The sequence below is a fragment of the Rhinatrema bivittatum genome, chromosome 15, assembly GCF_901001135.1.
Source record: "Rhinatrema bivittatum chromosome 15, aRhiBiv1.1, whole genome shotgun sequence".
NCBI classification, from domain to species: Eukaryota; Metazoa; Chordata; class Amphibia; order Gymnophiona; family Rhinatrematidae; genus Rhinatrema; species Rhinatrema bivittatum.
In genome coordinates, this window is record NC_042629.1 from 10,927,175 (window position 1) to 10,992,298 (window position 65,124).

A 65,124-nucleotide genomic window follows, 5' to 3' on the forward strand; every position below is an offset into this window, starting at 1 on the left:
ATGAAGATTTCACCATAAAAAAATGCACACAAAGGCAGCAGTTTTGTATAATAAAATATATTTACACAAAAATACATGTTACACAGAGCTGTGGGTTTATAGCAGCTGCTGGATTTTGCACTTAGAAAAGGCGAGGCTTTTGGTGCTGTGGAGTGTGGGTTTTGCCCTGGCCCAACAGCAGGTAACAAGCCTTAGCAACTGCCAGCAGGATTGCAAAGCCAGGTAGGTTTCCCTCTGTATATCTAGACAGTTCCCAGGCACAGCAAGTCATTTCCAATTAAATATTGCTTTATATACTGTAAAGTGCATGGAGGTAGGTATAGAGTTAAATGTCACTGCTATGGGTGCCAGGACAGGCAGGAGCTCTTCTGACACTGAGCCCAATAGGCTGTTAGTTTCCTCAGTCACCAGTGCAGCATCCTTACATACAAAAATATATTCGCTCCTCTGGGATGATTGCTCCCAGCACTCACTACGCTGCCCAGCCATCTTATCCACGTGATATCCTGTAGAAAGGACATCTACCCTTTCTTTGTGAGCATAATCTGGAGGGAGCAGTTAGGGATCAGGTTTTAAAAGCTGATCTATCCAATAATCATCCCTTTCTGAAATCCGGCATTTCTTGCTGTTCCGGGCCCCTGCTCTCGCACCCATACAGACAATAAAACTTTTTTTTTTTTTTTTTTTTTTTTACTGAATTTGCAGTAGCTACAGAGAAGTGATAAATACTACCTGAGAAGAGCAGTGCATGAGAGTGTAAGACTGTGGCTCAGCTAAAGGCCTGTGGGAGATAATAAACACCACTTCAGGCTCCCGGTCCTCTCTTGTCAGTGCCTTGGAAGGAGCGGAGCTGCTTGGATCCGTTCTGATGTTCCCCCAGTGGTTGGTGGGAGGGGCCCAAGCACCTGCGCTGTGGGAAGACCTGAAAAGACCACTTCTCATTACTTAGGTCATGGTCCTCGCCTCAGGTGGCAGGTAAAAGGCAGTTGCTTTAGCCATCAGGTAGAATCAGACTGTAATGATTAGGAAGGGCCTCGTCCCTCTTGTGCCAGAGCACCTCAATCCCTACCCGCCTCCCCCAAAACCTGGGCAGATGGGCGGCAGTAGTGGGAAACTTTCACTATTAGTGAATGAAGCTATTGTACCTGCAGTGAGATACGTAAAGTGCTCCATCAGGAATCTAACCAGACCACACATTTTACAGGGCCAGTTCCGACCTCCATATTGGGTCGAGGCAGGACCAGTCCATACCCCTGTTTTACACCGCAGAATATAGACCTGAGATCACATTCTTGGCATCTGTTCTTCAGCAGATTCTGGATTACAAGACAATAGTGGAGGAGTGGGAGCAGAACAGGAGACGGGTCTGACAATCCTGAACCCCTGAAAATGCAAAGCACTTAAACCTAGAGCACGTGCATTGCCCATCTCCCATCAAGAGCCCAGGTGCCTGTGTCCTGACTCCAATCCTCAGACTGCAGGCTGTGTTCCTCTTGCCTCTGTCCAAAGGTCAACAGTCTGGGAGAGAAGAATGACCTCTCTTATTTCCTTCCCTGAGGCCACTCTTCAGCCAAAAAGTGGTGCCATGGCTGGTGATAAACAGTACTGCAGCACCATGGTGGACAGAGAGCCAGACAGCAGCAAATGGAGGTGGAGTTCTTGTAAAACTTCCACTATGCAGATCTCCTTGGTGGCAACAAAAAAAATGAAGATAGAGATATTGCAAGCTTTTATGTTTTCTAGTTGCCAATAACTTAAACTTCTGATTTTCCGTGAATCCAATCAGTTGAAGTTCTTACCAAAGAAAATGTGAGTTCTACTGCTTTGGGAGCCAAAGTGCTTAACTGGGTAATGAGTACTAATTAATGCAAGGGGTTAATTGGTTGCAGTGGGTTTTGGCAGCTGTGGAAGAGCTCTGAATAGTAACAGACACAGTAGCAGGTGCATCATGGGGGGGTGCTCTGCTGTTGGGCTTCAGTCTGTACGGCGCCCCTGTTGTGACAGTAATGGTACGATTCCCCAGGCTCTGCTCATAGTATTTCCACGGCCCATTTCTGCAGATGTTCACTTCCCAGAGGGTGGTTCACCACGATGTGGTTCCTGTCGTAATACTTTCCTCCTAGAAATCAACATTCAGAAAGATCAGTTAAGTCCTGAAGGACATGGATCAAGGGGCGAACCCTTACCTGTGTCTGGAGGAAACAATGGACCTTTCCAGTGCAGAGACCCGAGTGTGGCAAGTATATATCAGTCTGGTAAAAGGCACAACTCAGTATGATTCACTTCAGTCCTCGCTGCAAATGGGTTTTCAGGATATCCTTAATATGCATGAGATAGGTTTACATACAATGAAGGCTTGTGTGCAAGCAAATCCAAACTGGGTGCATAATCATTAGGGATATCCTGAAAACCCAACCTATTTGCAGCCCTTGAGGATTGGAAATGATTACCACTGGACTACACTATACATCATACACACAATTCAATATCTCTCATGTACTAGTGCTGGAATGGGATTTTATTATTCCCTGACTAATATCAGCAAAGGATTAAAATGTTTCCTGCCTGTATAGTGAGGAACAGATTACCCCAGAGCTCTGAAGAAATGAACAGCCTCTCAGTTAATGAAGTGCACAGACCCTTCCTGCAAGTTGTGCCTTACATCTTCCTGCAACGTAACTTCTAATTGTTAGCCCTTTCACTATGGGAAATGCCCGTTTCCAATGTTAAGGAGTCAATTGCTAAGGAAGGCTTCCAAGGAACGCCATCTGTCCGCACACCTAACTACTCCCTTCTGCCTACTGTACCATTTCTTTTTGGATGTTTAAGGACTGGCTACTTTGGGTACTAGAATGCAGTATACTGAAGGGTGTTCTTCTCTCTTTTAGTTTAGTGACAAAAGGAACGCTATCAGCTCAGTATTTGCAGGCAGCCCTTTGGCTGCAAGAGCAGCTGCTTCTCTCTTCAGGGTAGGTAGCAGGCTTCTGCCAAAATCCCAGAGATTGGTCACTGCAGGCAGTAGCCGTGGCTAACCACAACTCCACCGCCACTTCTAATGGGAGTGCCCAGCATGCCTCAGCTACCGGCTCACATCTACACTCTGTGCTGAGAAACAAATGTTTTCCATTAAACAAAGGCATGCTTCATTTTATCTCATTTGTATTAATTGCTGGTGGTTTTTGGATAGCGAGTAGATCTCTGCTCACTACTGTGCATAGTACACTGTGTATCGGTACTGATGAGGGCACACGGTAACATGACGACAATTTGCAGCAGCTGTTATCCTTAGTACCCCTTTGTATCCTGCCCTACAGCAGTTACCTTTACTGCACCTCTGTATCCTGCCCTGCACCTGTACTGCACCTCTTTAGCCCTATGACGAAAGGCTAAAGAGGTTAGGGCTGTTCAGCCTGGAGAAGAGACTGCTGAGGGGGGATATGATAGAGGTCTACAAAATCATGAAAGGACTTGAACTGGTAAATGTGAAACGGTTAGTTTCTCTTTCAAATAATATAAGGATTAGTCTAACCATGAAGTTAGCAAGTAGACCATTTAAAACAAATCAGAAAATTCTTTTACACTCAACACATAATTAAGCTCTGGAATTTGTTGCCAGAGGATGTGGTCATGGCAGTTAGTGTAGCTGTGTTTAAAAAAGGTTTGGATAAGTTCCTAGAGCAGAAGTCCATAAACTGCTATTAATCAATGAGGATTAGTAACTTGGGGGTTTATTTAATGTTTGGGTACTTGTGACCTGGATTGGCCACTGTTGGAAACAGGATACTGAGCTTGATCTTTCTCTGACCCAGTATGCCATTTCTTACGTTCACCTCTGTATCCTGCCCCCGTTACCCTTACTGCCTTGCTCAGCCCTGCACTGAACAGATTTCACATTTCCCTTCCTTTCTTCCTCCCTTGCTCCACTTCTTTCCTTCTGCCTCTTTAGACTCCTTAAAATCCCCAAATGGATAAAGCAATAACTGGTTTGAAACCTGCTGTTTGCTTCCTTCTCACTGCTGGTCATTTTTATTTTACAGACCACAGTTGCACTGTTTGGGGCTTACAAAGCACCGGTAGAGGGGGGGGAACAGTGAATGCATGGAACGACAATAGAGATGATGGCCTCCCCCGCACATACCTTTCACATCCAGGAGGAGCTGCTCACTGAGGTAGCAGGATATTGTGCCGTTCTTATGGAATCTCCACTTCTGCCTTGGCTTCCCGTGCTCTGTCCAGAGCGCTACCTTAGATCCAGGCGCATCCCGGCCACCAATGACATCCAGACAGGCACCCGTGATCTGGTGGATTTACACAGAAGAAAGGGGTCATGGTGTGATGGGCTGCTCAGCTCAGATCGGGTTTATACGAGTTCAGAACCACATCCCATTATTGCCCAGGGTCAAACACTTCAGAACCCAAACCACAACTCAGCCATCACAGCAAAGCCACACCACGCCAGGTCAATTCATTTATATGTTCTGAAAGTCCAACAGAGGCCCAAGACAGGGACACATTACTGCAGCTCCTTTCCCAATATGAAAACAAGAAGTGTCAGTGTTTGGCAGCTTTGTAACTCATTTTCACTCTGCAAATCTGGAAACAAGGCTTGGATGTAAAGAGGAGTCTTACTCCTCTCACCACATGCATCTGAAGCTTCTCTCTCGTTACCGGTGAAGTTAGGAGCAGGCCATTATCTTCAGCTTTCTGCCCCTTCACATTTCTAAATGTTAAAAGATTTACTGAGTCTGGAATCACCATATTTCCATTAATAAGTCATGTAACTTAAGTGCTGCATTAGACAGATTACCTTGGACTTGATGAGCCCTCGGCGATAGTACCAGATCTGAGTGTCTTTACCGTTCCACGCAGACAGACATACAGATGTTCCTCTGGTGTCTGTCACTTTCCCTGTCACTGTCAGGTATTTTTCTTCTGCTTGGTGTTTTATTTGGAAATATACTGTGGGCTGAGACAGAAAACAGCCATGTCATTTGCTGCAGAAGCAAACATGGAAGCCTTCTCTACATTGCCATGTCATCTACCTGGCACTCTACTGAAGTTGTAGCAGGCTCAGGAAATAGCCAAAGCCAAGTCACAGAATATGGACAGAGCAGCATCCAAGGGGCCAAGCTAGTCGCCCAGCTCCTGAACTAAGGTGGCTAGATAATCTGAAAATGAATCCCCCAAGATGTTAACCGATTATGTCTGCTGAATCTTTACCTGTTTCAAAGGCCGTAGGGAGCCAACTGCCTTCCATCCGCTGAATTCCATCCAGCTGGGGATCTCACAGGGCTCTAGAAGAGCCTGCCGGCCTAGGAAATTGGCTCCTTCATACATAATCCATCTGCATAAACAGAGAACATAGCCACAAAGTGCACATGTAGACAAGAGGGCTGGCAGCACTTGGGCCTATCTGCTACTTAACTGTAGGCCACTCCAGTGCAGATGGAAGGGGCCATTTTCCAAGTTCTCCGAGGCAGTCCATCTGCTATAAATGCCTGTTTCTATGCATGCCAACTACTTCAACAAAATACAGACTGAAGATCAATGTCAAGCGAGCAAATGACTGAGTGCCTGATAAAACAGTGAAAGTCCCCGATTAAAAGGTAGGGTTTAGGTTATAATCTTTCATCTCTAGAATTCAGACCACCCGATTCTGAACTCTGATCCTCGAGGACTGCAAGCAGGTTTGGTTTTCAGAGCATCCCAGCTATGTAATAAATGAGTCTGGTTCTAGCCCACACGATGCAAATATATCTGACAAATATTCACCATGGGTGGCCTGAAAAGCTTGAGTTGCTTGTGGTCCTCACTGAGAACCCCTCACCTATATACCTCCATTTCTCTGTAATCACTGGAACGTGCCCTGCTGGCAATTTTCTGGTCAGAGTGGATAAATACAAATGTTGGACTGGTCCGACTAGATTCCAGTGCTGGAATGTGCTCAGTGAGCATTAGACCATGTGAGTTCTTTTCACAAAGAACCCAGTTAAAATTAAGATAACATCTGCACTCCTTCCCAACCCCAAAGGCCTTAAGCAGATTGGAAAAGATCCAGATGCAGGTGGAGTTTATTCGGGTACATCTGTCACCGAGGCATCATGGCTAAACCCATTCAGAGGGGAAATGAACCTTGTAATTACTGCATTTTTTCTCGGGGGCCTGTCTGAGGCCAGGAGTCTCGGCAAACACTCTGGCAGAGCCCGGAACAGGCAGGGCTCAAGCTCCAGTCACGCAGCATCCAGCCTGCCCCCAGGAAAGGCAGTGATCTGGCAGTGGGCCCCGAGCCGTAAAGGATACGTCTCAATAAGAGAGCTGATTGTGCAGATGCTACTGCAGAGGACAGGCACTTGCAAGGCCCATCACAGCGTCAACCCCGGGAACGCCAACACATTCAACGGCACGCACAGCTGCTCAACACGGGTCGCCAAAACATTTGCAGCATATTTTGTCAAGTTCTTGAAAATCAAAGTTCAAGCTTGTGCCTCTGTTTCTGAGAATTTCCACAACTTCTGGTTAATGCAATTCCTCACACCACCCCATGAATTGGTTTATTAATGGGGCTCCGTGCTGTAGAACATGGGAGCAAACGCAGTGACGGCAGCAGGGAGAACAGATTTTACAGATGAGAGGAGAATAAAGAGCCCCCCACCCAGATTACAAGAGGAGAAGCAGAGAGGAACTCAAGCCAAGAAGTGACAGGAATGCCATAAAATTAACTGGGGTCGGTGGCACGGCATAGGAGTGAAACTGGGCAGCATGGATGATCTCCTGCCATCAGGTTCCACATTTCTAGGCAACTGACACTAAACTCTCTGCAGGAACAGCACAAGAATCTATTTTGTGCAGAGGTGGTGTGCAAGTTTGCAAGTCTGTACTTTGGGACAAAGCCAGCAGCTACTCTTTACCCGCAGACATTGTCTGGGCTTTTGCCTCTGATTTTTCTGCAGGTAGATTCTGCATAGACTTGAAAATGCTATTCCTGCATACTATTTCCCAGTCTTGCCCAAAACAATCTCCCCAGCAACCCCCAACTCTAGGAACACCTCCCCTAAACGTGGCTAAAAGTCCATGCGATGTGACATCTTTAGCTGCACTGAGGAAGGGTGGCTTTCAAACTGCAGGTTACCTGCATAAAATGGCTTTGCAAATCTTTCTCCCCAGAAAGTGGAGCCAGATCTCTGAACACTGTGAGTCAGGCAACCAGGGGCAGGTTTCAACCCTTAGCGCTACAGGGCTCCTTTAAAATGAGGACAGTGGGAATTAGAGATGTGAATCAGAACCGGAATCTGAATCGTCCGGCCCGATTGGGTTTTTGTTTATCGGCTGCACTCGAGCCAATAAACAAAAAACCCACCCCAACCCTTTAAAAATCGACCCCTTAGCTTCCCCACCCTCCCGACCCCCCAAAAAATGTTTTAAAATTACCTGGTGGTCCAGTGGGGGCGCGGGGAGCGATCTCCCGCTCTCAGGCCATCAACTGCGCTAATAAAAATGGCGCCAATGGCCCTTTGCCCTTACCATGTGACAGGGTATCCATGCCATTTGGGGGGGGGGGGCGGGAAGGTGGGGGAAGCTAAGGGGTCGGTGGGTTTGTTTGTTTTTTTTATCGGGCCATCGGCCCCGGGGCTTCCACTAGACTACCAGGTACTCATAAAAAGTTTTGGGGGGTTCGGGAAGGTGGGGGAAGGTGAGGGTTTAGTTTTAAAGGGCCGGGGTGGATTTAGGGATTTTGGTGTGCCGGTTTTCCCCCCTCCCCCGATTTACGATTTTTCACGATAAATCAGGGGAATTTCTATTGTATCGCGCACTCTTAACGATTTTTGACGAGTTAAAAAATATCGGACGATTTTTTAAATAGTCAAAAAACGATTCACATCCTTAGTGGGAATAAATTAGCCAGGGAAGGCTTCTGGTGACCCTCCTCCATGAGAAAAATCACTTTGCAATGACCCTGCAAATAAGTGTGCAGGTGCTGCTACTGAGGAGAGAGAGCGTGCATTCCTGCTAGTAATCCTTGACGAGAAAAAAATAGCACCAGGTTTTGGCTTCTAAGTCAGACAAGAGAGGGGGACGTTGGCTGCATGGCGGGTAAGTCACACATCACAACGCAGTTACCTCTGACACCCCCTGCAAAACTGCTCTTAGTGTTTAGATGTGGAGGCTTCTCACCATTTCTCTTACTAGCCCCTACACTAATGAATTTGCTCTGCGGCTTTCTTCTTTCAGTGCATCAATAAATAAATGAGATGGCAGTGAATTTCATGCAAGGCCAATGTTCAGTTTCACAGCGTGACCAACTACTGAACACCTTCTCACGGCTGAGACTTTACGGTACTTTTCCCTTAAAAGAAATAAAATAAAATCCAGAGTTTGGGAAAGGCGCACAGGAGCATAAGAATATGAGAAGCACCATAGAAGAGCAATGATCCATCAAGCCCAGCCACCTTGCTCTGGAAGTACCCCGCAAATCCTAGGATGAAAGAGAAACCAAAGTCTATCTGGTTAGGAATTATTTACGGACCAGTCCGCCATTTTTAAACTCAGTTACACGACCAGCCTTAGCCACGTTTTCTGGCATAAGTTCCATACCTTAACTGTGCACAGACTGAAAAAAAATGTGTGACTGACCGCCAGTGTACCAAAGCACACCCATGTGATCCACTCCTGCCCAAGGAGATGGCTGTCAGCTTATAAAGGAAAGGTGACCGTGTAATAAGAAACCATTAGTGATGCAAGAGAAAAGCACGAACCATCTCCATTCTGATGGAGCCTGTTTTTAGCTGGCAGAAGCATACAAGCAGTGGAAACATTTGTGTAATACTCACAGTCCACTCTCTACCCTGACCGACTGGGTGTAGAAGTACAGGTCCTGGTTCAGGATGCTGTGTGCTGCTTCCTCAAACTGCAGCTCTCGGCCTTCACAAGAATCGAGAGCAAACAGACTGATGGAGGGCTCTGCAAACACCTGAGAACACACATCAATGTGATGGGCATATGCCAGCGAAAAAGCACCTCACAGGAACCTGCCTTTACCAAGTCATTGCTAGACTGGGCACAGAAAATGCACAGTGAGAGCAGCAGCCCATGCCAGGTCCCATTAGCCGAGATGCTGTCAAGAACTGTGGGCAAGGCTAACACAAAATGTGTGGGACCTGAGACCCTTGCAATCACTCTCTGAGGTGCTGAACAATGCATGAGCAACTGCTGCCACCCCTTTGCAGGATTTACCCTGGACCCCAAGGAATACCCCAAGGTCTCAGGGCATGAAAGGACCCCTGCAGGCAGAGCCGCTGACAACTCTTTGCATTTGGGCTTTGGAATAGGGGGGCAGTCTGAAAACATCCTTTCCAATGTCAGACTGCCTTCAGATATCCTGGCATGTGGCCCTGCAGAGAGGCGTTTCCCCACTCATACACAGCGTCTTCATGCACACTCATGATAAAGCACTGCAAACCCTACAAGCAGAAAACATTTCATTCCCGTGTGAGGTGGCGCTGGCACGTGCAGGGACCTTGTAACTGGACAAGCTTCCATAACCACAAGAAAAGCACACGGACACAGGGATAGCTTAACTGCCCAGAAAAAGAAACAAAAAGAGTTCACCCTTCTCAGCATTTCTCTTGTTTTTAGTTTGTCTTGCAGTATTGCGCCACTTATTACAGGACGGAGCAGACGGCGCTTACATGCTCCACTGGCTGCAGGGATTTGATGTCCACCGTTGGGCAGCCACAGGAAGCAAGGTTGGGGTAATGGCCTTCTTCCAACACGCAGTAATGGACAGCCCTTTCCCACTCATAGCGCAGGAGCCAGCTGAAGGAATCAAGAAGCAAAAGCACTTAAACCCGAGTTCAGGACAGAAATAGTGAAATGCAGACACATGCAGACAATTCAGCTGAAAGTGCTTGTGAGAATGCAATAAAATAACAAAAAAGAAAAGATAGCAGACAAGCCTACTCCAAAAGTAGAAAGTGCACTGCATGAAACCCGAAAGTAAACCTGCAGTCATGTATTGTTTAAAATATAAAAAAATCAGTCATCCAAAAAGTTTACAAAATTAGAAACACTACTTGCAATATATTTATTAAATAGTGAATATTAGTCAATAATTTGCATTGTAATGGACATTGTATTTAAGTACATACAATTTAAAATGCATCCTGTAGTCACACACACACACCCTCAAAAAAACCCCAAAAAACTAACAAACTGAAAGATGTGTCAGTACTGAAGCAAACTCCTGGCATGGAGTTAGGAGGCACACTGCTCATGAGCCAATATTGGGCAAATGAGATTACTGAAAATGAGGACACATACCATCCTCGCAAAACCTTAATGGAGCCGGGTGATGCTAAGTCAGAAACTTCCGCTGTGAAAGCCACACAAGCTCCCTGGAAATTCTCCTGGCTGTATGCTTTGAGCTGTAAAATAACAAAGAGTTTTAGTCATGCTAACAAGAAAGACTTTGACCACTGTCCTGACCTAGTCCATAGAACCTCCTGATTAAAACCTGAAAACATCTGGCGCCCAGCACCTTCCCTGGCACCAGTCTAGGCAAATAGTGCAATCCCTTCCCTCCATCCAGATCCTCTCTCTAGGGCCCTTCCTCACCACTCTATAAAGTTATAGCAATTGGTTTAAATACATGGAGTGTTGCTTGTGAGTATTCTGTTCACACGTGGCCACTGTGTGCCGAGTTCCTTAGGGCTCCGATCATCCCTATGAGAGCCAGCAGGGTGTGTGGGCACACAGTTGATAAGTGAGCATGGCCAGTGCAGAAAGAATGCCCAGCAAACATGGAGGATTTAACTCCAGCAGCACAAACACTTCCATACTCACAGCTATAAGTAGGTTATAGACAAACTCTGTTTCAGAAGAAATGGTTATAGGAGACTGTTCTGCACATGCCAAAGAAATATGCTTATAAAACGCTTATAAAACATACCAGGTGCACAGGCTCCTGTCTCCCAAGAGGTTCCTACAATACAAGAAAAATGAGGCATTTCTTGGCATCTGTATCACCCACCACCACCACTACCCTGAATGTTCCATCACCATGAAAACCAAAATACAGATTGCATGAAAGTAAAAGTTAAACCAGGCAATTTGGCTATCTCAAAATAAGCTATCATCAAACATCCAAAACTCTGAAATAATACACCTCACAAGATTCCCATTATACAATGCCCCATCTGAACTTACTATTAATGGTCAAAGTATTCAAATGATAAAATCTGTTCGAAATCTTGGCATACAAATTGATCCATCATTAAGCATGAATGTTCAAATTAAAAGTCTAACCCGGACTTCCTATCACAAATTGAAGCTGTAACGACACCTCAAGCCATTTCTGGATCCCATTGATTTCCATACAGTTTATAGAGATTCTCTAGTACAGATTACTGCAATTCTTTATTCATTGGCTTTGCCTAAACATACTCTCCACCCATTACAAATTATCCAAAACTCTACAGCTCACTTACTGACTGACACACCAGTTTGTGAGCACATTACCCCAATTTTACAGCAACTCCACGTTACCAATAGCATTCAGAATTGAATATAAACTTGCCACAAAGGAAAATTGGTTCTTACTTCCTAATTTGCGTTCCTGTAGTACCACGGATCAGTCCAGCCTCCTAGGTTTATTCATCCCTGCCAGCAGATGGAGACAGAGAAAGCTTCACTGACACTGCTTGATAAGCCCTGCTGCCACCTGCAGTTCTTCAGTATTGATCTATACCCAAGCAAAAACATTATATGCAAAAATTTGATAAAAACTTGTGAAAAAATTGTAAGTTGTGAATAAACGAAAAGAAGTATGCCGAAAGGATTACAGCTGAGCAGAGGACTCTCCCCCTCCAAAACTGGGCGGGGTCTGGACTGATCCGTGGTACTACAGGAACGAAAAAGCAGGTAAGAACCAATTTTCCTTTCTCTGTACGTACCCGGATCAGTCCAGACTCCTGGGATGTACCAAAGCTTCCTAGAGAGGATGGGACCTGGAGAGTCCTGTTCGCAAGACACTTTTGCCAAAAGACTGGGAGTTCAGATCCCCCAAATCCAGTTTGTAATGCGTCACAATGGTTTGCAGCGACTTCCAAGTCGCCGCTCTGCAAATCTCCTGCGGAGACACCAACTGATCCTCCACCCACGAAACCGCCTGAACCTGTTGAGTTCAGGCGGTTTCGTGGGTGGAGTGGGCCTGCAAACCCTCAGGAACTTGATGGCCCTTGATAATATAAGCCAACCCAATAGCCTCCTTAAGCCACCTTGCAATGGTTGCTTTGGAGGCATGGCTACCTTTCTTTGATCTGCTCCATAAAACGAAAAGATGACACGACCTTCTGAAAATCATTAGTAACCTTGAGATACCGCAGCAAAGCCCTGCGGATATCCAATAGCTTAAGCTCTCGAGCATGCGGCACAATTCTGGGAAAGCTGGGAGTTCGACAGACTGATTGACATGGAAAGCAAAGACCACCTTCGGAACAAAAGAAGGAACCATACGCAACAAGGCTCCTGAATCTGAAATTTGAAGGAAAGGGTCACGACACAACAAAGCCTGCAATTCCAAAATCCTCCTGGTGGAACAGTTGGCCACTAAGATGATGACCTTTGAGAGTCAAGTCCTTAAGGGATACTCTCTGAATTGGCTCAAATGGAGCAACACACTACACTCGCAAAACTAGATTAAGGTTCCAGGGGGGACAGACCTTCTGCAACGGAGGATGCAAATTCTTAACTCCCCGAAGGAATCTCAGCACATCAGGATGGGTGATAAGGTGTAGCCCTCAACTTTTCCCTGTAAGCAAGCTAGAGTCTCTACCTACACCCTAAGAGAGTTAAAGGCAAGCCCTTTAGCTAAATCTTCTTGTAGGAAAGACAAAGTGTGAGATAACGAGCCAGAACCACCGTATTCCTTTGGCCATACACCAAGCCTAAAAAACCTTCCAAACCTGAACGTACGAGAGGAAAGTAGACTTCCGCCTAGCCTGCAAAAGAAAAGTAACCGAAGCAGTGTCAATGAAGCTTTCTCTGCTCCATCTGTGGCAGGGATGAATAAACCCAGGAGACTGGACTAATCCAGGTACGTACAGGGAATCGTACACGCTCTCATATATAATGTTCAATACCCATGAATAAACGCCATCAAGAAAATACATTCCCTGGCGAGATCCCTCCAATCAGCAAATCAGAATATTCTGGATATCCCCTCCCCTAAAATTTTGCATCTGGGCGAAACTAGAGAAAGAGCACTTTCAATAGTAGGTGCAACCTTTTGGAACTCGTTACCAAATGAACTAAGAAACCTAAAAGATCCTAGGTTTTTTAATAAAGCTTTAAAGACTTTTATTTAAACTCGCTTTTAATGTCTAAAACCAGCTGTATGATTCTTTTAACTGCTTGCTCCTATGCAATGTCTATTCTATGCGACTTTGTTGTCATGTTTTAAAAAAATCTGTGAATGTAGGAAAGGCGGGCTATAAAATGTTTTAAATAAAATAAATAACCAGCAGTTTTTCCTCTTACTCAAAGCTGGTCACTGGGTAATAGAAAAACAAGTTAATATTTGCTTTTGTCCACAATACCTTAAAAAAACCTCATGAATTCTAAAGCATTAAGTATTTCTGAAATTACAGTGATTGCGCTTGTCTGAATCATCCTATTTTTCCTAGGAATGGTCCTTCCCAGACACTCACCAGCATTACTGGTCGTATGGACAAGATGGTGTTACTGGAGGCTCCCCAGTCCAAGCAGCTCTTGTACCTCCCTTTCTCCAGCACATACTGCTCCCCGTTGTAATGCTTCTGCTGGTAAGCGACCCACCTGTGACACAACACAAGCTCTGAGGTGTGGGCTGCACTCCTGGCACAGGATCATTCATGGGCCCCTACCTCCAATAAGCCTGCTACAGCAGTGGCTACATCCTCAATACACAGCAAGCAGGTGATTAAGGAAAGAAACTCAACATCTGAACAGGTGTACCCCATCACCACTGGAAAACATTCAACAGTCCCTGACGTTACCTGGGCTGCTAGAGAAGGCTCTGGGAGGTGGCTCATACTTACATCCCATTCTGGACTTGAATTGATCTCATTTCTATACCAAAGCCAGCCTCTTCCAAATCTGGAATGTCTTGATTGAATTCTACCATTTTTACGTCTGTGTCTGATTCAAGAAGTTTAACTGATGGTTCCAGAAAATCCTACAATGAAGCAGGGGAAAGGAATGAGAGCAGCACTACCTCACCCATGGAGGAGGTGATGGAGAACAAGGATATCTGGATTCAAGAAAGCATAGCATAAACACGAGGCCTAATTTTTAAACTTATCCAGGTATCAGGCCGATACAGTACAGTGCGCTCCAGTGGAGTGCACTGTTAACCCGCATTTGGACGCGCATTTGATGCGCTAGCTTTTCCCCTTATTCAGTATGGGGTATTAGCACGTCGAAAATGCGCGTCCAACACCCCCCCCCCCCCCCCGAGACTAATAGCGCCCGCAACATGCAAATGGATGTTGATGGCCCTATTAGTCATTCCCACGTGATATAGTAAGTAAATGTGTAGCCAAGCCGCACATTTTACTTTAAGAAATTAGCGCATACCCAAAGGTAGGCGTTAATTTCTGACGGCACTGGGGAAGTGCACAGAAAAGCAGTAACAACTGCTTTTCTGTGCACCCTCCGACTTAATATCATGGCGATATTAAGTCGGAGGTCCCAAAAGTTAAAAAAAAGTTAAAAATAAAAAATTTAAAATCAGCCCGCAGCTCACGGATTGAAAACCGGACACTCAATTTTGCCGGCGTCCAGTTTCTCAACCTGTGGCTGTCAGTGGGCTTGAGAACCGATGCCAGCAAAATTGAGCGTCGCCTGTCAAACCCGCTGACAGCCGCCGCTCCTGTCCAAAAAGAGGCGCTAAGGACGCGCTAGTGTCCATAAGAACATGCCATACTGGGTCAGACCAAGGGTCCATCAAGCCCAGCATCCTGTTTCCAACAGTGGCCAATCCAGGCCATAAGAACCTGGCAAGTACCCAAAAACTAAGTCTATTCCATGTTACCGTTACTAGTAATAGCAGTGGTTATTATCTAAGTTAACTTAATTAATAGCAGGTAATGGACTTCTCCTCCAAGAACTTATCCAATCCTTTTTTAAACACAGCTATACTAACTGAACTAACCACGTCCTCTGGCAACAAATTCCAGAGTTTAATTGTGCGTTGAGTGAAAAAGAATTTTCTCCGATTAGTTTTAAATGTGCCACATGCTAACTTCATGGAGTGCCCCCTAGACTTTCTATTATTCAAAAGAGTAAAAAACCGATTCACATCTACCCTTTCTAGACCTCTCATGATTTTAAACACCTCTATCATATCCCCCCTCAGCCGTCTCTTCTCCAAGCTGAAAAATCCTAACCTCTTTACTTTCCTCATAGGGGAGCTGTTCCATTCCCTTTATCATTTTGGTCGCCCTTCTCTGTACCTTCTCCATCGCAATTATATCTTTTTTGAGATGCAGCGACCAGAAATGTACACAGTATTCAAGGTGCAGTCTCACCATGGAGCGATACAGAGGCATTATGACATTTTCCGTTTTATTCACCATTCCCTTTCTAATAATTCCCAACATTCTGTTTGCTTTTTTGACTGCCGCAGCACACTGAACCGACGATTTCAATGTGTTATCCACTATGACGCCTAGATCTCTTTCTTGGGTAGTAGCACCTAATATGGAACCTAACATTGCATCACCTTGCACTTGTCCACATTAAATTTCATCTGCCATTTTGATGCCCAATTTTCCAGCCTCACAAGGTCTTCCTGCAATTTATCACAATCTGCTTGTGATTTAACTACTCTGAACAATTTTGTATCATCTGCAAATTTGATTACCTCACGTCGTATTTCTTTCCAGATCATTTATAAATATATTGAAAAGTAAGGGTCACAATACAGATCCCTGAGGCACTCCACTGTCCACTCCCTTCCACTGAGAAAATTGTCCATTTAATCCTACTCTCTGTTTCCTGTTTTTTAGCCAGCTTGCAATCCACGAAAGGACATCACCACCTATCCCATGACCTTTTACTTTTCCTAGAAGCCTCTCATGAGGAACTTTGTCAAACGCCTTCTGAAAATCCAAGTATACTACATCTACCGGTTCACCTTTATCCACATATTTATTAACTCCTTCAAAAAAGTGAAGCAGATTTGTGAGGCAAGACTTGCCTTGGGTAAAGCCATGCTGACTTTGTTCCATTAAACCATGTCTTTCTATATGTTCTGTGATTTTGATGTTTAGAATACTTTCCACTATTTTTCCTGGCACTGAAGTCAGGCTAACTGGTCTGTAGTTTCCCGGATTGCCCCTGGAGCCCTTTTTAGATATGGGGGTTACATTAGCTATCCTCCACTCTTCAGGTACAATGGATGATTTTAATGACAGGTTACAAATTTTTACTAATAGGTCTGAAATTTCATTTTTTAGTTCCTTCAGAACTCTGGGGTGCATACCATCCGGTCCAGGTGATTTACTACTCTTCAGTTTGTCAATCAGGTCTACCACATCTTCTAGGTTCACCGTGATTTGGTTCAGTCCATCTGAATCATTACCCATGAAAACCTTCTCCAGTATGGGTACCTCTCCAACATCCTCTTCAGAAAACACTGAAGAAATCATTTAATCTTTCCACAACGGCCTTATCTTCTCTAAGTGCCCCTTTAACCCCTCGATCATCCAGTGGTCCAACTGACTCCCTCACAGGCTTTCTGCTTCGGATATATTTAAAAAAGCTTTTACTGTGTTTTTTCCTCTACGGCCAACTTCTTTTCAAATTCTCTCTTAGCCTGTCTTATCAAGGTCTTACATTTAACTTGCCAACGTTTATGCATTATCCTATTTTCTTCTGTTGAATCCTACTTCCAATTTTTGAATGAAGTACTTTTGGCTAAAATAGCTTCTTTCACCTCCCCTTTTAACCATGCCGGTAATCGTTTTGCCTTCTTTCCAACTTTCTTAATGTGTGGAATACATCTGGATTGTGCTTCTAGGATGGTATTTTTTTTTTTTTTTAACAATGACCACGCCTCTTGCACACTTTTTACTTTTGTAGCTGCTCCTTTCAGTTTTTTTCTAACTATTTTTCTCATGTTATCAAAGTTTCCCTTTTGAAAGTTTAGCACGAGAGCCGTGGATTTGCTTACTGTCCCCCTTCCAGTCATTAAATCAAATTTGACCATATTATGATCACTATTGCCAAGCGGCCCCACCACCATTACCTCTCTCACCAAATCCTGTTCTCCACTGAGAATTAGATCTAAAATTGCTCCCTCTCTCGTTGGTTCCTGAACCAATTGCTCCATAAAGCTATCATTTATTCCATCCAGGAACTTTATCTCTTCTAGCGTGTCCTGATGATACATTTACCCAGTCAATATTGGGGTAATTGAAGTCTCCCATTATTACCGCACTACCAATTTGGTTAGCTTCCCTAATTTCTCTTAGCATTTCACTGTCAGTCTCACCATCTTGACCAGGTGGACGGTAGTATACTCCTATCACTATAGTCTTCCTCGACACACAAGGTATTTCTACCCATAAAGATTCAATTGTGCATTTAGTCTCGTGCAGGATGTTTATCCTGTTGGACTCTATGCCATCCCGGACATAAAGCACCACACCACCTCCCCCGGGCTCACACCACCCCTGCGGGCCCTAATTTAAATATTTTGTTTTACTGTATCACGCGCAGGACACTGGCCTGTGCGTGCGCCGGGAGAGCGGGCACTCACCTGCTCTCCCGCGAACTTTACTGTATCGGCCTGCTAGTAACTTAACCAGATATGACTTCTCTGACTGTTACAAGGCCTATGCTGCTGAATATCCCCTTAGAAGCTGCTACTTAGCAGGATAGTTAGATCTGGCTAATTTAAACCTGCTCTTTGGCATGAATAACTTATCAAAATAACAATCGGATAAGAGCGAATATCACTACTTATTTGGTTAAGTTAACTGGATAGGTTGCATCAACCTGATCTGCCCACATCCCATCCATATTTTATTTGGGTATTGAGCCAGAAAAGTGACTTATCCAGCTATCTAGCAGCTACTGAACATAACTGGATATTTGGCAGCGACTAGATAACCAGATAAGTCCTACTTATCTATCTAGTGCCAAACACTCTTTCAATATCGAGCTCAGAGTATCTCTGAGGGAGTGACATGGATTTTAGGGCAGTTCTATGGATGGGCAAACTAGATAGGCCATATGGTCTTATTTGTATTTTGCTATGTTTCTATGATGCATTTTAGAACTGCACATCAGTAAGGAATCTGCCTTCATTCAGCGGACATGCTCAGGCCTGTAAGTGACTTCTGCAGACACAGGCAGATGTTTCCCACATCTGACCACAGCACTTGAAAAATCTTGAACCTTCCTCCCCATTCTTACTGCATGGGCTGGAGGGCTCAAATTCTAAGTTTGTACCTGAGGCCATGGAGGGTAAAGTATCTTGCCCAAAGTCACAAAGGGTGCTAATGGGATTTGAATGCTGGCTTCCCTGGTTCTCAGCCTGCTGCTATAACCACCAGGCTACTCCTCCAACCCGTCCAATGTCAAATATAAGAAAACTTGAGCGGGGAGGCATACCTGCTGCTTAATGTGAGGGTACTGTGGACAAAGTCTAAAAATAATTATTGGACAAGTAGAAAAGGCAGACAAAGACCATTAAAGTCACCATATGTGGGTCAAGCAAGTAGCGTTAGAGAAAATACAACGTTTGACTCCTGAAGAACAAAAGCCACTGTGAGCAAGACTGGAAACTCAACAAGGCAAAGGCAAGCTTTGAGGTTTGTGACTGGGAGGAAGAAAACAATCTAAGATTATTGTAATTCTAAGTATTTACTGTATTTAGTACTACAACTAATTCAAAATACAGCTCTTTGAACAATATTTGGTTTACATTACAGAGATAGCACTTTACCTTATTGGCAAGATTTACATTGGTTACTGATGAGGATCAAGTTTAAATTGCTAAATCCAGTCCATAGCTTCTTAAATGCTGATTCTTTGAAGTCTGGTTTTGTGCCTACGCATAGTGGGGCAGATTATCAAAGGGTTACGTGCGTAACTCCCGAAAAGCTGCCTCTGTGCGCGCTGAGCCTATCTTGCATAGGCTTGGCGGCGCGCACAAGCCCCAGGACGCGAGTGTGTCCCGGGGCTTGTGCGCGCCGAGCCTATCTTGCATAGGCTTGGCGGCGCGCACAAGCCCCAGGACGCGAGTGTGTCCCGGGGCTTGTGCGCGCTGAGCCTATCTTGCATAGGCTCGGCGCGCACAAGCCCCAGGACGCGAGTGTGTCCCGGGGCTTGTGCGCGCCGAGCCTATCTTGCATAGCCTTGGCGGCGCGCACAAGCCCCAGGACGCGAGTGTGTCCCGGGGCTTGTGCGCGCCGAGCCTATCTTGCATAGGCTTGGCGGCGCGCACAAGCCCCAGGACGCGAGTGTGTCCCGGGGCTTGTGCGCGCCGAGCCTATCTTGCATAGGCTTGGCGGTGCGCACAAGCCCCAGGACGCGAGTGTGTCCCGGGGCTTGTGCGCGCCGCCAAGCCTATCTTGCATAGGCTTGGCGGCGCGCACAAGCCCCAGGACGCGAGTGTGTCCCGGGGCTTGTGCGCGCCGAGCCTATCTTGCATAGGCTTGGCGGCGCGCACAAGCCCCAGGACGCGAGTGTGTCCCAGGGCTTGTGCGCGCCGCCAAGCCTATCTTGCATAGGCTCGGCGGCGCGCACAAGCCCCAGGACGCGAGTGTGTCCCGGGGCTTGTGCGCGCCGAGCCTATCTTGCATAGGCTCGGCGGCGCGCACAAGCCCCAGGACGCGAGTGTGTCCCGGGGCTTGTGCGCGCCGAGCCTATCTTGCATAGGCTCGGCGGCGCGCACAAGCCCCAGGACGCGAGTGTGTCCCGGGGCTTGGCCTGAGCCTCCAAGCACAGCAGCCATTTGCCACTGTGCCCGGGATTGCGGGCCGGCCATCGGCCAGTCAACAAAGGTAAGGGGGGGTTCTAGGTAGGGCTGGGGGGCGGGTTAGGTAGAGGAAGGGAGGGGAAGGTGTGGGGGGGCGGAAGGAAAGTTCCCTCCAATTTCGGAGGGAATGGAGGCAGGCTGCGCTTGCGCGCGCAGACCCTGGATTTTATAACATGCACACGGCTGCACGCACATGTTATAAAATCTGCCCCACTGAGCCCTCTCTTTCTGTACTCAGAAAGCAAAGCTTTTTCTGTCTTAGTTCCTCAGTTGTGGAACTCTGTTCCCTGGGAGATTCAAATTCTATCCGATTGTTTAAAATTTAGGAAGATGTTGAAAGCTTTTTTTATTTTGACTTCACAGGCTTTTAAATTGTCAGCTATGTTTTATGCATTTCTGAGAATTTGTTTTATTATGAATGTTAATTGTAATCTGCAATAATTTTGGAAAAATGGTGGAATATAAGAATGAATGAATGAATCTGTAGGCTTCACCCCCAATGATCCCTGGCCCTGAGGAAGCAGTGCTGGACAGAGATGGAAATACTTTTCAGCAGAGTTTACATCTGAAGCTTGCCTACATTAAGAAAGATGTGTGCAGGCAGTGCGAACATGGAGAGGACTCCTACTGCCAAAAGAAGGGCGCGGGAAGCACTGAAAGCCAACTTGTCTCGCTTCCAAATTTTAAAACAAAAGGAGAGAGGGCAGAGAGAGACACATGAACCTGTCACAATGCACCGATTCAGTCAGAGCGGTGCAGGCAGCCAGCTCAGGTTAGTTACCTTGGCTTCCACATGCAGCTGCAAAGCCTCCTTCATTGCCGCTGCTCCCGACACTCAAAATGAGTCACATCCAGTACTCATTGAATTCTCTGCCATTTCACTCAACTGGGGGATAAGCCTGAGGCTGAAAGGACTCGATGGCAGGGAAGACGAGGAGGTGCTGTGTGCGCTGCACACAGCAGGCCCCAGCTATCTGTGCTCTGCATGCTGTGGCTGGGAAGAAGAGGTGTGCATAATTATACAGGAAGACTTCCAAAAGTTTAAGAGCCACTGCTGGTGTCTCTTGTTGCTGTGAGGTGCGGAGAACAGAAGCCAGTGGTGACTTTTCCGTGGCATAGCTGGTCAGGTCTGAAGGCACACACTGGTTGGGAAACGCTGCTCTACAGAGGCCTTCCAAAATCTGATTCAGCAAAAATGCCCCCAATAGGTTTAGTATTTCCTGCAGACAGATTGTTGTGATTTATTCTCCTATCACTCACCACACCAGCTCTGCAGGAACCTGCTCGACTCACCTTACTCCATTCCTTGCCCAAAGCTGCAAAGACATCACTTGACACAAGGTACAATGCTCCCGGGTGAGATGCCCTGCTCCTGACCCCAGTAAGATCAGCTAAGGACGACCAGAGAAAATATTTCTACAGAGACTCACTGCCAGAGACAGAGAATTTAACGGCAGATAAAGACAGCAAGGTCTATCCAGTCTGCCTAGGGATGGAAATGCTTCTGATGAGATGATTTCAGATTCAGATAAACTTTATTGGCATGACAGTTTTACATGTGTTGCCAAAGTAATATACAGAATGACCTGGGACTGTACAGAGACCCTCTGTGTCTCTGATGATGTAGGACCTGTGACGATACAGAGATTTATGTACCCTTCATCTGCTAGCCCCATTTCCATGGCTGAAATTCTTTAGAGTTGCTCTAGTCAGCAGAAGCAAGCAAGTAGTAAAAGCAAGGGAGTCAGTTGACAGATTCTGCTTCACAATTCTTTGCTCTGTCCCCTCCCCTAAGATGTGTTTCATGGACTAGAAACTGGATCTTAGCAGGGTCCTGCTTACCTCTCCTAATCAGCATTATCCTTAAAGCTAGTCTCTCACCTTTTCTAGGCTGCATGGTTCTTCCCCCTGCCATGAAAGCAACCCCTAATCAGCAGACAGCTTCCAATGTTCAAGGCCAGGACCACTATAAAAATCAAATTGCTCCAAATTCACAACTGCTGCAAATTGTGGTCTGTGATCCTGACTTGCTGTCACACTCCATGTGAATGCAGGAAATCTGCATGTAGGCAGAGTTGCCAGACTGATACTTTTTGCTGGGTTAGAATTCAGACTGTGGTCTGGGGCTTTGCCCCTTCATTCTGCCTGTTCCAAGGTTCATCTTGAGACCTGCCTGGAAGCTTATGGTCATCTGCTTTTGGGAGGTGAAGCCATAGCCGGTAACCAAGCCTGCAATAGGTATATGAATACAGCTGTCCATGCTCTATTACACACACACAGAAACCGAAACAGCAAGAACACTTACTGCCTGTACATAGCGGAAGGAGCCTAGTGTGCTTCCAGCACTGTCCCACGTCTGCCAGTCTTCATACTCGCCCTCCTCCAGCAGGTACTGACGACCCTTATAGTGCTCTCTCTCATAGGCAACCCACCTGGAGCAGAGCAGCAACAGAAGGGAAGAGAGCAAAGTTATGCAGCACCACAGGCGAACACCATTGCCTTCTGCCTCCAGGTGATCACAGAGCCCCCCATCCTATCCCAGGAAAATCACCACTCTGCTAATAAATCTCCTATCCAAGAGAAGAAGAACTGCCCCGCTCCGACAGGTTGCATTCTGTCTGAATCCAGCTGCGGTATACCAGACACTAACACAGCACCATTCAATTATAAACTGAAACTGTTCTTTTATTCGGACATGTTCTGATATGAAAGGGGAAATGTTCTTTATTCAAATAGTAATCAGGGATGACAGAGCATTAAAAAGGGAAGAGGATCACAATAGGATGCTGAGGGGCGAGATCTAGTGTTGAGCTATCAACTGTCCTGAACAGGACATGCTCATGAGCCCCAGCATTGCCAGGCTCTCTCACCAATTATCAGTCTCATTATCAAGAAAACCTGCCCTTCCCTCACTACCAGTTAGGTGCTGCTCCTATAGCAATTGTTCCAATGTTTCATCCAGAAGTGGCTGCACATGCTTTAATCTATTTTACATAGACTAATTTCCCTTGAAAACATGTGTGGAACATTTCCCATTAGTACAAATATATCCCCTGTAATAATATGCACTCAGTAACAGCCAGCTAATACTCACACTCCACCAGTAACACGAATTGATCCAATGCCATGAAAGTCTCTCTCAATACCGGGGAGATCACTTAAAGCATACAGGTGGTCTGTCAACTCCTGGGCCCAGCCTCCAAAGTTTGCTTTCTCATATATTATCATCTGCAAAATGATAAGCTAATGTAAGTTATTATGCACAAACCATGAAACGTGTTAAAGCCACACTAGGGTTGAGAGGTACTCAGAGTTCCTTCCTCCAGGGCATCTCTCATACCAGAAATACACCCTCCCCTCCCTCCCCCCAGATATGTCTCTAGCAATCTCAACCGTAGAAGTGTAGATAGGTTCCAAGCAACATACGGGTCCCTCTCTACTAGATTCCTGAGATGCGTAAATGAATCAACTCTTCATGCAGGGGACATCTCAGGTACATCCTATCAATGACAATCTGCAGTGAAGATGCACTGTGAATCATGGGGAAGTGCCTACTGTGGACTGGAAACTACATTTATCCTTAACTAATATTAATGGAAGGCTCCCTTTGATCCCAACTGTTGGAAGAGCTCTGAATGGCACAAGACCTAAACTCCTCTGTCACCCTTTAACGTCTGTACTTATACTGTACTCTCTTTTTTCACAGTCACTATGTCATCAACAGAACTGTTCTCAGCAGCTCTTCTAACAATAAGATGTGCTGACTGTGCACAGCAGATGAAAAAAAAGAAGACGTGCATGGCAGTGTTTGGTGACCGCTCTAAAGAAATTACCAAAAGGGGTTGTTCCGAACACTGACCTAGGCCAACTACTTACGTGAGGGTCCGTCGGCATCTGTACCTTTAGTCCACCCTGAAATACAACAAGAAGGGGAAGTCGGGTAGTGTTACACTGCAGATTCCCTTCTTACATAATTTTAAAAAGCAGGAAGTTCTCTTATGATTTGAGTCTCCCCTAGATTTTGCTGCTTGCCACATTATTACACAGCGGCTCTCTGACAGACAACATCAGGTCTTTTTCAAATGGCACCAGACAATTCTCTTTTGTTTCCAGCTAACTCATGAGTCTCAGTTGTAGGAGGGATTCCAATGCCTGGCTGAGGGATCCACATGAAAACAGAGTCCAGAAGAACCCGGACACCCCCACTGCCACAGCTCGAATGCCACTCGCTACCAAAATCCTACAGAGAGAGAGAGAGAGAGTGACAGAGCTAGGTAACAGGATGTAACTTGAAGTGTCAAATTAACGCTGCTTTGGAGTCAGGAAGTTTTAAGGGCAAAAGAAGAGAAAAACCTGTCTGTAACTTTATAGACAAGAAAAGATGTGGTCTGCCTTCTAAAGGGAGCAAATCAGGGGGTGGGGTGGGTTATTTTGCCATTGCCTGTAAAGCAAATATTCACACAGAAAGCTTTGGAAAATATGACAACATGAGCCAGATGTGTTGCACGTTTTCGACAGACACAGAATGGGCCCCTTTGCACATCTGGATCTCCTTCAGGCACGCTACAGACACCAAACAGTATTACTCAAACAAATCTGGATTCACTTTCTAAAATAAAAAGAAAGCCAGCTCAAAAACCTGAGAAGATGACGCCAGCTCCTCACCATCTTTAAAGGCCGCAGAGACTTGACATCTGTTTCAGTGCCCAAGGACGGAGCCTGACGTGCTTCCAGCACACGGACGGTGCCCTTATGCTGGAAATCAGAATATGCCAGCCATCTGGAGAGGAAGAGACCAGTTAAACTCCCGAGTAAGAGATCATTCACTCAGCCAGCAATACTCGGGCTTGTCCAACACCAAATCACCAATTAACCAGAACATAGTAAAGAGTGTATGGGTACAGCTCCCTCCTCCGCACAGAACACAGCAAAATGAGTGAATTCTCAGAGCCCCATCACCTGGTGTGTGACATCTGCCACATTGCCACTGACTGGAGCTAGAGCTGCCATCTCGGCAGCTCTAGCTCCAGTCAGTGCTTATTATTTTGTTCAAAGTAAAAGTGAGAAAGAGGTTGATATCCTCTAAGGATCCAGCCCAGAAACAGAACCCAGAGAGGTGACAGGGACATGATGGGCATTCCTCTAGTGTTACAGTATAGTGTGAGCAGGGACATGAGGAAATTCCTCTAGTAATTCAGTAGAGAGATGAGAGGGGAGAGGGCTCCAGTACTCACATGCCTCCCTTCACATTTATCTGAGAGTCTGTCAATTGAGCGATTTCAGTCTGCACAAAGATGGGAGCATCCTTTGAGCCAGTCTGAGGGAAGATCTCTACCTCTGGTACCTCACTGTCCTGCCAAAACAAAATCATAGTTGAAATCTCCATGAAGTCATGAGCTCTACCTGTTGGAAACATGGATGTATTCGCAGGGAGGTGGTGTGCACAGAACGGTATGGGAGGGGTGGTGTATACAAGATGTGCCCTTCTGCAACCTGCTAAAATTATTCCTTTCCACTGCATTTTATTTTAGAGAGAATTTTATATACCGACAACCGTTTGCACATCGTATCGGTTTACATATAACTTATAACTAGTTGGGAATGCCCTTACATAGAACAGGAACAAAATGTACAGTAACTTACAATAACAAGATAAACTGTGTAACTGAGAAACTATTTACAGAATTCGATGGTATATAGACCATAATTTGGTTAGAGAAACAGTCCATAGTGTGATTGAGTAACAGGGAAGGCAAGAGCGTATTACAGGCGTAATGGTGTTACAGGGAAAGCAGACCATAGTGTGATTGGGTAGTTAGGGGTCGAGCAAACTCTTAAATGGGTAGGGTTTCAGGGAGAGTTATAGCAGGGGGAGAGGGGGGGACAGCATAAGAAGTCTAAATAATTGTTGACTCAAGGTGAGGAGGTAGGGAGTTGTAAAAGGAAGTTCAGAGCGGTGGTATTAGCTGCAATAGTTCAGAGCAGTGGTACTAACTGCAGCTCTGTGGGTTGTCGTTGTGGTTGTCATTGCATACCCGAATCCCTCCAAGTATCAACCTGTCCATTCTAAAACTCTAATTCTCCCTATCTTGCTCTGAGGGCTCTCCTCTCTCATCCCAATATATTTTGGATTTTATAATTTTGCACTTTTTAATTGAGTGACCCTAGGGGCACTTCTTTTATGGCCTGGTCTCCTTTTCAAATTCTTCCCCTGCTCCTGGGCCTATCTCATGCCTGCGTGCAGGTCGGAGGAGGATCAGGACGCAGACGGAACTCATCCTAGTACAATACATTTACTAAGCCTGTGCAGATCTTTCCTAGTATGTTAGAGAGTAGGTAAGGAATTATTGGATTACAAAATTAAGTTTAAATTCATGTGTGTAGAATAAGCACGAGTTCTGCCTTAGTTTTCCACACTTGTAAGGTGATTGTGTTGCGTTGCTAAGCCTTAGGGCTAGCTCCTGAATGCACATAAGCAAACAGTTCCTCAGCCTCGCAGTATTACCAAATGTACTCACTGGGCCACGAACGGAATGATCCCACAGACACACACATGGATGGATGGATGGATGTGACAGATGCAGCGTCCTTGCTTACGTTATCCGAGCTGAGTCCTGAATGTCTCTTGTGAAGCTCAAGCTGCTGCTCTGGGATTGAGTCTATTGTACAAAGCAGCGGGCAAGAGGGGGAGACCAAGAGCCGCCTCTGCTCCGTGCCGCACCTGCTCTCCTGCCTCCCTGTGCACAAACACTGCCTGCAGGTAGTACATCATCTGGGACAGTGCTAATTCCCTAATAATGCCAAGTCCTCACTGTGTCCAGCCATGCTGCTTCAGCCTAAAATGTCACAGTGGTGAAGAATGAAATAGCCAATATGTAAACCACCAAATATAATAAGTGACAAAGAGACCTTCGCTACAGGATAGTAAAGGCCTCTTTGTAACACCTGGTTGTCACTTATTATATTTGGTAGTTCACATATTGGATACGTCAGCCTTAAACACACGGAAATCTCTAAAAAATGAAGACTTACAAACTCTCTCGTAACAGCTGTGCCGCCCAGAAGGGTCAAGATTAATTCCAGGTTTGCGCTCTGTGTCAGGGCTCCAGTGGCTGTGCCTTGCAAACAGGTCATATAATTTAAATCTAGTCCTTTCACCATCACAGTTTATGAGTATTAATATCCCCTTACCTTTAGCACTCGTCTGATAGAACCAATGACAATGCTACTGTGAAAATCCCACAAGTCTGGCAGTGCAGTTTCTCCTTCCTCCAGCACATAAGTCTGGCCTTGGAACATCGGTTTATTGTACAGAATCCAGCTAAATATCAAAAATATATAAAACCGTTTCAGAAATATACAAAATCAGAACTGTACAAACCAAGAGCACTTCTCCCATGCAAGAGACCCAGGTTCCAATCCAGCCCTGGTTCTGCTTCCTGATGACTGGCGGCACTCGGAGCACGTGGGAACCAAGAGTGTCACCTGCTGGCCGCTCAAGATCACCCCCCCCCCCCCCAGTGATCCAGAAGGTGCCTAGGCTAGAGAGACAGGTGAAGAAATAAAGAGGGAGGAATGCTGGCTGGCCACAAATGATGGTCCATGGTGCCTCCGCTTCACCTGCACCCGCCCTTCTCCCATCATTCATCATGACAACACACAACACTGACGCAGAGTCTTTGACAGGGGGGCCCCAAGTAGTCAAAGGGGCATAATCAATCAAAAAATACAACATACAGTCAGTTTAGCTTCCATTAACGTCAGCCCCATATGGAAATAATAAGCATAGTTCTTTTGACTTTACTCCAATCACTCCCACACTCCGCTGGACTGTGCCTCTCTTATGTATTAACTGTCACTGTGTTTGTCTCTCCTTAACCAAACTGCCCAAGCCAAAACCAAGCAACCTCCTTTATAGTGGAAGCGCAACTCCTGCCATGAAACAGTATTCTCAGTGCTACTAGACTGACTATGACAGAAAGCCCTCCTTATCAAAGGATACTCAGCAGAAAACAAGAAAACCACCCAAAGCAGCTACGAACAAACAGCAAAGCACTCCCCTGGGGTTTTGCCTCGGCATCTGACATGGCTGCACATCAAGCCAACCCACATGCTGCGAGCAGTGAAAGGCAGTACCCCATGTCCTGCAAGCCCAGCTTCTGGTGAACCTCTTGGTTTTAGGACACCCTAGATGCATAATATTGTAAATCACAGGGCCTGCCATTTCTGAGTGCAGGGCTATCAGCCTGCTCAAGGGCCTCACTTCTTTGCTGTTTATTCCAGATTTATTAAAGGACCCTTCCAAGCCTTTCCCAGCATTCTCCTCCTTATTCTGGGCTCATGTTTAAAGCTCAGTCTTCTACATAATGTCCTACAGCTCCAGTACCCTATTACTCACATGGCCCCACAGAACAACATGCCTCCCATCCCTTATAATGCTGCTGGCAAAGCCACACATTAGCAGAACGGCATCACATCTGGAGGCCAAGTTTTAGATTCCGCTGGGGATCCGGGGTCAAGGAGAAATAATTTCCAGAGCTTTAACTCTGTTTCCTGAAGGCAAAGGTTTCAGATTACTAAAGTGTAGCAGATTTTGGTTCAACTGGGTTTTAAAGTTGTACTAAAGAAACATAAAAAAAACACAGTAGGATATATGTTCCTCTCAATGCACATCTGGAGCACAAACATTAAGACATAGTATAGAAAGCACGAGAAAAATATCCTTATTCTCCCTTCAACGGTATGTGTTAATGTTACAACTCTTACCATCCTCTGACAACACGAATCAGTGTTCCCCTTGGAAATGTCCAGGGGGTTGCATCAGGAACATCACTGTATATCTCCAGCTTGTTTCTGCTGCCAGGAACATTGTAGATAACCATCTGAAACAAGCAGCATGAATAAAGACCGGTCTGAGGAGGCAGGAGGAAGGGCTTAAGCATATTTCATACCACTGTCAAGTCATCCAAACTTGTCATTAGCTGCAGCACAGCAGCAGGAGTGTTGTAAAGAAGTGTTCCAGGAACATTATGGGTTGCATTTCAGATTGGCACCCATGAACACTTTTTTGGTCAGAGGGTCTTACAGAGAGGACAGATGGTGCAGTATTTTCTATAGCTGGTGATAGACGGGTCAATATCTCTTCTACTTGTTCATTTATAGAACACAGAAATTCTCTAACGTCTGTAAAATCTTTAATTTGCCTACTGACTGCCAGAGACATCACCAGGGAAGTTAAAGATTAACCTTGTGTACCACATTGTTGAAAATCCAATATTCCAACCTACCTTCCCTGGTCTTGAGTTATATTTCAAGCCTTCCCTGTCAATAGGATTCTGAAATGTAAAAAAATATATGGTTCTTAGGACATGAATGTCAAGCTTGAAACCATCAGCCCCTGCACTTACATAGAAACATGAGGGCAGAACGAGACTGTATACCCATTCAGTCTGTCCATCCGTCCAATTAATTTAGCATTATAATTCTCATCTCTTCCTTAGAGATCCCCTGTACTTATCCCATGCTTTCTTGAATTCAGATGCTGCTTTTGTCTCCACCACGTCTGCTGGGAGACTGTTCCACACATCCACCATCTCTCTGTAAAGAAATATTTTCTAAGATTGCTCCTGAGTTCACCCTCATCACATGACCCCCTATTCTAGAGACTCCTTTCTGATGAAAAAGGCTCACCTCCTGTGCATGGAAACCTTTAAGATATTTGAACGTCTCTATCATATCTCCCCTATCTTGCCTTTCCTCTAGGGGATACATGTTTAGATCTTTAGGTCTATCCCCATGTGCTTTAGAATGAAGATCACTGACCATTTTAGTAGCCTCCCTCTGGAGCGACTCCATCCAGTTCTTATCCTTTGGAAGGTGGGGTCTCCAGAACTGTACTCAGTATTCCAAGTGAGGTCTCACCAGGGACCTGTATAGGGGCAACATCACCTCCCTTTTTCTGCCGACCATTCCTCTCCCTATGCAAGTATCTTTCTGGCTTTTACCGTGGCTCTATCCATCTGTTTGGGCACCTTAAGATCATCAGATACAATTACTCCCAGATCCCACTCTTCCTTTCAGGCCAATGCAATGCCCTACACCCAGGCTAGTGCACAGATTGACTCACGGGTAGACATGCGTTTCGGATGCTTGTCCATAACCCCTGATGCAATAAGGGGATCAGCACGTCCAAAATGCGTGTCCAAACTAACATGTAGTTAATAGCGCTCACCACATGTAAGTGCCATGTTGATGAGGCTATTAGCTAGTACCCCTGATATAAAAAATAACCGTGCACCCGACGCGCACATTTTAACCCTCAGAAATTAGCGCCGGCCCTGGAGCTGGCATTAAGTCTTGAGGAGCCCCAAAAGTTTAAGCAGAAAACACTGCTTTTCTGTGGGTCCTCCAACTTAATATCGTCGTGATATTAAGTCGGAGAAATCACAGAAAGCAGCAACATGGAAAAAAAAAAAAAAAAAAAAAGAGTCAACAGCGGTCACGTCCATTTTCTTAACCTGCTCACAGCAGCTTCTCCTGGGCGCCCGATCCTAAGGAGGCGCTAGAGATGCACAATTTCCCCAATGCATCCTTTTGAATGCAGCAGCTCGTTAGCATACTGCACCGCATGCCCGGGAGAGGTGGGTGGGTGCACAGTCGTGAGGGCCTGGCCTGCTAGTGCTTAGAAGAATTTCACCTCCAATACTTACCTTTCCCTTGAGTTTTGCTTCCTAAATGCATTTCTCTGCATATTTTAGCACTAAATCTTGGCTGCCAGCCCTTAGACCATCCCTCGAGCTTCACGAGATCCCGCCTCATGTTTTCCACTCTTTCCTGGCTATCTACCCTGTTACAGATTTTGGTAGCTTTAGTAAAAAGACAAACCTTTTGGGTTAAGGGTTGCCTGACTTTACTACCTTCACCTCTAAAGATTTTTTTTTCATGTTTCATTTTAGTGCTTTTCTTTATTTGGTCAGTGCCACTAAAGTCAGGGGCTCTCCAGCCTCCTCCTCCTGTTTCTGCTCCGTGCATCTACATCGTCTCTGGACCCTTCCTCTTGCCCTCATAGGGGCAGATGCAATACAGTGCACTCAGCCGAGTGCAGTGTATAACCTGCAGTCGGACACGGGTTGAATAGGTGCTAATCAATCCCCTAATGCAATAAGGGGATTAGCGCATATTCAACACGCATCCAACGCAGAGTGAATCTAATAGCACCCATCACATGCAAAAGCATTAGGCATTCACTCCCGATGTGAAATAAAAGAAAAGTGCTTTTCTGTAATATCATTGTGATATTAAGTAGGATGAAAAATTCAAGAAAGAAAAAGTTAAAAAAAAAAAAAAAGACAGTCGGGTTCAGGAAACAGACGCTCGACTGACAAGCGTTGGTTTCCTGAACCCTTGGTGGAAGGCCGAGTCACGAGAACCGATTGGGTTCTCATTAGCAAGGAGGCCCTAGGGTCATGACCCCCTAATTTTAACATTGCATGGTGCCCGCTTTCTATGCTAATTTATTGCATCGGCCCCATAGTCTGTAACTCAGGAGAGGAGATGTGGTTGCAAACAAGAAAAGTCTGAGGCTTGTACTGAAGGGGGCACATATCTACACTGGGTCTCCAAAGCTTATACCCTACTAATTCTGAAATACATGAGCGTGAAAGGATTTCCTGGAATATTCAGTCAGATGGTTACATTACAAATTCAATCCAGATCAAAAGTGAGTCAGAAACTGCTGCTTTAGGACAAGGTCTTTGAGACCAGAGTGGAGGCAGGATGGGTCACAAGATAAAACCTAATTAGAAACTCAAGATTTAACAGGCTTCAGTGCTAATCTTTTGCAAACGGTTCCGATTCCCGCAGAAAATAACGAATTTTACTGGAAAACATTCCCAGCATAACAGATTGGTGCAAAATTCCCTGTTAAACCTGATTTTTATTTTGTGGTAAGGCTGTGGTTCCAGGAGTAGGCCTCAAACAATAAGCAGTTGTTAAAAGTCAAGAGACTGCAATTAAAGCACAGTTTTGTGAGGAGACTGCATGCCTCAGTGTCTTTCCTCTCTCACACCAGTAGAACCCAACATTTGGTTCATGGGGAATGAGTTTGGCCCCTCAATCGCAGGATTTCATGTGCAGTTGGTCATCTGTGAAGAGTGCCGTGGGAAACGGAAACTTTAGGTTTTGAAGCTTCCAGAGTTGAAGCTGTTTGCTTTTTGAGTCACTGACAATCTTATCGCTTTCTATTTTGCCCTAACATCTCCCTGGAGCCATACAAGAGGGAAGGGCAGCTAGGCAGATGTTGTGTTAAATACTGAAGGCTTGCCCCACACCGCTGGAAAGAGCTTCATAGCACACAAACAGGCCGGGTGCACCATTTGGCCGTGCGTTTTAGACGCTCTATTATTACCCCTTATACTGCAACTGCATGTTGATGAGCCTATTAGTTATTCGCCAGGAATACTGAAAATAAAATGTGCAGCCAAGCCACACATTTTACTCTCAGAAATGAACACCTGCCCAAGGGCAGACATTAACTTTGAAAACACCAGGAAAAGTGTACAGAAAAACAGAAAAAACTGCTTTTCTGTACACCCTCCGACTTAATATCATAGCAATATTAAGTCGGAGGCAGCAAAAATTTTAAAAAAAAATCTGCCCACTGGTCGGTGGGTTCGAAAAAGGAGGCTCAATTTTGCCGGCGTCCATTTTCCGAATCCGTGGCTGTCAGCTGCTTCGAAAACCAACGCCGGTAAAATTGAACATCAGTTGTCGGACCGCTGACAGCCGCCGCTTCCGCTAATAAGGAGGCGCTAGGAACGCGCTACTGTCCCTAGCACCTCCTTATTAGCGCCGGGCCTCATTTGAAATCAAAATCTCGCGCCCAGGAGAGGTGCCTGGGTGTGCGTCGGGAGAGTGGGTGCTTATTGCAGCGGCTTGTTAGTTACTTTTACTATTGAATCTGGTTTCCTGCTTGGGACAGGTCCTGCATATCAGGACTAAGTTTCGGATATTTAACAATCTAGAAAAGGGAAACAAGTGCCCACACATACCATATTTGAGAAACTGTCTGGGTTTTGTCATGTTCAGCTCATTGCACCTAACTTGGGCTTTTCTAACAAGTCAGTGGCTAATGTTTATAGGTTATAACAATAGGGGCTGTGTATATTTTAAGTGATTTTGTGTTTATAACTGTTATGTGATTATGGATGTTAAAATTGTAATCCACACTGAACAAGAGGTTTGGAAAGAGTGTAATATAAGATTAAATAAAACGTAACATTATTGACACAGTAAATGATTGCAGATGAAGATCAAAAGGGTGATCCAGTCTGCCCAGCACAGAGCAGGACACCCCATAACTACACGGATGCTTAGGGGCAGTAGGCTGGTTCTTACAGGATTGCTTTTTCAGGTTTTAGCCCTTGTACGATGAGGTTTATCTGTACTTAGCACTCCATTTGAACATGAGCTCTCTGGCATGTGACTCTATGAATATTTTTATCCTATGCAAGAAATTACAAATCTCTTACCACAAGAAGAGCAGTTTTCAGAAAATCGTCCTCTGGGGGGTCCTTTGGCAGCAACATTTCCTCAAATATGCTTCCGACCTTGACCTCCTTCTCAAGCGAGTATGTTTTGGCGGCCTGCAGGTACTGATAGTACACACTTCTGGAAGCTGCACGGGACTTGGTGGCTTGGTCAGCTTGTGGGACGGCCAGACTCAAATCTGTCAACGCAACTGCTGGGGAGGTCTCGCCCTGCAGGTTAGGCAGTGTTGGGTCTGCAGAGGAACTCAGGACTGTGTTGGATGATGGAGCGGGTTCTGGTTCTGCAGACATGGGCCGATCATTTACATGGTCTGTGCTTTCACTGGTAGGGGGAACTTCATCCTGAAACGGTGTCTTTTCTTCAGAAGATTTCTCCTCGTCCTCATTCAGCTCCCTGCTGTGCTTTAAACGATCGGACACAGACTGGAGCAGGGACAAGACAGAGAAGGAGGACTGCTTCTCATTGTCCAAAGTGGATTTTTCACTGGGATAACCCGGTGAGCCACTGCTGGAGATGAAATCCTCTTGAGAGCTCTCGTCCTCATATATGGGTGATAAAGAGAAGGGATAAATGCGGAACCGTTTAGCCTGGATGGCCAAGAACGAGTCCGGGTTGTCAGGGAGTTCTTCAGTCTCCCTGTAACGACAGTCAGGGTCGTCTTCCCTTGCCATTACTTCACTGGCTGCATAATGTTGGAACCCATTTGCAGGCGGATCTGAGAAAAGACGGTAGCGCTGCACCATTTCCTCCACGGAAACATTTTGCTCTTCATCTTCTGAAATCCCGTTATGCTGCAGGGCAACAGAAAAGTTGGGATTTGAGCAATCATCCTGTGAAAGAAAGCACAAGCAATTCTGTCCCTCCTGCATTTCAGTGCTATGGCTCACGTCTTCAGCAAGGACATTCTCCGTGTCTGTGTCCCTCTCTATTAGTGACAATGCTTTTGATTCATTTACATCAGAGGGCAAATCTGTCTGCAGAGTCTGTAATTTTTCTGTCACTATCCTGTTAAATTCCTGTAATGGCAACACAGTCTCAGGTCTGGCAGTAGATATGGCGAGACTACTTTCGTTACCTTGATTTGTAATCATTTCTCTAGTCAGTAAGTCTTTAGATATGTCTGCAGGATCCCATTCCATCACTACTTTGCTATTGGAATGCAGAAGCCCATTCCGAGGAGTTAAATGCATGCTGTTTTGTACCGTTTCTCCTGTTTTTAATGTCAGATCTGTGCAATTCAGAACAGTTTGCAAAGATAATGGAACGGAACAGTTTGAAGCTTCAGAGACTTTGAACAAACCATCCAATAGTTCAGAGGATTTGGGGATTTTTGTTCCAGAATATTTATTGGTTATGTCTTCTGCTTTGAGTGTCAGTGCTGCATCTGGGCCCGCTGAGCTTCCTATGCAGGATGTCAGCACCATAATATTATGGGTTTTGTCTAAACTAAGTTCCACCTCCTCAGATGTCACTTTTTCTTTGGCTAGATTAATAACTGCATTAATTATTTCTTCTGCTTTCAGGGCAAGTAAGCTTTGCACATCAACTCTCGCAGGGGTACCGAATGACCTGTTCTCATCACCATCTCCCTGAAAGATTTCATTCCTTTCACTTGTCAGTGGGCTTTCCTCTAAACATTCTTCTGGGATCTTGCTTGACAGACTGGCTTCTTTTTTTGCACGAATCTGGTGAACAGGTGATGCTTGATTAGCCCTTAAGTCTTCTATGGCTGAATGCAAAATATTGCCAACAATTTCATCCACTTTATTCAACAGAACACAGCTTACATCTCTAGAGGTGCTATGTTCTGCCTTAGCTTGTATGTCAGCCTGATCTGTTATTTCTTTTGCCTCAGATGACACAAAGCTTGGTTTGACTTCCGAAATGCCAGGATTGGGTTGACAAGGCAATGGAATTGACGCTCTTTCCTTGTTAGTTTGTTTTATACTTGGTGACACGGTATCGAAAGATTCCAAATGACAAATGTCAGATGGCAATGCCTCAACCATGATGGCATCGCCATCTCCAAGAGGCGAGTTCTTAGTCACACTGGCATTCAAAGACTCTGTGCCAAGAAGTGAAACCCAGGAACCAGTAACATCACTAGATTCAGGTGAAGCCTTGGTCACAATTGTCTTCCCACATTCAAGGTCAGGGAAAGAATTCTTAGTTATGCTGATATTTTTTGGTTTAATGGCAAATGAAATATTGTCCATGTTGACATTTTTGGAGGTCAAGACAGGATTTTTAATCTTAATCTGACAGCCACCATCCAATTTAAGAGCAGGAATAGAGGTTGTAGCCATGCTGATACCTGTAGATTCAGGGGAATGAGGACAAATGTTGGCCAGGCTGACATTTTTACACTCGGCAGGAGATGTGATCTTATTCTCGTTACAATGTTCAGATTCTGTGACAATTATGGCTATGTTGTTATCATCATCAGACGTAGAGGAGGAAATATTGCCAACACAGTCATTACCATTTGTAATGGATAAGGAGGAAATGTTATTTACCATATGAGCACTGTCAGTAACAAGAGTAGGATCTTCTGTTCCTAGTGTAGGAGGAGAAATCTTAGATAAAACAGAGGATTCATTAGGTAGAGCAGGAAGGTTTGCTATACATATATATTCTGGTTCGAGAGCAGAAGGTATAATTTTACTTACATGGATGACTTCAGGATCCAAGGTATGTGCTAAAATCTTGACCCTATTAACATCTATAGATTTCACTGAAACCTTGGCGACACAAACACCTTTTGATGCAAGGACAGATGGTAACATCTTGGCAATATTCAGTGTATTCACATCATTGGGTACAGAAGTGAGATGAGAAATCCCCTGCCCTTGTATTGGAGGATCAGCCTCCAATACAAGGGCAGGGGGAGAGATCCCGGCTGCAGGATCAGCATCCGATACAAGGACAGGGGGAGAGATCCCAGCTGCAGGATCAGCCTCCGATACAAGGGCAGGGGGAGAGATCCCAGCTGCAGGATCAGCAACAGATACAAGGGCAGGGGGAGAGATCCCGGCTGCAGGATCAGCATCAGATACGAGGGCAGGGGGAGAGATCCCGGCTGCAGGATCAGCATCAGATACGAGGGCAGGGGGAGAGATCCCGGCTGCAGGATCAGCATCCGATACAAGGGCAGGGGGAGAGATCCCAGCTGCAGGATCAGCATCAGATACGAGGGCAGGGGGAGAGATCCCAGCTGCAGGATCAGCATCAGATACGAGGGCAGGGGGAGAGATCCCGGCTGCAGGATCAGCATCAGATACGAGGGCAGTGGGAGAGATCCCGGCTGCAGGATCAGCATCAGATACGAGGGCAGGTAGAGAAATCTTTGCTAAAGTGTCACAGTCAGAAGGAAGGGCAGAGGAAGGACAATTTATCTCACTGTTATCACTAGATTGGGTAAGGGCAGAAGTTTTAATCATGCTGCTGTGATCAAATATGTTAGGGAGCATAGAAATATCATCAGATGAAAAGTCAGGGATAGAAAACTTGATCTGATGATCATCATGGGAACTAGAGGTAATGCGAGACGATTCAGCCATGCTAACATGATTGGCTTCAGGTAAATGTTGGCCAATACTAAGACCCTCCAAATCTGTGCTTGCAATGCTTTCCATGGCCACTTGAATGGCAAGAGACAGTTTTTCATCTTCATATGCCTTCAACCTGGAAGAAGCCACATTTTCAATTTCTAGAGCTGGGTATGAAACCTTTCCCAAATCCACTGAAACATCAGCTGCATTACCACTGTCTGACTCCCTGGCATGAGGAGAAATGCTTATTGTGCTGTCAGACTGATATTCTGATGCCACAGTCTGACTCAGATTTTCAGGTGCGTGTCTTGACTTCTTTGACGCATGAAAATATTTGCATGTTCTGGAGTTCTCTCTCTCTCTGACTACATCAGATGATACCAGTTCACGGGAAGCAAAGCTGACTCCCAATTTGGGGTCTTGCATATTCTGCGCCTTAGATTGCTCGGTTTCCACTGTCCTTGGGTTTTCGTCTCCACATGAATTCTCCGTCTCGGGAGCCATGTGCATCTGAAGGCCACTGGACTCTTGAGATCCATGAGTACACCCCTGAAGTTCTGATCGACCTGCGAAGCTGTCAGTTAACTTCAATTTCTCGTTGGCACACTTCCTTTCTGGACTAGATACAGACTCTGAGTGATGAGAAGACTCAGGATGGGAATTTGGAACTTTTTCCATATTAGAAATTCTGGCCATTGACTGAAAATCCACCTCCCTGAGTCCATTAGCCTGGCTCTCATTTTTGTTCAGTCTGTTATTAGTCAAATTTCTTTCCAAAGTGATAGTGTTCTGACAGCTGGAGCTGCTGGATATCTTACTCTTAGCCTCTGACAGCAAGTCTAAATCAGATGAACTTGTCTGCGTGTAAAATGGCACATGTTTGGATGGAAATGACCTTGCCTCTTCAGTATTGTTTGAGTTAAGAGCTGCTTCAGGTGTACTGGTACACTTCTCCGGTGCAAAGTGGTTGAAAACTTGTTTTACCTTATCGCTCTTTTTCCATTCTATTTCAGCCACTTCATCTTCATCCTTGGTCTCCCTTTCTGACCAATGACCTTCAGTTTGTGTATTTGCCAGAGTGCCATTTTCAATGTCTCCATTCTTTGTCACGTCGAAGGTGTCATTGGTGCCAGGGTTCTCGTCTCTTTCAGGGATCGCATTATCCACATGTGCTCGTCTCTTCAGGAGCTTACGTATCTGCCGGGACCCTCGATAGGTTGCATAAGTTACTGCAGGTGCACTCTCCTTGCATTCAATTTGCCTGGAACAGAAAATGTGGGTCTTTAATTATTGCTTTTGTAACATCATTGCATGTATATGAACAGCAAGACTGGCAACTTGCAGTGTTAGCAAACTATTGCACTGAGTCATGTCCCCTTCAATGCTTTTTCCATCTTACTGCTTACACAGAAAAAAAACCCACTAAAAATAATCCAAGAACATTTATTTAATCTATAACAAACCTAGATAGTGGATTCAACTCTTTAGAAAAGCAGAACTATGAGAAGGGAAACGTTGACATACTGAAATGAATCATTCTCCAACTCGAATGGCTATTCTAAACCATGCTTGGAACAGGCAGCGAGGGCATGGGAGCTTAGACTCCTTGGTGCATATTACAAGACAGGCCAGGGGTGTCACTGACATTGCTTCAGACCTCTGCCTGGAGCCCAATGTGGTGCAACATGATCAGGGTGCACTGAGAATTGTTGTGCCAGGAACAGGGAACCCCAATCCCCTACCTCCCACCTCCTCATGAGGGTAAGCTCTAGAGGAGGATGCAACAGCAATTATCTTCCTCAGCTTAAAAGGAAACACATGCCACCAGGATGGTGAGCCACCTTCCCCCTTCCCAGAGCTAGTTACAGAACACACCTGAGGAGGAAACGCACCCTGTGGGGGCTTGGACCATCCAGAAGGCATTTCCACTGAGGATCTGCCATCCAGGACCGACCCATCGCCGGGCAGACTGCACCCATTTATCTCTTAATGGTTTCATGGCCTCTTGAACTCTTCAAAGTTCTTTTCCACTTTCCCTTACAGCATTTGTTAAGTATTGGTTTCATGCTTGGATCACATACCAAGATTTGAGGGAAGGGTCTGGAGACAGACTGCAGTGACAGAGTAGACAAGGCAGCTGGGTAAATTGAATAAACCACCAATAACTCTTTTATCATGCCAGCTAGTTTTCTGACATATCTACATTCCTAGTAAGATTGCCAATGTTGTCATCATCATCATAGTTAATGCAGTAAATGACAGCAGACCAAAATGGCATCTCTCATGCTTTTCCAATGAGAGAGCTTTCAAGTATCAAGTCCTGAAATGATTCAGGAGAGCATTAATGGCCTTCGTAGCACAACTATTAACATTCTTATTTCTGTTTTGAATTAATTACATTAATCAATCTAGTATCTCTGGACAAGAAGTAGAAGAGTAAACCATTATTCTTAATATAAGAATCAAATATAAATATCTTTCTGGGCAAGCTAAAGAATCCATGTTTGTTGGGACACATTGCATTTAAAAAAGGTTATTAGTAGATGATGAAGCATGAAACCAAGACCAGCTCTTCCCTGTGATATGGACAATTGTATGTCCAAGCATGGAAGAGTTGTGAGACACTGAACACTCACAGCACAATCTTAGAAAGAAATGAGACCACTGAGGGTGGAGAGGGGGCATCTATCCCATGTCAGTCACTACAGTGCAGAGTACTAAACAGCTGCAGAGACTTCGCACATCTGTTCATCTAAAGCAATGTCTTACTATCCAGGTACAGCTAAATTACAATTTAGACTTTTGGGTTCAGTAAAATGTTGTTTACAGGATAGCACTCCATAAATACTGCTTATAACTAGAGAGACCAGGTTCCATGCTGACGCCCTCCCCCTCAGAATGCAAGGTTGACGGGGCTGGAACTAGATTTTTCCACATTTTGCTGGCAATCTGAACCTTCTTGTCATAAGCAATCATTAACCCAATGTAACAGAACATAAAGAGCAAGAAATGTCATAGGAACTATATCAGACCTATGCCACTCCAACCCGTTGATTGTCCTCCATCTGAATGTAAGTTCAGCTGACATATAAATCAGCGAAATAATTCCACTATAAACTTTCAATGACACTTGGCCACGGCTCCTATTAGAGACTCATTCAGCCTGTCCCCAAACCCAACTGGCACCTCACTTGCCCATCATCAATACCAATGCCTTGCATGTCAAAGTCCATTTGGCACCTCGCTCATCCTGGGCAACAAAGAGCCAGCTGTGGTTGCTAACTCTACCCTCACCAGCTCAGCCAGAATTTTTCTAGGAACATCTGGAGAGCAGACAGGATTGTTTAAAATCTAAAAGAACCTTGAATGTTTATACTGTCGTTCTTCAGATGGGGGTGCTCTCCTGAGCTGACGCAAACCTTGTTAAATACCAAGTTCCTCTTTCCACCAATCACCTCCCCCCATTTTTACCTTCTGTAACTTCTGTCTTTATAAACTGATGGTTACTAATGTGAGGAAGGAGCTCCCTAGAAGGGTCACTAGCTAAGGCTTGGTTACAGATGTGTGGAGAAGCTCCTTCCATCAGGACATTAACATGGTATTTTCTGCTCCTGAGCTCATTAACATTTTGTTTGTAAGTTCACTAATCTGTTCCTCAATTATAGTTTTTCCAAAGTGCTTCTTCCACTGCAGCTTACTTTAATGCATCTGCAATTTCTGGCTCGCTTCCCTCCTCAGTGTCCTGTGAAGATGCCGGCGTGAGGTTGGACAAGGAAATCTCTTCTCTGCTTGCGCTAGAACGAGTGCTCCTGAGGCGTTCAGTCTGTCCCAGGTCCACGTTCCTGCCTCCATCAGGGCTGCTTTGGCACTGTGAATCTTCTTCTGCTTTGCTGTGGTCATCTTTGAGGGCGGATGGTTTTGATTCTCGATTCAGTTCAGACTTTGATGCAAAGTTAAATAATTGTCCCAGGAAGTGCAAAAAAGGTTCCCTGGGCTGTTTGTCATTTTCTGCCATTTTAACTTCTGGAAGAACACTGGGAGAATCATTTGTGCTCATCAATTCCTGGGCACTGGAATTTTCTCCCTCTTCACTGGAGCAGTTACTCTCATCGACACTTTGGGAGACCTTTAATGAAAAAATAAAATAAAAAAAGCCTTGAGCTGCATTTCCACATGACATTTCACAGAATGCAGACTTAAGAGGTATTAAGATGTATGGCCCCAAAGAAAACCTCTCTCATTCTGTAAAACCTCAGAATTTGTTTTTCCTGCATTGGTCACTGTATGCTCAATTGACATAAAAAATAAACAGACAATGGGTTTCTTTCTGGGTACTACTACAATTTGGTGCACTTCTCTTATTAGATGAACAATTGATTTTAAAGTAATAGAAAAGAACAAAGTGATTAAAATGTATTTAGAGAAAGCTGAGGGTTTACTCTTTTAACACGTTGAGAGAACTACTGCTCACCTCAAGATGTAACGTTCCCAACCAAGGAGAAGATGCCACCATCCAGGGCTACAAAGACTGCACTATTCTGCAGCACCAAGAGTAATACCAGCAATAACAGGCAGAGTAAAAATAGAAACCTCTCCGGACAAGAATACCTTGTGAAGCCAGAGCAGGACATGTACCAGACCAAGGATGGAAAGTAGCAGAGGGTAATTATAAGCACAGATGTGCTCACAAACGCAGACGGTGCAGTCTGTGAGCGCTGCCTCCAGTACCATCAGCTCATCTCAGGTTGCTTCTGATGCTGGAAAGCGGTTTCTGGGAACAGGGCGAGAGCAGCCATTGGTACAGCCATGGAAAACTTTGCATCCCCTGCTCACTTTCAACAAACATGCTATTTCCAGAGATAAAGGGGGCTCAATAGACTGCTGCTTTTCACTATAAAAGTGAACTTTTCAAGTAAGAACATAGGCGAAGCAGAGGCAGAATATTCTATATTTTCTGCTGCAAACAGGGCCTGCACTTCCCACTGTCCTCTCTTCTGGAAAGGCGGCAATAAATGGCCTTTCTGTGAACATATATATCATTACCTCTCCTAAGGCCTTGAGTGCTACGGTAGTCTCCAGTGCTTGCTGTAAGGCCAAGTATGAGACAACAGAACGGGAGAAACTCCTCTGATAAGGCGGGCCCTGTGCCTGATGCTCAAATCAACTTCATTTACCTGTCAAGAAGATGGATGTGCTCATTGCTCTTCCATCACTACAAAGACAGCACGGAGGGATCAATTAAAATGGTCCCGGCTGACAGGAAGCTCTCATCTACCTCCGTTCCCAGCAATGATGTACAGTAATACCGCCAGTGTCTTCAGAGCTCGTATTCTTTTTGTGATCTAAGAGGTTGGGTTAGGCAGCTAAGTGAGAAAGGTCATTCACTGTGACCTCAGCCACGATGATTCATCTTCCCTTCCTTGAGATACCCATGTGTAAGCTCTTTTGGGCAGGGATCTGTACTGGGATTGCTGTGTTTTAACATTTATAAATGACCTAGAGATGGGAACGAGTCAGGTGATCAAATTTGCTGAGGATACAAAATTATTCATTTGTTAAATCACAAGAAAATTGTGAGAAATTGCAAAAGGACCTTGGGAGAGTGGGCAGAGCCAGCGTTTGGGGGGGTGTAACTTGTGCAAGCGCGCAATGTATGAGGGGGTGCCACATCATGCGGGCAGAGTGAAAAAGAGGGGTCAGGGGACAACTGTGTTGGGTAAAGGACGGGGGAGGAAGAAAAAGGTTAACACTGTGCCGGTGCAGAAGGAGGGAGCACTGTGCCAGAGCTGCCATCACCAGAGGCGGTGCCAATTTCAGTTTTTGCTCAGGACTCTGGTTAGCCTGAAGCTGGCCCTGAGACTGGGCATTCAAATGGCAGAGGAAATTTAACATGGACAAGTGCAAAGTGATGCACTTAGGGAAGGGAAACCCAAATCATAGCTACAGAATGCAAGGTTCCACATTAGGAGTCACCATTCAGGAAAAGGATCCAGGTGTCGTTATTAAAAACACTTTGAAATCTGCTCAGTGTGCAGCATCAGCAGCCAAGAAACCATATAGAATGCTAAAGATTATTAGGAAAGGAATGGAGAATAAAACAGAGAATATCATAATGCCTCTGTGTCACTCCATGGTGCGACCTCATCTCGAGTACTGTATTCAGTTTTGGTCACCACATCCCAAGAAAGATATAGCAGAATTAGAAAAGGTACACAGAAGGGCAACAAAATGATAAAGGGGATTCCCCTATGAGGAAAGGCTGAAGAGGTTAGGACTCTTCAGCTTGGAAAAGAGACGGCTGAGGGGGAGATATGACAGATCTATAAAATAAATGGATGGAACGGGTACATGTAAATTGGTTGTTTACTCTTTCAAAAAATACCAAGACTAGAGGACAAGCAATGAATTAACTAAGTAATACATTTAAGACAAATAGGAGAAAAGGTTTAAAAAGGTTTGGACCAGTTCCGGGAGAAAATGTCCATAAACCTCTATTAATGTGGAGTTGCAGAAATTCCCTGCTTATTCTTGGGATAAGCAGCCTGGAATCTCTCTACCCCTTGGGATCCTGCCAGGTACCTGTGACCTGGACTGGCCACTGTTGGAGACAGGATACTGGGCTTGATGGACCTTTGGTCTGACCCAGTTCTTATTGTGCCTGCTGCACTGCTATGACTAAACTTGGTTAGATTTAGAGGCAGTAATCTCACTGTTCAGCAGCCCAAAAAATCCCAAACAACTGGCAGAATAGAAATCAAGACTAGAACACCACACACTATGTAGACATTTATACATAAGATGAAAAACTGATCTTTTACTTGATAACTATTACTGTGCCCCCACTATCCTGCTGGAAAATTACAATCAAACTGCTGCAACATCAAAACGTTCACAGAAGGTCATCACTGCGATTTCTGCACTTAAATCCAGGACTGGAATGGATGCAGGTGGATTTCACTTCTGAGGGCCCGGAGCGTGCAGCACCAAAGGGATATTCCCACTCTGCAAGCTCCTCACTACTGGAATTGTCTAAAACTGCTCAGGATGTGCAGACGCTCTGCAAAGCTTTCCCTGTGGTAAGGAGACGGAGAAAGGCTTCCTGGGCTTCAGTCAGAGAAGTGCAATGTTTGTTTAGGTGTAATGGAAAGTCTGCACTCACCATAGGGCCTGCCTCGGTTGCAATGAACTGGGTGCTGGTAGCCAGTGCACCCTGCTCCCAGCTTTCAAAGAGAACCAGAAAGCACACGCACCATACGTGCCGTATAATTTACATCTGCTACTTATGCAGGCAGCTGAGAAGGCAGCAAAATAGCATCTCTGCATTTGAAAACTGAACACACACAGTTTTACTCCTCTGTCCTCTCTCCACCCCTGCCATGGAAACCCACACCTACTTTTAGCCAGAAGCAAGAGGGCAACCTTCAGCCAAGTCAATGGCTCTGTCTTCCTTACACTACTGCCTCCTGTCTCAACACCATTTTACAATGGCAGAGGCTCTGAACCTGTGCTTGGGTCCCAGGACCGCTTTGTGGACAAGGTATATCCCTGTATCTCTTCCTCATGTTTGGGCACCATCCAGCACATCTCTCTTCATATCTACAGATAAATACAAAAGCAAAAAGTTGCAGAAATATGTACACTGGATGTCGCTAAGGACCACCAAGGAAGAGGAGATAGAGGGGCACGTTTCAGTCAGTGCGTTCCAGTTCAGCAGCCTCAGGCATGCTGGGAAGAGGCTTGCAGAAGGGTTTCAGGGAACTGGCATCCCCTGTCACACTGGCAAATCTCCCATTCACCTAGAGACATGAGCTATGAATCCGGATCCTACCCAAGAAGGCTCTTCCTGCAATGCACCTGATTGATCGCCTCTTCTCAGCAGACATCGTATTGACTTGCTAAGTGAGCCTATTCCCTAGCTGGTTGCTTTGCTGTATCTTATCAGCTCCTCTTCTCTAATGGATTTGGGCTTTGTTCTTTATTATCAGATTGTTTATCCATAAGGTGCCTTGCGCATTCTAGCAAGGAAATAAAGATCTCTTGCAGTGAATGGGGCTGTGCTTTGCCTAAACTTTCCTGGAAAACAAGAGGACCATGCACAAACACTTCCTCTGCTGCAAACCCACTCATTCCTAGGGCCAGGGCAATGGAATTTGGTGCCATAGGCACTTCCGCCCCCGGTTACCACCCCGACTCCTACCTGCTCCTACCCGGCAGCAAAGAGGAGTGGTGCCATGGCTTGCGAGTGGCGGGAGCGCCCCCTAATGGTTGGCACTCCAGGCCCAGGCCTAGGTCGCCTAGTGCTTCCACCGGCCCTGACCCCACCCAGCAGACAGGGGCCTTCCCACAGCCATGGGATCTTTTTCAGGGGGATAAGATGCTGCCTCCATTTCTCTCTCACTTGTTATGGCTTCAGATCCCTTTGCATCTCTCCTCAGATCACCATTTGATGTCACCTGTCTTGCTATTCCAGTTGTCATTAGACCCACTGCAAAATGCCCTGGTTAGGATGCCACACAAAAGCTGCACATCCAAGTATGCGTGTATATTCTTCAAGCAGTGCAGACAGATTGGAGCTCCTTCTTCAATAGAAAGCAGAACTGTCCTTCTAAGCCAGACGTATGAACTATCCTGAGTGGGGCATCACCCTTTATTTGTCTGAGAACAGGAGACCATGGAAGAGGTTCAGGAATGTAGGATGCATAATCCCGAATCTAAACGTTAATATTCAAAATCATTCATTCTAGTAACACCAGCATGATAGGTGTGACATTACAACCATACACACCGCCAAGAGCTCAAAACGGAGCACACACCTGACGCGGATCCAAAATTTTGGAATTCCCTATCTGAGATGTTGTGTTTGATTTATCAGATAGAAAGATTCAAATGTGAGCTAAAAACATGGCTATTCAAAAATGCATACAACCTAACAAAAACATGGAACTGAAGAGATCTAGAATAGCAAGAAGGACAAGAGATTGTAACCGTGCATGAGGAAGAAATTTAACGAGAGATTGTAGGAAGCTCAATTCACGGGACTGACTAATATGGGAAATTGGTTACTCTATCTTATTTCCCGTCTTCACACCTTATGTTCTAGATCTTGGAACATTTCATTTGATAGCTGTTTATGCCTGTTTATGATTACTACCCCGGTAACCCTTCATTAGTTGCTGATTTATAGCTATGAATGCTATTTTTGTAAACCGTTGTGATCGTTACATGGAACGCCGGTATATAAAATGTCTAAATAAATAAATAAACATACATAAATCTGTTTCCCCCCGAAAAGACTGCAGAGAACTGGATCTAAGAACAGCTGTTTCTGCCCAGTGCCGGCTGCTTCTCAGTAACAGAATGGCAGCAGTTCAAGAGGAGCCTTAGGTGGGGCTCGCCTTCGTGTGCCAAAAATACAAACTCTCTCATTGTCCCAGCAACAGGGGAATATTAAACCGCCAGCCAGGACAGCTCAGGCTTTCAAGCAACATGCAGGAGGCATTTTCTTAGGGCTGACTCTGAGGCAGACGTGCCACCCCGCACTGTACTGCTCTTTCGCAGGGCATTAAAGCGGTGCTGGCATGCACCGTGACCCTTCTTGGATTGGGAGGTTGCAGGGTCCATTTCACAAGCCCATGCTGGCCACACTGCCCCCTACTGAGAAAGCAGCAGGCACCTCCTGTGCAGGCGCGCATACTCAGCCCAGAAGATCTGACGACAAATCATTTAACACCCCAAGCACAGCAGGGAAGAGATCGGGGTTCATGCTGAGCCCGACATGTTTGCTTACAAGCAGAGACCACGCTGTGCACAGTGTATACACGGCTAGCCACATAACTGGTCCTGCAGCCGGACTAGCCCGAGGGCACCTGCCAGCTGCAAGCAAAGTAAAAAGGGAGGTCAGAGTATGAGCAGGCGCTACCATGGTGTGAGCAGAGCCCTGGACCAGGAAGTTAAAGAGGACAAGACACATCAGCAAGGCTGAGGTGGGAGACGACTGCTAGGGTCCATGCTCCTCAATTACTACTCTAACTCTCGTGCTGTGGAAAGTGGCGCCCATCCGCTGTGTCTACCTGGGGCTGTAGATCACCTTGGCCCTCTATTCCACAGAGAAACCAACCTGTGCAGAAATAAGTCTCCCCTGAATAAAGCCAACTATCCTGAGCCAGCGTGAATAAATACCAGCACAGAGGGATCAGGAATTTTGCACCAGCTGCTTACTCGAGCTGCGCTAGGCCAGAAATCACCAGGGCCTACTGTAATGATAGGGCTGTGCTCCCACCTCAGGCAGCTCCCGGGCAAGAAAGAAGGGTTTGGGCACTTGCCAGGTATTTGTAACCTGGATTGGCCACTGTTGGAAACAGGATGCTGGGCTTGAAGGCCCCTTGCTCTAACCCAGTGTGGCACGTTCTCATTTATTTATTTTATTTAAAAATTTTTCTATACCGTCGTTAAGTTAAATACCATCACAACGGTTTACAGAAGGGCACGATAAAGAGAACTATGGGTGGTATAGATTACAAATTCCTCGTGTGCCATCACAGTGCTCATGTTCTTAAGGAATTCTGCTACACATCTTGCTTTCTTCCCCACTTTCTGGATCGATGTTTTCTGCCTTTGTTTCCATTGCCTCCTTGCTGGATCCTGGCCACTGTGCACACTACGTTAATGACACAGAATAGGTTTTAGGAGCCAGAAAGTCCGAGAGTTATAACTCTGGTGGTGATTAAGGCAACAGGGAGTGAAAATCTAGTCTTGTACCACACAGAATCATGCAGAAGACACCTTAGACAAAAAACGCATCACACCAGAGGTGGGGGGTGGCAGAGAAGGACTGCCCCTAACGTGGCCAGCAAATGGTGCGGAGATGCATCTCAGAGCTGCCCTGGAGAAGATGGGTTATATAAAAGAGAGAAATAGAAAGAATGACTTCATGACCCCTCCCGCTGGCATACTGGCACTGCAGCGTGTGAATGTAAAATGCATGCTCGCCGTTTCACAGATCTGATGCCACGGAATACCTGGCCAGGTGAATCTCTCTCCTCCCTGTTCACTGCGTCCAGGCTCCCCAGCTTCGGGCTGAAAAAGAAAAAGCGAAAGAGCATGTTAAACCCTTTCCCCAGGCTGAGACAGGACCAAAGCACGGAGTTTATAATTCCTAGCATCAGGCTCTCCATACATGCACCAGCGGCTGACTGCGTACTGCCCGTATGCCTTAAAGATCCCACGCTTGTTTATTTATTTAAAACGATTTCTTACCTGCACCCCTCCTGATGGGGAACAAGTAAAAGCACACATACATTGCAGAAGCCCTACTGGGAGTCTCTCCTAGGTGAGCATGAGAAGATCCTTGCTAACTTCTCAGGGATTTAGAGGGCGCATACATTCAAAGGATCCAATTGATCCAGGCTGTTTTATTCTTGTTTAGGAGTATATGAGCACACACAGGACTACTCGGGAATCAATCCCCCATCGTACTGGCAGCTAATGTAGTGAACCCAGCACAGGAATGATGTGCCCATGTAAATCGGGTCCCAGTCAATAAGTGAGCGTCCGCAGTTTGGACTGTTTGTGAGGGATGAATTATGCATGCTGGAAGGCCAAGATATAAGGAGTTGCAATAATGTATAGCTGGAAAAATAAGCATTTACAGGATGGAGGAGAAATCATACAATAGTGGCTTCAGATGTTTAAACATCCTAGGATGACATCATGACTTGATCTGGGATGACGTAGAAAGATGTTGTTAGAAGCAATAAAAGGCTGAAAATTGGGGACATCAAAGCATCATATCATCAGGTCTATGACAGTTTGAGGAGTCATTGGTGCTCTGAACAGGCCAGAGAGCACCCAATGTTCATGTTTATATAGTGAGAGACACTGTGGGTCAGCAAGACGTGTGGTGGCCCACTAGGCTTGTTAACTGAAGACACAACATGTTAGCTGCTAGATAAACTCAAGCACGGAGAGGCAAAGGACCTCAGGGCTCCCATTCCCAGACCTGAACTTTAACCTCTGGTCTGGGAGAAATATGGCACTGCTATCATTTCAGCAATGAAATTAGCGTTCCACAACAACCTTTTAATGCAGATATAGGAGTGGCTCCCTGCCTTCAGAACCCTTATTAACTCCCAAGACCTGCTCCAGGGATTTCAGCAGTAACACTGCAAGAACTCTCCAGGCCTTTAGCACGTAGCTTACAGGCAAACTGTACATGAAGAATGGTCTCTGGGGATGCTGTGAACATCGCCCCCCACTTCCCAGTCTCGACCCAGCAGTGCCCCCTGTGCTTTCTGTCCCTCCCAGACAATGGGAAAAAGCCTGCCAGGCTGGAGCAGCTCCTTCCACTGAAAGAAGCTGGCATCCTATCCAGACCAGAACAGGAAACTTCTGAGCATGAGAACAAACAGCTGAGAGTGGGAAGGGCATCTAAGCCGGGATCAGCAGCTTTCACAGGGAAGAAAACGTAACCACCTTCTTGTGCCATTCACTCAGTTGCAACAGAATCAGCCTGTCTGCTTCTGACAATTCTTATTCTCAGCTCTCCTTCCTTTTCCACGCTAATACATTTTATTTCCCAGGCTTCTGGAATAAATCGTGTTCACTTTTCATTCTGGTCACAATTTTAGAAAGTCTCCTCTATAGATCCCCCTGCTTTACAGATCAGTGGTATGCTTGTGCACTTTTGGATTTTGGGGCAGTTCCCTCTTGCTTCTTTAGGTTTTCAGTTAACATTGTGACGGTCCTCAGCTGGGGGCACTGCACCAGCGCTCCTCCTGGATCTCTGCAATCTTGGACCCTAATCCAGACGACACAGGCATCCTCACCTCACCCAGGCTGTGACTGCTACCTCTGCAGCATTCCCAGCCCCAACTGCTTGGGGTTCTGATGCAGACGTGGCTCCCAGCTGTCCATGCTGTGTTCATGCTTTACCTAGGATGCCTTCATGGGGCTCTGATGAGGATCAGGGCAGCAGCAGCTAAACTGCATTTGCTGTCTTCTCAGGAATGGAATATAAATCAGAACAAAACAGAGGGTAACCTTCTGGTTGCCAATTCTCAAAACAGATATGGCAAAACTGGAAAAGGAACAGAGAAGGGCGACCAAAATGATAGATGGGATGGAACGGCTTAAGAGGTTAGAATTGTTCAGCTTGGAAAAGAGATGGCTGAGGGGCGATATGATCGAGGTCTACAGAATTATGAATGGAATAGAACAGGCAAATGTGAATTAGTTATTTACACTTTCAAAAAATAAAAAAACCTAGGAGGTGTCACTCCATGAAGTTAGTAAGTAGTACATTTAAAACAAATTGGAGGAAATTATTTTGCACAATGCATAATTAAACTCTGGAATTCATTGTCGGAGGATGTTGTTAAGGCAGTTAGTGTAACTGGGTTTAAAAAGGTTTGGATAAGTTCCTAAAGAAGACCATAAACTTATTAACCAGATAGAGTTGGGAAAAGCCACTTCTTATCTCTGGGCGTTAGCAGCATGGAATCTATTTACAATTTGGGAACCTGCCAGGTGCTTGTGACCTGGATTGGCCATTGTTGGAAACAGAATATTGGGCTTGATAGACCTTCAGTCTGACTCAGAATGGCAAGTCTTATGTTGTAACCTTCATGATTCTAGTTTAAATGTCAACAAAATAGTCTCAAAGTCCTTCTGGTACTGCTCCTTGAGGCCATCAGTGAAACAGCAGGTATGAAAGCTAAGCATACACCACGGGAAAAGACACACTGAAAGAGAAACTCTTCCTAGAAAACCAAAACCACACATTACAGTAAGGCTTTCTTCTTACCTACCAGACTGCATTCTTGGAGGTCTCAGCCCTCCTAATGACACATTACAGTTCTGATAACCCAGGTCAGATCACCAGCCACTCCATTCCCCCCGTCAGGTCAGCAGCCACTCCATTCCCCCCGTCAGGTCAGCAGCCACTCCGTTCCCCCCATCAGGTCACCAGCCACTCCGTTCCCCTGTGACTTCAGTGCATCCATGGAGCACCCCACGCCACTGGCTCTAAACATAGCACCGGTCGGGCAGTATTTTCATTGTCCTTATGTTGCTCCACTGAACCCTAAGGGGCAGCGGTCTTGGGAAGGAGGCTACCAATCACATCACAGACCATTTTCATGCCAATTGTAAACCAACAGAATTCAATGTGACTCCTCCTGCCTCCAGGAATATGGAAAGTGAATGCTTTAAAGGACTTCATAGCACCATTGTGAGATGACGCAGAGTGCGGACGCAGTGCCAGAGCTGCACTAATCTGAGGGAGGAAGAGGTCTCTGCAGGTTGCAGTCCCCTGCTTTTGTTGTATCCTTCCCACACAATGCAGGCTGAAGGAAACAGACCTCAAACTTACCCCCAGCCCCCACCACTCCCATAGTCCTAGCAATACCAACTACGGATTTTAATTTTGTAAGAGCTGAAGAGGGAACAGTGTGGAGCCAAAACTTCAACAGTGCTAGCATAGAATATGATCAGCAAAACAATTAGTCTAGCACATGCCAAGTCTACAAGAACGAAAACAGAAGTATTCTAATTAATAAAAACCTCATGTGAGGAAGGCTGTCCGCTTGTAAACTGCATTGATTGTTTTCAGAAACCATAAGCTAGACCATCCTGTCTTCTTGTACAGCGCGGTTTCCACACTGCCCTATCCTATCAGTGGTTTGCCAGCAAACATTGCCCCAAGGACACCATGTCTCCAGGCTGACCCTACAGGGATCCAGCAAACAGTAACCCAAGAAGGATACTGACCCTCCAGGGTGATCCTAGGGAAACTCAGCAAACCTGTGTGTGCATGGTGACCCTAGGGGTACTCAGGAAATTATAGGCCCAAGGAACAGCACACCATGTCTACAAAGTGACCTTATGGGCAAAGTCCCAAAAGCAGGACACCATGCCTCCAGGGTGACTCTACGGAGACCTGGTAAGCATTGACCTAAAGAGGACACCACGCCTCCAGGGTGACCAGGGACCCAGCAAGCACTGACCCAAGGAGCAAGACACTACGTGACTAGGGTGACCCCACAGGGTCTGTGGTACTACATGCTCGCCCATTTGCTGTTTTTATTTTAAATGCTAATAAGTAACAGGTCACTTATGTATTGTATTATTTTAATGGTTAGTATTATAATGTTTTGGTCAAAAGTATTATACAAAGAAATAATATAAAAGACACCTGCACATTTATCTGTGTAATAATAAGGTTATGACATAAACACAGCTCAAACACACACACACTCCCCCCACCCCCCACCCACGTGCCTCTCCATGGCCCCAGGCAGGGCAGCTGTCGAGTCTGCCATGTGGGTAAATAAATGATGAGCCCTGTTCACTTGCATTTCTGTCCTTCCAAACAAATGCTGTTTTGTATTCTCTGCAAACTCCAAGCTCCCCAGAGTCCTGCATAAACAGCTCCCCACTTCTGATCTGCTCTGACCATTAGAACAGCTGTTAGCTCCTCATTTTCAGGGTGGTCTGCCCCTAAGAAAGTAGCCTGTGGCCTGCGTCAGCCAGCAGTGAGTGCTCCCCAGCGGCAGAGCTGGACTGGAAGAACAGGTCAGAGGTCAAGCAGTGACTGCTCCCCAGCGGCAGAGCTGGACTGGGCGAGCGCTGCTCCTAATCTCTGCACTCTGCCCTGGGTCAGCCCGAGTTCTGCCTTGCCTCCTGGTTATAGAAGCCCATAAGCAGTGTGGGCGGCCTGCAAACCTCTGCCTTAGCAGTGCAATCTCTGCTCCTAACATTTGACAGGACAAATGGAGGGCAGCAGAATGTCCTACACTGAGCTATCAAAGCAGAGTCAGCATGTTTTTGAATTTCGGAGTCCTTTTTAGGATGGAGGGACCCTGGAAAACAAGGCTGGTTTATTGCGGCCCGTCACTTCTTGCTTATATTCCTCATAATCGCTGGGGTGAGTGTGTGCAGCTGCCCCTCTGCCCTCTCTCTCTGCTGCAAGGTCTCAGGTGTGCCTTCTAGCACTGCTTGCTGGGTGCTCCCTTTGTTTAGTCTCAGAGAAAGCCAGGCCTAGGGGCTGTGTGTGCAGCGCGCGCCAGAAGAGACGGGGAGCTCTGGAGATTAGCTGTCACTCTCTGACAGCCTCATCTTGTGCTTTCTAAACACCCATCCAGCTGGGTTCACCTGGGTAGTAATTCTACAAGAATGTGACTCATTCTCACACAGTCTAACAGTGGCAGAAGGTTATTCATGCGTTTAGGACTCTTCCAGCAGAAAAGCAGGAGCACCTCCCACCCTGACAAGCCCAGTGTGAAACACTTCTGTAAACACATCCAATATTACTAGGCAGGGTCTGTGCAATGCAAATATGTGCACATGAGTCACCAAATACCTAGCCTAAAATTCATACCAACATGGGACTGCGATTGTGGTGTGCACCAAACTGATGTTGAAATAAAGTGTGCCCAAGAAGAAATGGGTTGGAGGCAGATTGCAGCTCTCAGAGGGGAACAGAACCCGCAAACCAGCAGCTCTAGCAACACAAACTGGGTGCCCCAGGGCTTCTCCAGCAGGCCTCGCCCAGACCAGAGCCACAAGCCAGGCTCAGCAGGGAAGGAAGTAGAACCACACCGAGGTTTTACACACATAAAATCTCTGAAGTGTTATGAAAACACAAAAGCCAATGCTGTTCATTACATAAAACTACAAAATCCCTTTTACAGCATCCAGCTCCTGACAGAAGGGAGAGGCTGCACTCCCGTGCTGTCCTGGGGGCATTCTGCAGAAGGAAACATGTTCTCTGTCCCGATTACACAGCAGAAAGGCTTTCGAATTCAGAGGGACAGGCACGAAAGGGCCAGCAGCTTTATAAGAAGCTCGGCTTAGCAAACAGGCAACCACAGGCACAACCAGTGCAATGTTTCCTCTGCAAGAGGCAGTTTTCTGACAGTTCTGCTTTTCGTGGGCTCGGAGGCTGCTCTTATTTATTTATTTAGAAGCTTTTAATATACCGATACTCAAGATAAATATCTTATCGTACAAGGGAGAACCAAGGATATAGGAGAAAAAAGTTACATAAAACAGGGTGCTGAATTCACCACAACTATAAGAGATGGATATAGCTTAACAGAGCGCTTAAAGCTTCATTAGCTAGCGTTTTACTGCACTTTTATTTAGTGCTGACTTTTTAACGCCCTGGTACAAGGCATATAACTCTTTTACATCAGGAGTTAGGGATCAGCACTAAAAAGCTGGCGCACATTTTTAGCGCAGGTCTTCAAGAAGGAAGGTGCACACGCAGGGGTCCAAGACAAACCAGCAACCTCGCCCCCTCCCCCTAAGGGCAGCAGATCCGGCACAACATCCTTCTCTGGCCCCAGACGGCATCCACCTCTCGCTCTCTCCTCACCCTCTGCTCCCCTCCCAGCTCAGCAAACCAGCATCACCCCCAATCTCTTCGTCCACTTTCCCAGTGCCAAGAAATTCCTCTCTCTCCCTCTTCACCCACACAGCACCCTCGCCCCACAACTCCCCCATCACCCAACATAGTTTAAGGAGGCAATGAGTAGGGAGGGCAAACTGGTGGGGATGGGGCCAAAGGGGCCCAATTCATCACTAGCCCCCAGGAGAATTGGGGGAGGGGCACTGGGGGTCCCATGCATGCTATGCCCACACCTAAGCATCCATTCCCTTCACTCCTGCAGCTCGGCAGAGACCTTAGCGCCCGAGGCAGCCACTCTCGCCGTGCGTCCCCCCAGCCACTCTCGCCGTGCGTCCCAGCCACTCCAGCCACTCTCGCCGTGCGTCCCCCCAGCCACTCTCGCCGTGCGTCCCCCCAGCCACTCTCGCCGTGCGTCCCCCCAGCCACTCTCGCCGTGCGTCCCCCCAGCCACTCCAGCCACTCTCGCCGTGCGTCCCCCCAGCCACTCTCGCCGTGCGTCCCAGCCACTCCAGCCACTCTCGCCGTGCGTCCCCCCAGCCACTCTCGCCACTCTCGCCGTGCGTCCCCCCAGCCACTCTCGCCGTGCGTCCCCCCAGCCACTCTCGCCGTGCGTCCCCCCCAGCCACTCTCGCCGTGCGTCCCAGCCACTCTCGCCGTGCGTCCCAGCCTGTGTACTCCGTACTAGCTGCGAGCGGCTTCTCACAGCTGCTCAGTAACTGAAATCAGACAGCATCTGAGCCCTTCAGTTTGGGATGTTTGGGAGTAAGGAGGACTAACTTTAATTAAAAAAAAAAATACTAAACACGGATAGCCCCTCAAAAAAAAAAAAAAAAAGGGGGAGAAATCTCAGTTTGCAAAGGAGGAGACTAAGAACTTTGTTGATAGTCACACAGCATTTGAACAACTTTTCTGGCTTCTAAAAGGGCAGCCCTGGCATGGAGCCCCGGGCAGGTGCAGGCTGCATTTATTCTGGATGTGAAGGACATGGTCTGTCAGCATTACGGGCCCCCGGGGCCTCCAGCACTCTCCCATGTCTCTAGCAGCACAGCTGCATCACAACCCCCCAATACAGCACAGCAGCACCACAGCTCAGTAGCCTGTCCAATGCAGCAAGCCCAGCAACACCCCGGGTACAACAGTACAACGCAGTACCACAAAACAGTACAGCAACATCCAGCAGAGCACAGAACAAGAGCATCTCCCTTATAGTAACACAGCTCAGCAGCACAAACAGCACAGCAACACCCCAGTAGCGCCCCCGGTAAAACAGCCCAGCAACACCCCATACAGCAGCAGAGCACAGCACAGCAGCACCTCCCTTATAGTAACACAGCCCAGCAACATAAAACAGCCCAGCAACACCCCATACAGCAGCAGAGCACAGCACAGCAGCACCTCCCTTATAGTAACACAGCCCAGCAACATAAAACAGCCCAGCAACACCCCATACAGCAGCAGAGCTCAGCCCAGCAGCACCTCCCTTATAGTAACACAGCCCAGCAACATAAAACAGCCCAGCAACACCACATACAGCAGCAGAGCACAGCACAGCAGCACCTCCCTTATAGTAACACAGCCCAGCAACATAAAACAGCACAGCAACACCCCATACGGCAGCAGAACACAGCACAGCAGCACCTCCGTTACAGCAGCCCAGCCCAGCCTTGTCTGCTCGGTCTCTCCCTGTTCCAGCTCGGGCTCCCCTTCTTCCCGTATGCTCGGGTCCTCCTCCTCCTCCTCCCTCCCATGCAGCTCTGACCTGGGCTCCGGCCTCTCGCCGTCCTTGGGCGGCCGGGGGTGGGCCGGGCTGCGGTTAAAGAGCCGCGAGAAGCCCCTGGCCACCTCATCCTGCCAGGAGCCGGCTCTCCTGCGGCCGGACATGTCGGCACTGAGCGGCGGCCGAGAGCTGAGGAGAGGAAGGGAGGGAGGGGAGGAGGGGAGGGGGCGGTCCGGAGGGGAGGGGCTGCACCTGCAGAGCTCCGTGTGCAGCACTAGCTCGGGCCAGCAGTAGGTACAGCGCAGTCAGATGTTGCACTACAAGCAGGGGCATCTAAGGATCCTTTCCCAGAGCAGATCCTGCTGCTGTGCCAAACTTTGCAACTTTAGCAATGCAAAGCAGAGTGGAACAGGAAAGGTTAAGGAGGAGCCTGCCTGCTTGCCTGCCTTTCCAATGGCCCCAGGAAGCGCAGCTTCCTTCCTGCAAGCTTCAGTTGAGAAGCAGATGCTGCTGGCCGGGCCCTGAGCCCCCGCTCCTGTGCTCTTCTTTCCTAAGCTTTTCAGGAATCTTCTCGGCAAAGGGGGAGCCGCAAGCTGCAGCTCCTATGGGGAGCAAGGAGCAGGACTGAGCAGAGAGGAGCACTCCGAGTCCCAGCAAGCCTGAGGGGAGGATTGGCCTGAGAGCCACAGGAGGCAAGGAGCAGGACTGAGCAGAGAGGAGCAGGACCGAGCAGAGAGGAGCAGGACCGAGCAGAAAGGAGCACTCCGAGTCCCAGCAAGCCTGAGGGGAGGATTGGCCTGAGAGCCACAGGAGGCAAGGAGCAGGACCGAGCAGAGAGGAGCAGGACCGAGCAGAGAGGAGCAGGACCGAGCAGAGAGGAGCAGGACCGAGCAGAAAGGAGCACTCCGAGTCCCAGCAAGCCGGAGGGGAGGATTGGCCTGAGAGCCACAGGAGGCAAGGAGCAGGACTGAGCAGGACTGAGCAGGGAAGAGCACTCCGAGTCCCAGCAAGCCGGAGGGGAGGATTGGCCTGAGAGCCACAGGAGGCAAGGAGCAGGACTGAGCAGAGAGGAGCACTCCGAGTCCCAGCAAGCCGGAGGGGAGGATTGGCCTGAGAGCCACAGGAGGCAAGGAGCAGGACTGAGCAGAGAGGAGCAGGACCGAGCAGAGAGGAGTACTCCGAGTCCCAGCAAGCCTGAGGGGAGGATTGGCCTGAGAGTCACAGGAGGCAAGGAGCAGGACTGAGCAGAGAGGAGCACTCCGAGTCCCAGCAAGCCTGAGGGGAGGATTGGCCTGAGAGCCACAGGAGGCAAGGAGCAGGACTGAACAGGACTAAGCAGAGAGGAGCACTCCGAGTCCCAGCAAGCCTGAGGGGAGGATTGGCCTGAGAGCCACAGGAGGCAAGGAGCAGGACTGAGCAGAGAGGAGCACTCCGAGTCCCAGCAAGTCTGAGGGGAGGATTGGCCTGAGAGCCACAGGAGGCAAGGAGCAGGATGAGCAGGGAGGAGCACTCCGAGTCCCAGCAAGCCTGAGGGGAGGATTGGCCTGAGAGCCACAGGAGGCAAGGAGCAGGACTGAGCAGAGAGGAGCACTCCGAGTCCCAGCAAGCCTGAGGGGAGGATTGGCCTGAGAGCCACAGGAGGCAAGGAGCAGGACCGAGCAGAGAGGAGCACTCCGAGTCCCAGCAAGCCTGAGGGGAGGATTGGCCTGAGAGCCACAGGAGGCAAGGAGCAGGACCGAGCAGAGAGGAGCACTCCGAGTCCCAGCAAGTCTGAGGGGAGGATTGGCCTGAGAGCCACAGGAGGCAAGGAGCAGGATGAGCAGGGAGGAGCACTCCGAGTCCCAGCAAGCCTGAGGGGAGGATTGGCCTGAGAGCCACAGGAGGCAAGGAGCAGGACTGAGCAGAGAGGAGCAGGACTGAGCAGAGAGGAGCACTCCGAGTCCCAGCAAGCCTGAGGGGAGGATTGGCCTGAGAGCCACAGGAGGCAAGGAGCAGGACCGAGCAGAGAGGAGCACTCCGAGTCCCAGCAAGCCTGAGGGGAGGATTGGCCTGAGAGCCACAGGAGGCAAGGAGCAGGACCGAGCAGAGAGGAGCACTCCGAGTCCCAGCAAGTCTGAGGGGAGGATTGGCCTGAGAGCCACAGGAGGCAAGGAGCAGGATGAGCAGGGAGGAGCACTCCGAGTCCCAGCAAGCCTGAGGGGAGGATTGGCCTGAGAGCCACAGGAGGCAAGGAGCAGGACTGAGCAGAGAGGAGCAGGACTGAGCAGAGAGGAGCACTCAGAGTCCCAGCAAGCCTGAGGGGAGGATTGGCCTGAGAGCCACAGGAGGCAAGGAGCAGGACTGAGCAGGGAGGAGGAGCACTCCGAGTCCCAGCAAGCCTGAGGGGAGGATTGGCCTGAGAGCCACAGGAGGCAAGGAGCAGGACTGAGCAGGGAGGAGGAGCACTCCGAGTCCCAACAAGCCTGAGGGGGGGATTGGCCTGAGAGCCACAGGAGGCAAGGAGCAGGACTGAGCAGGGAGGAGCACTCCGAGTCCCAGCAAGCCTGAGGGGAGGACTGGCCTGGCCTATGCGGGATTCGGCAGGCGCCGGTGACTTTCTGGGTCCGGGAGAAATGCACCCACTTTCTGCTTATCTTCTCACACTCTAGTACTGCTGCATCATTGTGTAAAAAGCTTTTGCTTGCCCCCAGCCATTCCTCCCACTCCCACTCCAGGAGACTCACCAGTTTCACAGCCAACAGAAGAGTCCTCAGGACATGCATCAGTGTGAGTTTGCCCCCTGTGCTTCACCTGACTTGCATAGCAATTGTTGTATGAATGTTTTTTATTAGGATTATTTATTTTATTGTATTTCATGGTATGTCTAAACGAATCTGTATTTTTTTTATTGTAAATCGCCAAGAGCCATTGTGCATTTTAATAAACTGTAATCAGAGCTCATTATTGTTTCTCATCTCCTAGTCTCATACCCTCCTGCCACTTCCATCTCCCTCCCCCATGATCCTTTCTCTTCTCACAACCCTTCTCTTGTTTTTTCTCCCTTATCAGCTCTCCTCCTCTGTCTCCAACAGCTCCTTTTCCGGTCCTCGTCACTTCTGTATGAGAAGTATGGGACAGAGGAGGGATGGTTCCTCTCACCCCAGCTTCCAGGGGCAGCAGAATGCTCTTTTTGGTTGGGGGGGGGGGATCCAAGCTCTGCCCCCAGCATGTGCCGTATTCTCACCAGCATGAGACAGGAAGCCATGCAGTCGCAGCTACATTTCCAGTACAACAGCCCAACATCTAGGCAGGCCTATTCCAGCTCCTCTGCTTATCACAGTTCACATCCTCTCCCTCCGTTTGTATCCCCTTTTTCAATTCTTCTCCTCCTTGCAGTCTGTCTGCTCCTCTTCTTCTCACTCTGTGTCCTGCACCTTCCCAGCAGTATTCCCTTTTACAACTAATCCCAAGTCCCAGCCAGCCTTCTTTCTCCTCCTCTCTCACCCTCCCCACAGTTCCTCCGTCTCTCTTTGCCAGTCCCTCTATCAGCATCCCTCCTCACCTCTATTGTATCTCAGGACAGACTAAAAGGCAGGATGCCTGCCTGTCCTAAACTGCCGCTGCTCTCTGGTTCCCCTGCAGCCCATTCTACTGCAGGGAAAGGCAAGAGACCAAGCAGGAAGACACAAGTACTTCCATCCTACCTGCTCCCACAATCCTGAAGCAGGAAGTTCTCAGCTCCTGATTCACAGGATTACTGGAGACAAGGTGGAGGTGCAAGGCTGGCGCCTATGATGACACTGCAGACCTCAGCTCATCCATATCAGTGAGACACCTGAGCGACATCTCTGTATCCTCTGTGACCCACACAGTGTTTCCAAAGTATTACTACAGAGTATGCAGGAACTGTCCAGATACACATGCAAGACAGGCCTCGCTTGAAATTACACAGTCAGGAGGCTTCAGGAAATCTAATAAGTATGATTAAAATCAATAATCAATTTACATCAGATCAAACGAGAATATTATGCAAAAAAGATACACAATCTCCAATACAATCCCAAGGCCCTTTTTACTATGATCTCTAACCTCACCAGGTCCATCCAAACACAACCTCAAGAATCGACATCCAAAAAATGGTGTAATGAATTAGCCCAATTCTTTCAAAACAAATTCTCCTCACTCTCTGCACAATTCTCCATCAACATCGAAAATGTGATACTTCCCACTATCCACCATTCATCTACACTCTCATCATTTGAACCCTCCTCCTCTCTGGAAATAGAAAACATCTTAAAAAAGAAGAGACCTTCCTCCCACCCTTCTGAAACTATTCCGACCAAGCTCCTATCTATTCCCAAAGTGATTGCTAAACCCCTTTCTTATATCGTCACCCGATCCCTGGAACAAGGTACAGTCCCCAATGTACTAAAACAAGCTGTGGTTAAACCCATTCTCAAAAAACCCAGTCTTGATCCCTCTAGTTTATCTAACTTCAGACCTATCTCCAATCTCCCCTTCCTAGCCAAAATTCTAGAAAAAATTGTTAACTCTCGCCTGTCTAACTATCTCGAACAACACAACATCTTTCCCTCCACATAATGTGGTTTCCGGAAACACCTCAGTACTGAAACTTTACTTCTCTCCCTAACAGACACCATAATCAAAGGAATGGACACTGGTAATTCCTATCTTCTCGCTATGTTGGATATCTCTGCAGCATTCGATACTGTTAATCATAATATCCTTATCAACATCCTCATCAGTATTGGCATCTCTGGAACTGCCCTCTCCTGGATAAAATCCTACTTACAAGATTGTCACTACACAGTCAGCATTGACAACAATGAATCTGACCCAATTAGTCTTGACAGAGGTGTCCCCCAAGGTTCCTCCCTCTCCTCCACGCTATTTAACATCTACATGCTCCCTCTCACCAATCTCCTTACCAATCTTGGCATCAAACACTTCATCTTGTCTAAATATTACACTTCATCTACGCAGATGATGTTTAAATTCTCTTTCCCTTTACTGATTCGCTTCAGACCGCCCTCCAAAACTGGGAATCATGCCTCACCACCATTAACCAACTTCTCACTGACATGCACCTTGATCTCAACCCCCAAAAAACTGAACGCCTCATCATCTCCTCTCAACGTCCATTACCCTCCCTTTCCCCATCCTGTTCCTCCACTACCTTCCCCACCCACACGCGAAGCCTGGGTGTTCTGATTGACAATCAGTTCACTCTTAAACCCTTCATCAAATCTATCCTCAGTGACTGCTACTTCAAACAATTAAAAAACTACAACCTCTGCTATACGTCACTGACTTTCACACCGTTCTACAGTCTATTATTTTGTCTACGATAGACTATTGTAATGCCCTTCTGCTTGGCCTCCCTACCACCTACACCAAACCTTTACAACTCCTATAGAATGCCTCAGCACGCATCCTCACAAATTCTAAAAAAAAGAGACCATGTTACACCAACACTCATGGAGCTACACTGGCTACCAATTAAATCGCGACTCCTTTACAAAACCTTATCCCTCATTCATAAAAGTATCGTAAATGAAAACTTCCACTGGATCAACCCTCCACTCCTTCTGCGCACCTCCACAAGTTCCTCCCATCAAGGAACACTCTGCCTTCCATCCATCAAATCTACCAAACTTACCTCCACTACCAAGAGGGCCTTTTCTCTGGCTGGCCCCACCCTCTGGAAGTCCGTGCCTTCAGACTTACGTACTGAAACCTCCACCCCTAAATAAAAAAAAAACTAAAAACTTGGCTGTTTCTTCAGGCCTTTCCCTCAAATACCACCCTCCCATGTGAATAATTTGCTATAATTTACCCTACAACGTGCTGCAATTTACCCTACATGACCTAATACCCTCGAATTTTTCGCCAGCACGGTCTACTTGCAAACTTATGTACTTATCTCTGTATACTTTTGAACCTTTTATGTAATTTTCTCCCCCCTCATGCAGAAACCTTGCCCTTACTCCCCAGCTTTTTGTTAACCCATTCCCAAGATTCTTCTTTAAAACCCCCTCACCCCTCCCACCTCTTCTCCCCCTTGAAAATCACCTTTCCGATTTTAACCTCTGCTGTATATATTGTACATAGAAATTTATCGTTCCTAATTATCCTACTCTTTACATATCGTTAAATAGTGAATGTATTTATAATTTCTCTTCCAGTTAACCTTTTATCTAGCTAATTTCTTTAACGTTATCATGTTCTTTTTCTGTTCTTTGTAAAGGCTATGCCTGCGTGACAGTTTCCCTGTCCGAGTTTCAAGTTATATGTAAACCGATACGATGTGCAATTGGATGTCGGTATATAGAAAATGTTAAATAAATCAATCAATAAGGTCATCCATGATCACTCAGAGCCAAAGTTTCAAATTTAAAAGCAGTCTCAGAAAGGTGGGATTTTAGGTGGGGCTTGAATATGGCCAGAGGGGGCACCGCGCACCAACTCGGAAAGGCTTTTCCAGGCATGCTGTGCGGCAAGGTGATAAGCCAAAAGGATACATATACCTTCCAAAAAGAGCTGCGTGTGAAAGCCTTGCTGGCCTAAGGGTTGGGAGCTAGATTAGGCATATTGGGCCTGGGGGTTCAAACCCCCATCAAGTCTCACGGCAGCTGTTTGATGATGAACCCTTTTTTTTCTTTCCTCGGCAGTCCCTCCGGGGCCTCCCCCTGGTGATTCCCTCTGGATGTTCCCCTCGGCCCTCCCAAGGGCTGGAGCAGCTGCTCTGGAAGGAGAGACGGGAAGGAGCAAGTGCTTTGCCCGGATGTCTGCCTCTCCTGCCTCTGGAAACGCAGTTCGTACGCTGACCTCCAGAAATTGCTGGGAGCTTCTGAAGGAAAAGGGCCTCCTGGAAACCCTGCTTCATTCAGTCTCACGGGCCTGAGCAGCAAGGGGTATTCCCCCTCAGTCACAGGAAGTGCTCAAGTTCTCCATTCTATATTCGGGTATGGCGCGTGTTTAAGGTCTTCTGCTACAACAATGGGACACCAAGCACATTTTAGAGTTTATCCAGTGAGGCCTGTCTCTCAGCTCCTTAAGAGTGCAGCTAGCACCTCTCAGCTTTTAGGGGCCCGGTCAGAGTCGCTGTATAACAACGCACCTGGATGTGGTACACTTTCTCAAGAGGGTAAACAGTCTTAAACCACCCTTTCACCTCCTGGTCCCGTCGTGGGACCTTAATCTAGAGCTAAAGGCCTTGACAGGATCTCCCTTTGAGCCACTGAGACAGGCATCGCTGAAAGACCTCTCACTTTAAACAGTTTTCTTGGTGGATATCTGTTCAGCCAGGTGAATCTCCGAGGTACAGGCCCTCTTCATCAGAAATCCACACCTAGTTTTCTCCAAAAGAGCTGTGACCCTCTACCCGGTCCCCTCCTTCCTGCCTAAGGTTCTCTCACCTTTTCATCTCAATTAGACCATCAACTTGCTGGCCTTCAAGAAGAGCAGTTCAGACAACAGGGAGACATTTGCTCGATGTCAGACAGACATTGCTACAGTCCCTCAAGGTCACAAACCCGTTCTGGAAAACTGACAGACTGTGTTATCCAGCGGCCCACGCAAAGGGGACGCAGCCTCCAAAGCAACCCTGGCCAGATGGATTAAAGAGACAATTGGCACAGCCTATACTCTGAAAGGCAAAAGGGTGCCAGCAGGCCTGCGGGCAATGCTGCACCAGGGCCCAGGCAACGTCATGGGCTGAGGTGTCAAGGGCGCCTCCGGAGGAAATCTGCAGGGCGTCCCTGCACTCCTTCACTAAGCAGTACAGAGTGGATGTTTGGGCCTCTTTTGGGGCAAGGGCTTTAGGTGCTGCATGCGCAGCCTCCCACCCTAGAGACTGATAGCTTTTGTATATTCCTATAGTGAGGACTGGTCTTGCAGGGGGATGAGCAATGCAAAATTATTCTTACCTGATAATTTGCTTTCCTTGACACCTGATAAACCAGTCCGGATCTCACCCAGCGCGAGCAAGGAAGGAAAGAAGGTAAAAGGATGCTTGTTTTATTTTACTGTTTCTTTTATATTATGGTATATGTGTTTTTGTTTTATTTTATGTTATTTTGAGTATTTATTATCGGGCGGATTTTAAAAACCCTGCTCGCGTAAATCCGCCCGGATTTACGCGAGCAAGGCCTTGCGCGCCGACGGCCTATTTTCCATAGGCCGTCGGCGCGCGCAGAGCCCTGGGACGCGCGTAGGTCCCGGGGTTTTCGGAAGGGGGCGTGTCGGGGGCGTGTCGGGAGCGGGGCCGAATGACGCGGCATTTTGGGGGCGGGACGCGGCGTTTCAGGGGCGGGCTCGGGGGCGTGGTTTCGGTCCAGGGCGTTCCACGCCCTCCGGAACCGCCCCCGGGTCGGGTCTCGGCGCGCCAGCAGCCCACTGGCGCGCATGGATTTACGTCTCCTCTGGGAGGCGTAAATCCATGGATAAAGGTGGGGGGGGGGGGTTTAGATAGGGCCGGGGGGGTGGGTTAGGTAGAGGAAGGGAGGGGAAGGTGAGGGGAGGGCGAAAGAGGGTTCCCTTCGAAGCCGCTCCGATTTCGGAGCGGCCTCGGAGGGAACGGAGGCAGGCTGCGCGGCTCGGCGCGCGCCGGCTGCCCAAAATCGGCAGCCTTGCTCGCGCCGATCCAGGATTTTAGAGGATACGCGCGGCTATGCACCTATCTTATAAAATCCAGCGTACTTTTGTTTGCGCCTGGTGCGCAAACAAAAGTACGCGAACGCGCAGTTTTTAAAAATCTACCCCTATGTATATTCAATTTGTAAATTGCTTGGGTCTACTCCCATTGTTCAAGCAGTATATAGAGCTTTTAAACAAACAAACAAATAAATAAATAAATAAGAAGGGAGTTTCAGAGGAC

At 46.9% G+C, this 65,124-nt stretch overlaps 1 protein-coding gene across 6 annotated transcripts; it reads right to left on the minus strand.

Annotated features, from left to right (window-relative positions):
* Positions 1-633: 633 nt before the first annotated feature.
* Positions 634-56,444, minus strand: CRYBG3 (crystallin beta-gamma domain containing 3). 6 transcript variants are annotated; one of them, XM_029579296.1, is made up of 23 exons: positions 56,289-56,444; positions 48,141-48,198; positions 40,821-41,248; positions 36,241-38,383; positions 33,553-36,147; positions 29,311-29,358; positions 28,790-28,905; positions 27,215-27,344; positions 25,258-25,376; positions 24,689-24,803; positions 23,900-23,935; positions 23,118-23,251; positions 22,329-22,455; positions 14,073-14,209; positions 13,704-13,830; positions 10,946-10,978; positions 10,318-10,421; positions 9,687-9,813; positions 8,829-8,968; positions 5,221-5,344; positions 4,808-4,966; positions 4,139-4,298; positions 634-2,119 (listed from the first exon to the last, which is right to left on the minus strand). In XM_029579296.1, exons 1-23 carry the CDS (start codon positions 56,408-56,410, stop codon positions 2,031-2,033), a joined length of 7,371 nt encoding a protein of 2,456 aa, XP_029435156.1. In that variant the 5' UTR covers positions 56,411-56,444; the 3' UTR covers positions 634-2,030. The 6 variants fall into 6 exon arrangements, with proteins under 6 accessions (XP_029435156.1, XP_029435154.1, XP_029435157.1 ...); XM_029579294.1 differs by having other exon boundaries at positions 33,553-38,383; XM_029579297.1 differs by having other exon boundaries at positions 33,553-38,383; positions 56,168-56,304.
* Positions 56,445-65,124: the final 8,680 nt, after the last annotated feature.

What these genes read in the sequence shown, in the direction of transcription:
- CRYBG3 (XM_029579294.1), bottom strand. Translation starts at nt 56,410, where the DNA reads ATGTCCGGCCGCAGGAGAGCCGGCTCCTGGCAGGATGAGGTGGCCAGG. An exon ending in AGATGCCGACGGACCCTCAC is followed by an intron (nt 23,252 to 23,899) that starts GTAAGTAGTTGG and finishes ATCATTTTGCAG; the next exon opens with ATGATAATATATGAGAAAGC. An exon ending in ATTCGTGTTACTGGTGGAGT is followed by an intron (nt 22,456 to 23,117) that starts GTGAGTATTAGC and finishes GCTCTGCTCCAG; the next exon opens with GTGGGTTGCCTATGAGAGAG.